This window comes from Oncorhynchus clarkii, chromosome 5, assembly GCF_045791955.1.
Source record: "Oncorhynchus clarkii lewisi isolate Uvic-CL-2024 chromosome 5, UVic_Ocla_1.0, whole genome shotgun sequence".
Taxonomy (NCBI): Eukaryota; Metazoa; Chordata; class Actinopteri; order Salmoniformes; family Salmonidae; genus Oncorhynchus; species Oncorhynchus clarkii.
The window spans coordinates 61,156,154-61,217,101 of NC_092151.1; the positions used below are offsets into that span (position 1 = coordinate 61,156,154).

The 60,948-nt window shown below is 42.1% G+C and overlaps 3 protein-coding genes across 10 annotated transcripts; 1 reads left to right on the top strand and 2 right to left on the bottom strand.

Moving 5' to 3' along the window:
* The first annotated feature begins 32,403 nt into the window (after positions 1–32,403).
* LOC139410142 (mast cell protease 8) lies at positions 32,404–39,564 on the top strand. Its single transcript, XM_071155586.1, has 5 exons — positions 32,404–32,520; positions 34,962–35,124; positions 35,784–35,913; positions 36,133–36,360; positions 36,518–39,564. The coding sequence occupies exons 1-5, from the start codon at positions 32,463–32,465 to the stop codon at positions 36,647–36,649; spliced, it is 711 nt and encodes a 236-aa protein (XP_071011687.1). The 5' UTR covers positions 32,404–32,462; the 3' UTR covers positions 36,650–39,564.
* A 1,184-nt stretch (positions 39,565–40,748) lies between these two features.
* Positions 40,749–47,319, bottom strand: LOC139409148 (cold-inducible RNA-binding protein B-like). Of its 6 annotated transcripts, none has more exons than XR_011634368.1 (8): positions 47,204–47,319; positions 46,182–46,296; positions 45,951–46,057; positions 44,089–44,239; positions 43,322–43,412; positions 43,040–43,074; positions 42,238–42,344; positions 40,752–41,712 (listed from the first exon to the last, which is right to left on the bottom strand). XR_011634368.1 is itself a non-coding variant. In XM_071153912.1 (7 exons), exons 2-7 carry the CDS (start codon positions 46,279–46,281, stop codon positions 41,693–41,695), a joined length of 504 nt encoding a protein of 167 aa, XP_071010013.1. In that variant the 5' UTR covers positions 46,282–46,296; positions 47,204–47,319; the 3' UTR covers positions 40,749–41,692. The 6 variants fall into 6 exon arrangements, 2 of the variants coding, with proteins under 2 accessions (XP_071010013.1, XP_071010012.1); XR_011634365.1 differs by having other exon boundaries at positions 44,068–44,239; positions 47,204–47,302; XR_011634367.1 differs by lacking the exon at positions 47,204–47,319 and adding an exon at positions 47,092–47,117 and having other exon boundaries at positions 44,068–44,239.
* A 1,116-nt stretch (positions 47,320–48,435) lies between these two features.
* On the bottom strand, positions 48,436–56,083 carry LOC139409147 (cold inducible RNA binding protein b). Of its 3 annotated transcripts, XR_011634364.1 has the most exons (8): positions 55,999–56,083; positions 54,943–55,052; positions 53,049–53,155; positions 52,825–52,960; positions 52,341–52,527; positions 52,113–52,180; positions 49,567–49,634; positions 48,436–48,863 (listed from the first exon to the last, which is right to left on the bottom strand). XR_011634364.1 is itself a non-coding variant. In XM_071153910.1 (7 exons), exons 2-7 carry the CDS (start codon positions 55,040–55,042, stop codon positions 51,665–51,667), a joined length of 612 nt encoding a protein of 203 aa, XP_071010011.1. In that variant the 5' UTR covers positions 55,043–55,052; positions 55,999–56,083; the 3' UTR covers positions 50,715–51,664. The 3 variants fall into 3 exon arrangements, 2 of the variants coding, with proteins under 2 accessions (XP_071010011.1, XP_071010010.1); XM_071153910.1 differs by lacking the exons at positions 48,436–48,863; positions 49,567–49,634 and adding an exon at positions 50,715–51,678; XM_071153909.1 differs by lacking the exons at positions 48,436–48,863; positions 49,567–49,634 and having other exon boundaries at positions 51,970–52,180.
* Positions 56,084–60,948: the final 4,865 nt, after the last annotated feature.

Sequence of the window (60,948 nt, forward strand, 5' to 3'; positions counted from 1 at the left end):
CAGTTATTATATTTTCTATTATAGCCTAGGCAGGTCTACTCCGGATTACAGTTTATATAAAGTGTCCAGTATGGTGAAAGTCATTCATCATCAAAAAATCCAAAGACCCAAAACCAATTAGTCATGAATACATAAAACAGACGTTATGGTTTTCCTTCAGTACCAAGATACATTTTTACATCTTCTTATGCTAATCACAATTTTATGTGTGATGTCCAAAATGTACATATTGGCTACTTCTTATGATCTGTGTTTCTTCAGCTTTTATTCACTCTGTTTCCATCTCTATAATGGTAATAGCCCTATGGTATGCTGGCAGTAGCTAAGTGATATTAGTCGGCAACTGTCTAGTAGCACAACCCAAAACAGAGGCCCCTTGTTCTGACCTCTTAACTACTTCCACAGGCAGGCTGGTTTGACCTCAATGAAAGCACATGCATTTAGTAGTAATTCTATATTCTCCACTGTGTTGAGAAAAATATGCATGGAAAGAATAAATCAGTCACCGTATCCCAGAACATGCTGTGCAGTAATAACCTGTACCGCTGGCGCCCATAATGACAGTCATTGCCCCACCTCAGGTGTTTTGACGATGCTAGAACGTGCTGGTCAGATTTATGGAGTGTAAATAAAGTACGGAAGAGAATTAGACAGTAGGGCTTTTTATTTGCCCATCATACAACCTTCAGGCCCTAGCTGTCTGAGAAGGCTGAATCTGGGCTTGTCAGTGGAAGCTTTATGCCAGCACTGGATATTGACTCAATCCATAGAAGGAAAGTGAATGTCCACTTTTCTCCTTGTTAGATGACTTACTATTAAAGGAAATGGTGTCGGGAATACACTCATAATAACTCATAATACTCATAAAACAGTCCTAAAAATCCCATTAGGTTTATAACGAAATATCTGTTATGGAGAATCAATTATTGTCTTGGAGACTAATTTGGAAGACACAACGATCAAATTTGGTTTACTTGTGTAAGTGCATGTGCCAAAGGCATTTATATTAGCTGTGATGCAACGCAGCCAGACTCTTGGGCTGCACACTGGAATTTCACACCTTTGCACAAAAGGCCTTCTCATTTGTTTTCCATCAACCTTACCCGCTGTTCTAGCTAAGCACTCTGCGTAACAAGGTAGGGTTCTGAATTCATCAGTCATAGAGCATTCTTCAAATACATTCCTCTGTTTCCCAGTCACCCACAATACAATGTTGTGAAGTGGGCGAGGTGTCTTTGACACCATGACAGGCTACGGTCCAAAGCACTGACTTGGCAAAGTGTCCGCTGTGTATAAAGTGGAAAAATGTAAAGGTCCAGACTGTGGCTGAGTTAAAGGTCCAGACTGTGGCTGAGTTAAAGGTCCAGACTGTGGCTGAGTTAAAGGTCCAGACTGTGGCTGAGTAAGAACTACTAAGGCTCCAAATGTTCTATTCAGAAAAAAAGATGAAGGCTGAGGTTAAAACAAAATGCATTTTAGAAAATGGAGAAAGCAGTCCAGAACATAACAATAAAAGTAAATATAGGTGCAAGCAAGGAACAGCCACCGAGGTCCAAATGTATCACAAGAGCGCAGCAAGTTGTCTATAAATTAACTTGGCTTCTACAAGCAAACAACTGTCGCTGCCACTGGTCAGTGTAACTTTTTTTCACAGGGCTAAATTTGGCCCAAATAGACCCCTGCTCAGACAAGATACTTAGCAGCTAGCGAGGCCCAAACTCAACCATCATTAGCCAATCTAATTTTTTCCAAAAACACTGTCGTCATCCCAGCAAACGCCCTCAAAAGTCTCCTAACTCATTGGCCAACCTTGGAGTGGGGGACGGTTTTCCAGCTAATATGGTTTTCATTACTTCAGAGCACCAGCTAAAGGCTAACAACAGTACCTGCTCTACCAGTAAATATAATACCTCATTCTCATCATTTACAATTAGCTATGTAGCTATTTTTCAGTTTTCAACAGGTGAGATGAATTTGAGGTACAAGTAATAAACTTGTTTGGGTGAGGTATGTCCACGTCCCTTATGGCCCGATCACCAGAGTTCTGGAGGTATATATCCATCCTCTTTTGTCGCTCCTATGTTCTGCCAGACATGACCTTGACATAGTGGGAATTCAACACGAAACTGAACCCTGGGGTGAACTCTCCTGTAGCTAGTTCCTCACCGCGCCTCTGGAAAGTGTAGTATGTCCTGAGAGAGCACATTGATTCACTTACAGACCACTTGTACTTTTTGGGGTTCAGGACAGATCAAGCTGTATATCAGATAATAGTAAGACCTGTTTTGCGGAGTGTCAACCTGACACTGTACCTTTTGTACTCAATATCCAAAACTATAATAAAAAGGATACACTCCTCCACAAGGTAATCGCGGGTTCATCTGCACTCAGAAATTAGAAAATGCTTTAAAAAATTACTTTTGTTTGGCGTTACTCCTCATATATGCTGGATGACAGAGCTATGTGAATGCATAGCAATAGACCACATCACTGCAATAGAAGGTGCTGAAATACAACATTGAACACATACTTCCATCTCCTCCATCTAACTACTTGACCTGTCAACGTTGCCATCTCCAAACTTTTTGTTGGAATCTACATGTTCTCTATTGAGTATGGCTCTCTATGTACAAATGTTAGGCTGAAAGGTGGATATATAACTTGACATAGAAAACAAGTGAACTTGATGTTACACAGCTGTCATTGCTCACTTGCCAACAGCTGAGATGGAGTGTGAAAGAATGAGAGAAGAGGAATAATCCTCCCCTGATGTAGAAGTGTGGATCCAGACTACAGGGAAGTGTTAACATCGCAGATGTGTATGTACACATTTCCATTAGGTTCTAGGTATAAAAAAAAGAACAAGTTGAATGCAGACATCACATTTTGGGGGCGGGCTATAAATCGGAGTGTTCCAGATGATTGTGCTCACGACATGAGTAAGGCTGTAACAAGGGCCAAGAGTTTTCCACAGTCAGGTCTTATGGTCAGGAAAAACTCCAACTCATGGGGGATCAGAACGAAGGTATTGTAGCGGGTGTAAAGACTGCATCATTCCTACGGTTATGTCTGAGCCCTGTCTTCACCTCTCTCCGTCTCTGCTGCAGGTCTGCAGGAGCGATCAGATTCCACTGCATTCCTGTCTCGACATCTCCTCACTCATGATCATATCCAGACACAATGCGCTTTGTTCTCCAAGCTGCTGTCTGCAGGGCCCAGCAAAACAGAAGGGAGGGAAGTGAGGAGTGAAGGAAGAGGAGGGGAGAAATCACCATGTAAAAACATAGAGGGAGACCCAAGGTGGCCATGTCGATCTGTTTTGATGCTGTCATGGTGTGGCATATAGGTTAGGTCGGTCCATTATTGGTGGAGAGTAATAGGCTACATAAATTATGCATTGTATGAGTTAGAATGATTGATTGATCATTGGCCTGTTAATGCCATTTTGGCCTGGCATATACAGTGGCAAGACCTGGATTTCTGCATAAATTGGTCATAAAATTTGATCTGATCTTCATCTAAGTCACAACAATAAACAAATACAGTCTGTTTAAACTAATAACACACAAACAATTATATGTTTTAATGTCTTTATTAAGCACACAATGTAAACATTCATAGTATAGGGTGGAAAGAGTATGTGAAACCTTGGATTTAATAACTGGTTGACCCTCCTTTGGCAGCAAAAAACTCAAAAGTTTTCTGTAGTTGCAGATCAGACCTGCACAACAGTCAGGATGAATTTTGGACCATTCATCTTTACAAAACGGTTTCAGTTCAGCAATATTCTTAGGATGTGTGAACCGCTCTCGAGGTCATGCCACAGCATTTTAAAATCGGGTTGAGGTCAGGACTGGAGGCGTATTTTCTTCTGTTGAAGCCATTCTGTTAAAGCCATGATTTACTTCTCTTTTTGGGTTGTTGTCCTGTTGCATCACCCAACTTCTGTTGAGCTTCAATTGGCGGACAGATAGCTTTATATTCTCCTGCAAAATGTCTTGAGAAACCTGGGAATTCATTTCCGTCATGATAGCAAGCTGTCCAGGCCCTTAGGCAGCAGAGCAGCCCCAAACCATGATGCTCCCTCCACCATATTGTACAGTTGGGATGAGGTTTTGATGTTGGTATGCTGTGCCTTTTTTCTCAACACATAGTGTTGTGTGTTCCTTCAAAACAACTCATTTTTAGTTTAATCTGTCCACATAATATTTTGCCAGAAGGGCTGTGGAACATCCAGGTGGTCTTTTGCGAACTTGTGCAGCAATGTTTTCTTTGGGCAGTAGTGGATTCTTCCGTGGTGTCCTCCCATGAACATCATTCTTGTTTAGCGTTTTACGTATCATAGACTCGTCAATAGAGATGTTAGCACATTCCAGAGATTTCTGTAAGTCTTTAGCTGACACTCTAGAGCATTCTGCACTGTGCTCTTGCAGTCAGATTTGCAGGACAGCCACTCCAAAGGAGAGTTGTAAACAGTGCTGAAAGTTCTCCATTTATAGACAATTTGTCTTACTGTGGACTGATGAACATCAAAGCTTTTAGAGATACTTTTGTAACCCTTTCCAGCTTCATGCAAGTCAACAATTCTTAATCTTGGGTCTTCTGAGATCTCTTTTGTTCGAGGCATGGTTCACATCAGATAATGCTTCTTGTGAATAGCAAACAAACATTTTCTGAGTGTTTTTTTATAGGGCAGGGCAGCTTTAACCAACATCTCCAATCTCATCTCATTGACTGGACTCCAGGTTAGCGGACTCCTGACTCCAATTAGCTTTTGTAAAAGTCATTAGCCTAGGGGTTCACATACTTTTTCCACCCTACACTATGAAAGTTTAAATGATGTATTCAATATGGAAAATAAAAATACAATAATTTGTGTGTTTGTGTATAAGAGCACTGTGTTTGTCTATTGTTGTGACTAAGATGAAGAGCAGATGAAATTGTATGACTAATTTATGCAGAAATCCAGGTAATTCCAAAGGGTTCACATACTTGTTCTTTCCACTATAGGATCTCTATGAGGAAAAAGTACTGTGTTAATGCCTGTGTTCCTGATGATTTTATCATTATAATGGGTTGAATTCACAGTATACATACTGTCTAGCAGTTTTCCAGGTGCTTAAGGGCTTACATTGTATGGGATAAATTCACATCCCCTACACAAGTGTAGCACTCTCCAGGGTGATCACTCACCCTAGGATGAGGCCACTGAATACATTAATCATTTTTCCAAAACAAAATGCAGACTACGCCATGTTATGCCCACGTTCTCCACAGTCTCAGGCCACAGATCGGAACCACAGGCAAACTCTAAACACCTCCCTGACTCCAGGCTGGACCTGCCTCTGTCTCCGGATGCTCTTACCTTTGGCTCCAGCACAAAGTCAACTCAAATGAACAACAGGCTGTCTGTCTGTGGGGATAATGCATTAGACTAAGACGAAATGTTGTGGTTTACGTTCAATTCCAATTGGAGTGCATTAAAACCCCCAATGTTAACTTAAATCTTCATTTGAATTGGACGGGCTCCACTAGGTCCATTTTTTACCCACTTGAGTCACACGTCAAAACAAGTCTGTCTTCGGGAATATGGACACGTGAAGACTCCATACATTTTCAGAGGCAAGCTGACATGAGAAGGATTTTCCCCCCGTTCATTTTAAGGCTGCGTGCCATCATACCTCATCATGGCCAGCCCAGGAGACTAGCAAGAACAGTACGCTGAGTTACATTACAGCATCGAATTATCTCACTGGTCTCACAAACTCTCCAGTTCTCACCAGGGGGAAACATGGTGAGGAACAGAGCTCCGTCAAGGTCCAGGAGACTATACATATCACCCATAAAGATGCTTGGTGGGAGCAGACTTTTTTCTCCATTCATACATTTCCCCTCATGTAACTGTGTTATGGAGCTGTCTCAGATAGGCTTATGGGAATAAATGTGTGTGTGTGGTAGACATGTAATGGGGGTTATGGTTGCAGGTTGACCCCCCCATCTGGGTAAGTGAGCATTGCTTAGGACCAAATGGCAACAGAGAATGAAGCAGAGAAATGAAATAGAAAATGAAATGTAGCATGTGGCCTGCCATGTCCAGAAAGGGCATGGGGGAGTGCAAGCATTAACCATAGCAATAATATTTCTCTGATGCCAGTTCTCCCTATTTTTCTGTTAATGACCCAGTCGGTCTGTGCTTTTGAGCCGAGGTCTTTGGAAGGTCAATGATTCATGATGATTTGAAAATATTCTCCCTATGAAATTCAGATTAAATGTTTTGAGAATGTCCAGATTATGTTCTACAGGGTCATCAGTGTCAAACGACAAGTCAGCAGTATCCTGGTTAGATATGGAAGACTAATGGATATGAATGATAACAGTGTTTGCCACAGAAAACATGCTAGCACCTCGTTAGAAAACAACATGCCTCTTTAAGCAAAGGTATTTATGGTGCATGTGCCCTTCAAAACCTCAATTACAGAGTGCTATCACCTGTTGAAACTAGGTAAACTCACGGGGCTAGGGTGGTTGAGGAGTCTGAGCCAGAGAATCTTCACCTCAATCTGACATTCTTCTGAGAGAGCTGAAGCTGGAACATCTCTGTGGAGTCAGTTGATGAGGTGCTGAATGTCTTTCCAGCCAGAGACCTTCAGAGTCCATCAGCTCTGCTAGCTCCACCGAGAGGCCCGGCCCTGCCGGCCTACTGCAGTCTGCAGGCACAGGGAAGGGACACCTCCACCTCCCCGTCCTGAGGTTCTCATGACCTCCTCAGCTTTTCATCTATTTGTGTTTCTGATGGCTCAGGTCAAATCGTAAATAATTGTTGCAGCTGCTCTGGCACTATAAGATGACCTCTTACATTCCCTCTCATTCTTCTTTCTGCTGGATGGTTGGAAATGGACAACTTTCTACATTCAACATTTTATTTTATTTTTTATTTTACCCTTGCCAATGGTAACCATATTTGTCTTGAGAGTTTCTGCACCTGGAGATAAAGAATAAAGGTGAAATAAATCAAATAAATCAAAGTTGTGTTTGATGAGTACTTTAACGGTAATTGTTTAAAGATACAGTGCCTTGCGAAAGTATTCGGCCCCCTTGAACCTTGCAACCTTTTGCCACATTTCAGGCTTCAAACATAAAGATATAAAACTGTATTTTTTTGTGAAGAATCAACAACAAGTGGGACACAATCATGAAGTGGAACGACATTTATTGGATATTTCAAACTTTTTTAACAAATCAAAAACTGAAAAATTGGGCGTGCAAAATTATTCAGCCCCTTTACTTTCAGTGCAGCAAACTCTCTCCAGAAGTTCAGTGAGGATCTCTGAATGATCCAATGTTGACCTAAATGACTAATGATGATAAATACAATCCACCTGTGTGTAATCAAGTCTCCGTATAAATGCACCTGCACTGTGATAGTCTCAGAGGTCCGTTAAAAGCGCAGAGAGCATCATGAAGAACAAGGAACACACCAGGTAGGTCCGAGATACTGTTGTGAATAAGTTTAAAGCCGGATTTGGATACAAAAAGATTTCCCAAGCTTTAAACATCCCAAGGAGCACTGTGCAAGCGATAATATTGAAATGGAAGGAGTATCAGACCACTGCAAATCTACCAAGACCTGGCCGTCCCTCTAAACTTTCAGCTCATACAAGGAGAAGACTGATCAGAGATGCAGCCAAGAGGCCCATGATCACTCTGGATGAACTGCAGAGATCTACAGCTGAGGTGGGAGACTCTGTCCATAGGACAACAATCAGTCGTATATTGCACAAATCTGGCCTTTATGGAAGAGTGGCAAGAAGAAAGCCATTTCTTAAAGATATCCATAAAAAGTGTTGTTTAAAGTTTGCCACAAGCCACCTGGGAGACACACCAAACATGTGGAAGAAGGTGCTCTGGTCAGATGAAACCAAAATTTAACTTTTTGGCAACAATGCAAAACGTTATGTTTGGCGTAAAAGCAACACAGCTCATCACCCTGAACACACCATCCCCACTGTCAAACATGGTGGTGGCAGCATCATGGTTTGGGCCTGCTTTTCTTCAGCAGGGACAGGGAAGATGGTTAAAATTGATGGGAAGTCAAAGTCAAGTCAAAGTCCAGACCTGAATCCTCATCGAGAATCTGTGGAAAGAACTGAAAACTGCTGTTCACAAATGCTCTCCATCCAACCTCACTGAGCTTGAGCTGTTTTGCAAGGAGGAATGGGAAAAAATTTCAGTCTCTCGATGTGCAAAACTGATAGAGACATACCCCAAGCGACTTACAGCTGTAATCGCAGCAAAAGGTGGCGCTACAGAGTATTAACTTAAGGGGGCTGAACAATTTTGCACGCCCAATATTTCAGTTTTTGATTTGTTAAAAAAGTTTGAAATATCCAATAAATGTTGTTCCATTTCATGATTGTGTCCCACTTGTTGTTGATTCTTCAAAAAAAATACAGTTTTATATCTTTATGTTTGAAGCCTGAAATGTGGCAAAAGGTCGCAAAGTTCAAGGGGGCCGAATACTCTCGCAAGGCACTGTATATAAGGCCTTCTATATCCTTCTAAGAACAAATGTCCATTACACAAAAAAGTCTATATAAATCAAAAGCAAATATATCAAAAGGACCTCCTTCCATCCCCTTTCAGATGAAGCCAATATAAATCTAAATGGTTGCATCACTAGCAGCATGTACTCAGAAGACAGCAGGGAGTTTAGAAAAACATCTTTGTAGTCAGTAGCACAGCTATTTCGTTTTTCCATTAGTTGATAAATCACCTGACTGCTGAGGGGCTTGATTATTGCTGTGATTAATTAGTTCATCATAATCTCACTCACTAGGCAGGAAATTAGCAAAGAGGCACCCATAGACCCCTACGGTGCTTCCCCTAATCCTCTATAATATTACATTCTTAAATGTCAAAGTGACAGCTGTTGATATCTACTCCTTTCCTCCCAGAGATATATCACATGCCTGCCTCGCTGCCCTCCTGCTACTGGGAGCTGTGGTCATCAGCATCAGCAGTGTGACATTACGGAGCAGAAGCCTTCCATTTCACTTCTGTCATGTCCCTAGCCGAGCACACTCTCGCTGGACCCCATTCCTCAACTCCAGACATCTTTCCCGTTAGAGAGCGCATTTCCACATACAGGTCATATGTATGTGCAGTTACACCACCGGCCCACTCTCTTTCTCGTCCATCCCTCCATCCTTTCACCCAATCAAAGCTTCAGCCCCTGTCCCAGGTATTTCACAAATGTTTCCCACATTACTAGCGAACTGTAATATCAAAAACTTCTTGTCCGTCCTCCATAGGAATATCATATTAGTGTTGTTGCTAAATGCCAGTGGTCAGAAGCATGAATCATTCAGGCACAGCAGAGTATTGTTCCCAAAAAAAGTCTGAAAATAAAACAATAATGCCAATAGGAATAATACATTTCCTCTCCGGAACTCACAGTCCTCTCTTCCTGGGCTTATGTGAACACTTTTACAGTCCTGAGGATCAGGCTATATTTCTCTCATGGCCCATATAACTTAATGGATTCTCCACTGTCCCTCAACGTGGACAACAGTTATTATTTTGGTCATGGGTTTGGGGTTCACTGGGAGCAACAAAGTCATGAATAAGAATACCATCGAAATTGAATTCAAGGGCACTTATACACGGTGACAGACAGTCGCACCAGAAGCTAGCCTCAACATTACCTCATCCAATCCCACCGCTTCCACAAACAGCACCTGACCTCAATCCCAGTTCCTCACTTCAAAATACTACCTTCGCTTCAAAGATTGCTGAGTCGAATTTGGAGTATATACTATTAGTAACACTCAGCCTGTACAGAGTTGTAGTTTATGTGAGGAAATTACTTCCACAACGTGGCATTTATGTTGGAATGGAACAAGCGCTGCTCACCTTTATAGTTAAAACAAAAATATATATACATCCTCCAGTCCCAAGAAAAAGGAACTGCTACCATAAGACTGTCTGTCTGGCCTTCCACAGCTAGTTTACTCTGAGCTCCGGGGGCTCTAAACCATCCGGTCTATGCACCTTTCACTAAGACCCTTCTTAAATCAACCTCTGGAGCGCTGAGGTGAGTGGAAATGGCTCTCATCACCGGGTGTCCAAAGAAAGCACTGTCCTCAGTGTGAAGGAATAGACACCATTCTCTTGCTGAAATATGGAGTACAGGGGAGCAGGGTGCTTACGTTAAGACCAGTGATGGGGACGGACCGACGGCCAACTAGCAGGAGAACTCTGGACCAGACAGCCGCCAAGGCCCTGATCAACAGGATTTACCGCGGGTCCAGGAAACACTGTTGAGAACACCAAGGCCCCGCCTCGACATCTGCTCTCGCCGATGGATTCGCCATCTTAACTCAGACCACCTCCCCTCTTCTCATGTTGGAGGGCCTTCTATAACAACGGGAAGATTTAGACAGTATTCTGTGTCATCATTTAAGCCAGAACAGCGCTCAAGCACATTGGCACATTGTCATGGCGTCCGAAAGAGAAACCAAATATAAACCATCTCAGAGAACGGGATAAACACTGCCTCAACGTTACAACGTTCGTTGTAAGGATCAGACCAAGGCGCAGCGTGGTATGCGTACATTCTCTTTAAATAAATGAAACACTTAACAAAAACAACAAAACCAACAAACGAAACGTGAAGCTATACAACTTAGTGCAGACAGGCAACTTAACATACTCAAGATCCCACAACACAAATGAGGAAAATTGCTACCTAAATATGATCCCCAATCAGAGACAACGATAAACAGCTTCCTCTGATTGGGAACCATATCAGGCCAACATAGACATACAAAAACCCTAGACATACAAAAACTAGAGTACCCGCCCTAGTCACCCCCCCCCCCCCCTAAAGGTGCGTACTCCCAGCCGCAAACCTGAACCTATAGGGGAGGGTCCGGGACATCTACCCTCGGTGGCGGCTCCAGTTCTGGACGCAGCCCCCCCTCCTTACGCTGATCCCTCCGCTTCTGTGGAACCGGACCGTGGATCATCGCCGGAGGCTCTGGACTGCAGCTCGTCGCTGAAGACTCTAGACTGCAGCTCGTTGCTAGAGGCCCCGGACTGGGGATTGTCGCTGAAGACCCCGGACTGGGGACCGTCGCTGAAGGCCCCGGACTGGGGACCGTCGCTGGAGGCCCCGGACTGGGGACCGTCGCTGGAGGCCCCGGACTGGGGACCGTCGCTGGAGGCCCCGGACTGGGGACCGTCGCTGGAGGCCCCGGACTGGGGACCGTCGCTGGAGGCCCCGGACTGGGGACCGTCGCTGGAGGCCCCGGACTGGGGACCGTCGCTGGAGGCCCCGGACTGGGGACCGTCGCTGGAGGCCCCGGACTGGGGACCGTCGCTGGAGACCCCGGACTGGGGACCGTCGCTGGAGACCCCGGACTGGGGACCGTCGCTGGAGACCCCGGACTGGGGACCGTCGCTGGAGACCCCGGACTGGGGACCGTCGCTGGAGGTTCCAGACTGGGGACCGTCGTCGGAGGTTCCGGACTAGGTGGGGACCGTCGGAGGAGGTTCCGGACTGTGGACCGTCTTTGGAGGTTCCTCTGGAATGGGAACTGTCGCCGGAAGCTCTGGACTGGGAACTGTCACTGGAAGCTCTGGACTGTGGATGCACACTGGAGACCTGATGCGTGGTGCCGGCACTGGTGGTACCGAGCTGATGGCACACACCTCAGCACGCCAGCTCTGCAGCGCTCTCAATGCCAGCACCTCTCTCCGGAATCTTGCGTCGAGCTCCTCACTCGACTCCCTGACTGGCTCCATGTGCCACCCCCCAAAATATTCTTGGGGTTAGCTCAACGGAGCAAGCACGAGAGACATCTCCTCGTGTCGTCGCCGTTCTGCTTTCGCTGCCTCCATCTCCTCCTTAGGACGACACTCCCCGGCCTGCGTCCAGGGTCCTTTTCCATCCAGGATCTCCTCCCAAGTCCACTCCTCCTGTACAAGCTGCTTGATCCATTTTTGGTGGGATCTTCTGTCACTTTCGTTGTAAGGATCGGACCAAGGCGCAGCGTGGTATGCGTACATTCTCTTAAGAAATGAAACACTTAACAAAAACAACAACAAATGAACCGTGAAGTTATACAACTTAGTGCAGACAGACAAAGAAACATAGTCAAGATCCCACAACACAAATGAGAAAAATGGCTACCTAAATATGTTTCCCAATCAGAGACAACGATAAACAGCTGTCTCTGATTGGGATCCATATCAGGCCAACATAGACATACAAAAACCCTAGACATACAAAAACTAGAGGACCCACCCTAAAACAGAGATATCTAAGGTCAGGGCGTGACACTGCCAATGTAAAACTAAAAACCTTACCTGTTCTTTAGCACTTCCCTCTCTATTTGGTCCCAAGTTACCAAGTTACCTGCTCTCTGCAGTCAGATCCAGGTCAGCTTATAACAGGTGTGATAGTGAAATATAGAGGTCATTGCGCAAAGTGTGGTGAAGCTGTTTATATAATTCAATTCACTGCCAAAATACGGTAAGAAGAAGAAAACAAGAACAACGGTAATCAAGGAGAACTCCTCAATGAGTAAACATTAGAAAACACATTTTGACTGATGAGAGTGGTTAACTCAGGAGAGCAAACAGACTAGTACTACACAAATTAAGCAATGTAGTGCATTTTACAGTGTTATTATTGATGATAACATCCTTAATCAAATAGTGGAGCCCATATGTCGGATGAGAGATTGTTTGGGCATGGGGAGGGGGTGAGAGACACAGTGTTCTCCCTAGCCCCGTCTCGTAGCCCTCCCCCCTATAGCTCTGGGAATCTTCAGCTGAAATCCACAGTCTGTTTTCTCCATCCTCTAAAGCAGGGTTTTCCAAACTCGGTCCTGGGCCCCTAGGTACACGTTTAGTTTTTTGCCCTAGCACTACACAGCTGCTTCAAATAACCAACTAATCATCAAGCTTTGATAATTTGTCCTGATTCCAGTTCCCGTCCCGGGTCCAGGCTTCCCAAGGTGTCCACACCCTATACAACAGAGGTCAGTGTCCATTGCTTCTGCCGGAAGTACGTGAGAGAAGGTAAGGAGGTGGCTTGGTGCAGGAGATGCGGCAAGCATTTTCATGTGTTTTGTTTGTGTCACGCCATCAATATGCATGAATTTGTCTGTCCATCGTGTCCGTCATCTGTTTTGTCTGATCTTGTTTTCACACCCTTGTTGTCACTGCTTGCCCGGCTCCCCACCTCAAGACGGTAGGTATTTTACTACAGAAATTCTTGTTGTAAATTGTATGTTATTGTAAAAAACCTTAATCATGTTGTAATAATAATGTTTTAATTTGAATAAAGGTGTGTTTTCTTGCAGATATTGGCTGTGAAGTTGGTAAGTTGTTTGGAAAGTATACAGCACATGTAATTGTCTTGTACTGCAAATAACGCTAAAATATTTCTATATTTTGTCTGTGAGTTGAACGAGTCTGCTTGCTGGTAAATATTTGAAACTTGCTCGAATTGGCTGTAAATTTGTCCATTTGCATACTAAATGTATTCATTGCTAGTAAAATGTTCAATTGACTGAAATTGACTGTTCAGTTCCTTACTGGTCTTTACCCCTTCTCCCTAGCCATTCATTTTTTGTGCCCAATTCCAAATTAAACCTTAGGCCAGGGTTGGTTTGGATTTGGACATTGGTTTCTAGTTAGTGTTTGCATATTTGGAGGTTCTAGATTTGTGTCAGTAATATGGCAGAAGTGTCCCGGAGTCCATTACACAGCAGGGTGGAGTCATCACCATATTGCTTCAGCTATCCAAGCCCCATCAAGTCAAAACCCTGAAAAGATAGAGTAGGGAGTTAAAGGCCTTAATTAAACTGGGTAAAATAAAACAAAAACCTTCTCTCTGCCTGTACCTTGACTTGGTGAGAGGGTTTTCAACTAAACCAGGCCCATGTTATTGAAAATGAAGAAACCTTTGTGTTTGCTTTTTTCACCCCGCTACCCCTGACTCCTCCCCTTTATCCTTTACTCTGCTGTTGATCTCAAGACGACAACCAGCTTGAGCAAAATGTTAGCCCCCCTTCCGCGACTGGCTGCCTGTCGAGGACAAGTGACAGAAAGAACTAGCTGCAGAACCTCCTTTCTCTTGATTCTGCCTCTTCCCTCTCTCCTCATCCTTTAACTCTTTCTCTCCTCTCCCTCCGGACGAAATTCTACATCTAGTGACATCTGATTGCCCAACAATCTGCCCTCTCATCTCCATCTCTGGAGACCTCCTCCCATTCCTTACCGCCCTCATCAACCCCTCTGACGTCACAAATTACAGGCAGATATCCTTTCATTCTTTTCTGTCTGCCATTAACATTGCATGTCTAATCGAGCATTTCTTTTAAATTAAATCAATAAATAACTGTATTTTTTTACCTGTGTGTTTGCTTGTTTACGTCTGTCTCCTCCCCTCTTCCCTTTGACTCTTCTCCTGTTCTCCAGGATATGTGAGATGCACAGATTAACTAAAAACACTAGCACTGCCAACACTCAGAACAAAGACAGCAGCAGTACCTGGACTTCGTAGACTCTCTCTTCGAGTCCTCCTTCTGAGACTGGCTGCCTGTTGAGAATAAGTGACAGGCAAAACCTCCCACCCACACAGCACCCACCTCCTCTCTATTCCATACACCAAAATGCAGTATTTCAGTCTGATTGCCCTGTGAGTCTACAACAAATCTGTAAAAATAAATTAATGACACACCTGTACCACAATATCAAAGTTTATATATGTAAATCTTAAATATTGCCAGGTTGGTTTTCACAGCTGTTTAACAGGGAGTTTATTGCTTTAAACTGTAACTGTATCCCTTGATGGTATTTTTTTTAGTTAAACATCATTCATTGTTGGAACCTAGGACCTACAACAGGTACAAATATATTTAAGTGATAATGCCCTTGAAGCTGGTGTTTGGAGGATATATTGGCACGGGCCCGTGTCAATATATCCTCCAAACACCTGCTTCGAGGGCATTATCACCTTTATACAACGGGTTACCAACATATTCAAATAATGATTGACATACTCTCATTAAAAACGTTATTTCGATGAATCTCTTCATACTATTTCATCCTTCCACTGCAAAGTAGCTGCACTTCGTTTTTCTGCCTGTCTGACCGTCTCGTCCCGACTCATTCGTTACTATGGGACAGCTGGAGATCGAATTAAATATTGAAACAATGTTGCAAATGTCAGAGAGACAGACAGCAAGGTTTATACAAATCTCAGCTGTTTAAAACCAAATGTTAGTCTAAAAGAAATGTGAGATAATATCTAGTTGCTTTTTGTAGTGGAGATTAAGTTTATAAATTGCTTTGCTGGGTTGATGAGACAGATGCAACAGAGTAAATAGGCATTTTAACGTCATAGATTTAGCCGGTGGTAACTTGTGGAATAGACACCGGCTGGGATGCATTTTTAACCAATCAGCATTCAGGATTAGACCCACCCGCTGTATAATCAACCACAAGGGTATACTAATGAGCTATGCTAATGAGCTATGCTAATGAAAAAAATCATAATAGGGGACGACTGAAATAATATTAGACAAGACAAGGGAACAATAAAAGGGAAGGGATGCTCAAAATAAAAACATGCCAGCCAGACAAGATAGTGTATGAATTGGATTTGCATATAAATGCAGTGGAAATGAGTTGACTTGGTGATCTGTAAGGTAAGTAACATTAATGTGTCAAGCAGATTACATACGTTCTTTGCTATTTCCGAAACGTAGCAACGTTTAAGACTGTCACGGCCATTGTTGGTGGAATAAGGTGGGAACCAAAGCGCAGAGTGGTATGTGTTCATGATGATAATATTTAATTAATCAAATTGAACACTGAAATACAAAACAACAAAGTGAATGAACGAAACAGTTCTGGTGCAGAATACAAACACTCAACAGAAAATAATCACCCACCACTCAAGGGTGAAAACAGGCTACCTAAGGTTCTCAATCAGGGACAACGATTGGCAGCTGCCTCTGATTGAGAACCATACCAGGCCAAACACAGAAATCCCAAATCATAGAAAAAAGAACATAGACTGCCCACCCCAACTCACGCCCTGACCATACCAAAACAAAGACAAAACAAAGGAACTAAGGTCAGAACGTGACAGACATAGATTTCATGCTGTTAAAATATTAACAAGTTACCCAAAAGTAGTTTTAAATTATGTTTTCATGGTATTAGCAATAAAAAAACAGCTTTAAACAGCGAAATTCTTGCAGATATCAGCTTTGTTTGAAAAGATAATTTTTGTTGTAATTATCTCAAATTCTACGCATTAGGTCATCACACCGTTGACATAGCAACGGAATCGAATCCCATTGTAAATCGAATCCCACATTTTTGCAGGGGGACACTATTTGGCATGACAGGCCCCAGGATAGAGATAGGGAAACCCTACTTTAAAGCCCGATAATGACCAACACAGACTGTCTACTCTGCTGTTTCCACCCCTTAACAAGACCTAAAGATATCCTTTCTTTTGTTCCCCTCATTCCTTCCCTCTGTCTATCCACACTACTCCTAAATATCCGCCTCTCCTCTCAGTCACAGCCAAATACCCAGAATACCAGTGTGTGTGCTGCCTGTGTTGAGAGACAGCCTCCCTCAGGTGGTACCACTGAATTCAAAGTTCTGACTGCCTCTAAGGTGAACCAAGGGGATTCCTTTACTCAGAAACCCAATCCCTGTCAAAAGATCTACATTTCATAGGCTGCGGTTTTCTTTTCACATTTCAAATGCAGATGTGATATCTCCACTTCATTTAAAATCTAGAGATAAACATTGAAATGGAGAAAAAAAACATATTGCACAATCTTGTCATGAAAGCTTGAGGAAGTGTGGAGAGGAAATATAATACATCTCTAGCTGTGTCTATAGAAAAATGATTATATCGCTCTAGAAAATGAGAATATAAGCACTCAACATAGCTCAAGAGGGCGCCACACATGCGGCCTGTCAAATGAGAACATGTAGTCAGAGTAGGGTCTATATTGCTAGGAAGTAGCAACGAATCAACCCATTTAGAACCGTGGAAAATGTGACTGTCATTCTCTCATGTAATACAATTTGGGTTCTTTAGAGAAATGCCGGCAGAGAAAATCAAACATGTTCCGGCTGTTAAGCTTGCAACACATCATTGTGAGAGGCTGAGAGGATGCCTGGTTGTCTGTCACTCCGCGTGGCAGTGGGAATGGGAACAGTCAGTCACCTGTCTCCATGACGGCTCCCTCATTTCCTCCTCCGACTGCCCTGCAGCCAGAATAAACAGGAGTTCAATTTCTATTCACTCAACCACAGAAATGAATCGTCTACAGAACAAGTTTCATGAAGAAAACCCTTGAGCCAATACGACATTTGTCCACGACTGGACAAGCTAGGCCTACATCTGGATGTCTGTTTATCCCCCTTGTCTCAACTGAGGATCAAGGAAATGTCTAAATATAGGTATCACCTTTCAGTGCCTATTAATTACAAACGACCCCTACTAAATGACTAATACATTGGAGTCTCAGGTCCCCACTTGCCTAGTTAAATAAAGGTTCAATAGAAAATAAAATAATAAAAATGACAAACTTCATTGTCTTTCACTGAAAATCTATACAATAGGTCTGTTTTCCTTTTCACACTGTTTGGCCACCACATTAGCATTTCAGGGCCCTTGTCTGTAGTCAGGAACACTCAATATGTCTACAGACAAACAGGGAGACAGAGTGGGCTCTTTAGAGTGCCCACTGTGGGTCTATATCCCATGGTAGTTCCCCTGGGGCTTTGTATTCCTCAGACAGAGCTGACTTTAAAGAAGATTCAGTTTCATGATGCGCATGTATTTCTGTCAATAGAACGAGCGGAGGAGTGAGGAGGGGGCTCTAGCTCCTCTAATACAACCATTATCTTGTGGTTGCACGATGAGTCGGTTTAATTTTCTCTCCGATTGCTTTAAAACCAATACAGAAGTGCAAAGCTGCAAAGTTTGTCAACCAAGATCCCCGATATGGTTTATCTTCTTGTATCTCTGACTTCTGACAGGGCTTCACCACTGTTAGTTTCTTGTTTAATCAGTGTCAAGTTTATTTTTCCTTCCATTTCCTCTTTTCTGAGTAGCCACACAGGAGATGAAGTCTCAAGTGTACGATGCTTTCAGTTTGACATTCTGCCGCATTCTCTGCATGGTCTCACTGACTGAGAGTTAGAGGAGCCTCATTTGCAGAAATGTTCCCCACCTCCTATTATTCTGCTGTATAACTGATACCTTGGAATATGTACACCATATGTTTTGCGGGTCACAATGCTTCAAGCAGAACACCAAAACATCCACACGGGAAGACATAATTTATATCCTTCAGGCCCCAGACAAGGCTATGATACCTCTATTATTTCTCTTCTACGCATGGCATGACACTTCAGACTGAGTCAGTTCTGTCTGTCTGTCTGTCTGTCTGTCTGTCTGTCTATCTGTCTGTCTGTCTGTCTGTCTGTCTGACACTGACAGTGGACATTCTTCACACTGCGGTTGGGTTTTTTGGTCACACTTCATTCGAATTGTCCAGATTTTCCATTTGTAGATGCTCTACAGATGGTCATACTATCAACAAACTGTTGATAGCAACTGCTTGCTAAGGTTGCGGTTAGGGTAAGGTTTAGAATAAGGGTTAGGGTAAGGGTTAAGGTTAGGGCTATGGTTAGTAGATAGTTAGTTGAAATGTTACTGAATCTGTAGATAGTCTATCTGTAGATGCTCTACAAACTATCCAAATAAAGTTACAGTTTTTTTCAAATGATCATTCTTGGTCTGACTCCTATACCTTAAAAAACATTTTGCCATTTTGTTAGGGTTCCCTGATTCATGTGGAATAGGGTAGGTGATGCTGGTTGTTCAGTCCTTTTGACCAATCAGACACGTCACAATACCTATAAAACCTAGCAGTCAAACATGGACATGGTTCCCTGTCACACCCTGACCATAGTTTGCTTTGTATGTTTCTATGTTTTGTTTGGTCAGGGTGTGATCTGAGTGGGCATTCTATGTTACATGTCTAGTTTGTCTATTTCTTTGTTTGGTCTGATATGGTTCTCAATCAGAGGCAGGTGTTAGTCATTGTCTCTGATTGGGAACTATATTTAGGTAGCCTGTTTGGTCTAGGGTTTTGTGGGTGATTGTTCCTCTCTCTGTGTTTGCACTAGATAGAGCTGTTTAGAGCTGTTTAGAGCTGTTTAGAGCTGTTTAGAGCTGTTTAGAGCTGTTTAGAGCTGTTTAGAGCTGTTTAGAGCTGTTTAGAGCTGTTTAGAGCTGTTTAGAGCTGTTTAGAGCTGTTTAGAGCTGTTTAGAGCTGTTTAGAGCTGTTTAGAGCTGTTTAGGTCATGTGGAGTTGCTTTATTAAAGAACCATGAATAGAAACCACGCTGCATTTTGGTCCGCCTCTCCTTCACCACAAGAAAACCGTTACATTCCCATTGTTTTTTTTACCATTCATTTTTCACATTGTGAATTTTACAGACACTGCTGCTGCTCCAGTTTCAACTGTTCTGCTTGCGGCTATGGAACTCTGACCTGTTCACCGGACGTGCTACCTGTCCCAGACCTGCTGTTTTCAACTCTCTAGAGACAGCAGGAGCGGTAGAGATACCCTTAATGATCGGCTATGAAAAGCCAACTGACATTTACTCCTGAGGTGCTGACTTGCTGCATCCTCAACAGCTACTGTGATTATTATTTGACCATGCTAGTCATTTATGAACATTTGAACATCTTGGCCATGTTCTGTTATCTCCACCTGGCACAGACAGAAGAGGACTGGCCACCCCTCATAGCCTGGTTCCTCTCTAGGTTTCTTCCTAGGTTTTGGTCTTTCCAGGGAGCTTTTTCTAGCCACTGCTTCTACACCTGCATTGCTTGATGATTGGGGTTTTAGGCTGGGTTTCTGTACAGCACTTTGAGATCAGCTGCTGTAAGAAGGGCTATATAAATACACTTGATTTGATTTCAAACTAGGTATGTGTTTGGTGTAGGCTTACCTTGGCATGACATTTTGATAACCGTGTAATTCTCTCTCTGACAAGGTGATGTTTCAACAATATATTTGCCTCAATTTACTCAAAAGAAAGTGAAATGCTAATTAGCAACAGACAAGACCTCAGGAAGACTACAAATTCTTGCAGGAAGCTACAGTTCACCAGTGTGATCAGAGACCTGTGTCCAATCCATGATGAATCCATGTGCTGTATTGAAATTCATTTAATAAAGTGTTGAACTTCTTCTGTCCCCTTTCTCTGTCTTAGCTAGCCAATGACTACACTTTAGCTAGCTAGTTAGCATAGCAGTAGATCAACAAATGTTGTATTACTTAGCCTAGATAATTGTTTGTACAATATGTCGACTTTGGTGTCTTTCAGAACCTTTGGCATTTTTCAAGGATGAGCATAAGAGCATTAAAAGTATAGAAGACCGCTATAAGTCTGGCCATGTGGAGAAGTATATATTAAATAGCAAATTTCTTACAACAAATACATTTCAAGGTGTTCAAGGTCATGCTTTGAAAGGCATGTGGCACTTAACATCCTTCCTCTTGGGAGGTTTATGTACGTGACCAAGGGATTCTCTATACCACATGCAAATGCCTCCGTGGAGCTCATAAGTGTAGCCATGCAGCCTATTTTGGTGGTTGACAATATTGGCCGTACGGATGTGAAATGGGAGTGGAGGAAGCCAGCCGTGCCCAACCAGGTGCAGTCAGTGGAGGACCTGTACCGGCCCGAAGACTACAACCGTCTGTCCTGAGAGCCCACAGAGGAGAATCTTCATTGGCTAAGGAACCGTCTTCGGGGTAGGTACAGTAGAACGTCTCATTGAACCTGAGCCAGAAGAACTGCTATCCTCCCTGTCATCCCTGTCTGTACTGGACATTGCTAAAAAACAAGGGCACCTGGGGCATGCAGTTATCCTGGCTGGCATGGCGCTGTCAGTGAAGCAGCAGAAGGCTATATGGCAGGCAACATTTGGACAGCGCACCAACCCCAAATGGCACACTACGACGAGAGGGAAGTTGACGGCCAGCAATTGTGGAGCCGTGGTTAGGCCCAAGCGCATTACTCCATCGCTGCTAAAAAGGGTCCTCAGATCACAGTTGTTGAATGGGGTGTTGTCTGTAAAGTGGAATACAGATAACGAAGAGGGCATCAAGGCATTCAATATGGCTACAGGGATGGATGTGCAGGAGTCAGGGCTTTGGGTCACTGGGCCTGGGATCCTGGGTGCCTGATGGGCACCACAGCAGTTGGGGAGGTCAAGTGTCCCTACGGTGCAAGTTACATTACCATTGAGGAAGCAGTGACGTCAAAGGATTTCGATATCAAGGAGGGAGGGACATACTGAAGATCATCCGTACTGGCAGCAGGTCCAATGTCAGCTCAACATGACTGGAACACCTGTCACTTCTCGTTGTGTGGACCACAAAGACTCCATCACCATCCCCATTCAGTGCGATGACCTCTGACAAACTCATATTGCGCCTCCTGTCAGTACCTGTTTCCAGGGAAGCCAATGGTCCAAAAATATTCAAAATATTCCACATAGTAATGTAGTTAACGTAAGTTCAAGTACAAAGGCTGGTCTGAGTGCATCTCCTCACAGTTTCATTCAGTAGTACAACACAATTCATATCGCATTTTATCATGGGCACAGTGGGAATTTATATCTGTGATGTTTAAATGATGTCTTACCCACAGAGTGAGAGAGTGAGCGAGTACATACCTCATCCCCGTATTTGTGTTTTGTTTTTTCTGCTCTTTTGCACACCAGTATTCCTACTTGCACATCCTCATCTGCACATCTATCACTCCAGTGTTAATTGCTAAATTGTAGTTACATCGCCACCATGGCCTATTTATTGCCTTACCTCCTTACTTCATTTGCACACACTGTATACATATTTTCTATTGTGTTATTGACTGTAAGTATGTTTATCCCATGTGTAACTCTGTGTTGTTGTTTTTGTCACACTGCTTTGCTTTATCTTGGCCAGGTCGCAGTTGTAAATGAGAACTTGTTCTCAACTGGCCTACCTGGTTAAATAAATGTGAAATAAAAATAAATGACATAAAAATGACAAACTTCATTGTCTTTCACTGAAAATCTATACAATAGGTCTGTTTTCCTTTTCACACTGTTTGGCCACCACATTAGCATTTCAGGGCCCTTGTCTGTAGTCAGGAACACTCAATGTGTCTATTGACAAACAGGGAGACAGAGTGGGCTCTTTAGAGTGTCCACTGTGGGTCTATATCCCATGGTAGTTCCCCTGGGGCTTTGTATTCCTCAGACAGAGCTGACTTTAAAGAAGATTCAGTTTCATGATGCGCATGTATTTCTGTCAATAGAACGAGTGGAGGAGTGAGGAGGGGGCTCTAGCTCCTCTAACACAACCATTATCTTGTGGTTGCATGATGAGTCGGTTTAATTTTCTCTCCGATTGCTTTAAAACCAATACAGAAGTGCAAAGCTGCAAAGTTTGTCAGCCAAGATCCCTGATATGGTTTATCTCCTTGTATCTCTGACTTCTGACAGGGCTTCACCACTGTTAGTTTCTTGTTTAATCAGTGGCAAGTTTATTTTTCCTTCCATTTCCTCTTTTCTGAGTAGCCACACAGGAGATGAAGTCTCAAGTGTACGATGCTTTCAGTTTGACATTCTGCCGCATTCTCTGCATGGTCTCACTGACTGAGAGTTAGAGGAGCCTCATTTGCAGAAATGTTCCCCACCTCCTATTATTCTGCTGTATATCTGATACCTTGGAATATGTACACCATATGTTTTGCGGATCACAATGATTCAAGCAGAACACCAAAACATCCACACGGGAAGACATAATTTATATCCTTCAGGACCCAGACAAGGCTATGATACCTCTATTATTTCACTTCTAAGCATGGCATGACACTTCAGACTGAGTCAGTTCTGTCCATCTGTCTGTCAGACACTGACAGTGAACGTTCTTCACACTGCGGTTGGGTTTTTTGGTCACACTTCATTCGAATTGTCCAGATTTTCCATTTGTAGATGCTCTACAGATGGTCATACTATCAACAAACTGTTGATAGCAACTGCTTGCTAAGGTTGCGGTTAGGGTAAGGTTTAGAATAAGGGTTAGGGTAAGGGTTAAGGTTAAGGTTAGGACAGGGTTAGTAGATAGTTTGTGGAAATGTTACTGAGTCTGTAGATAGTTTGTAGAGCATCTACAGATAGACTATCCAAATAAAGTGTTAAAGTTTTTTTCAAATGATCATTCTTGGTCTGATTCCTATACCCCTTAAAATACATTTTGCCATTTTGTTAGGGTTCCCTGATTCATGTGGAATAGGGTAGGTGATGCTGGTTGTTCAGTCATTTTGACCAATCAGACGCGTCATAATTCCCATAAAACCTAGCAAGCAGTCAAACACAGAAATGGTTCCCATTGTTTTTTCACCGTTCATTTTTCACATTGTGAATTTTACAAACACTACAAACTAGGTATGTGTTTGGTGTAGGCTTACCTTGGCGTGACATTTTGATAACCGTGTAATTCTCTCTCTGACAAGGTGATGTTTCAACAATATATTTGCCTCAATTTACAAAAAAAAAATGTGAAATGCTGATTAGCAACAGACAAGACCTCAGGAAGACTACAAATTATTGCAGGAAGCTACAGTTCACCAGTGTGATCAGAGACCTGTGTCCAATCCATGATGAATCTATGTGCTGTATTGAAATTCATTTAATAAAGTGTTGAACTTCTTCTGTCCCCTTTCTCTGTCTTAGCTAGCCAATGACTACACTTTAGCTAGCTAGTTAGCAGAGCAGTAGATCAAAAAATGATGTTGTATTACTTAGCCTAGATAATTGTTTGTACAATATGTCGACTTCGGTGTCTATTTCAGAACTTTTGGCATTTTCAAGGATGAGCATAAGAGCATTAAAAGTGGAGAAGTGTGGAGAGGGAAGTTGACGACCAGCAATTATAGAGTAGTGGTTAGGGCCAAGCGCATTACTCCATCGCTGCTAAAAAGGGTCCTCAGATCACAATTGTTGAATGGGGTGTTGTCTGTAAAGTGGAATACAGATAACGAAGAGGAGGGCATCAAGGCATTCAATATGGCTGCAGGGATGGATGTGCAGGAGTCAGGGCTTTGGGTCACAGGGCCTGGGATCCTGGGTGCCTGATGGGCACCACAGCAGTTGGGGAGGTCAAGTGTCCCTACGGTGCAAGTTACATTACCATTGAGGAAGCAGTGACGTCAAAGGATTTCGATATCAAGGAGGGAGGGACATACTGAAGATCATCCGTACTGGCAGCAGGTCCAATGTCAGCTCAACATGACTGGAACACCTGTCACTTCTCACTGCTAACTAAGCTAGCCGTTTCACATCCGTTACAGAGGCACGCTGTGTTAAGAAGCAGTGTGGCTTGGTTGGGTTGTGTTTGGTAGGACAACATGGCTTTCGACCTTTGTTTCTCCCGAGCCCGTACGGTAGTTGTAGCGATGAGACAAGATAGTAATTACTAACAATTGGATACCACGGAATTGGGGAGAAAGGGGGGTAAAAATTAATAAATAAAGAAAATAAAAAATACCTTAACCCACAGATTTGATCATAGTCACAGTAAAATAGGCTGGGCTTTGGTCTATCTGCACATCTAAAATCCTACTATGTGGTTGGGATATTTCTGCTGGGATGGAGGAATTATCTGGAATGTTCAACTACATGATCAGGACAATCTAGGGTACTAATTTGCTTAAAGAGGTGAAGTATTGCACTATGAGCTATACTACACTCAGCTTTGAGGTCACTGAGGAGGACCAACAGTTATAAGGATTCATTCCGGGACGGAACATAAGGATTTTGGGCAATGACCACGATTTCTACTAGCACATTCAATTCCTAAATCTGTGGCATGCGATGGTTATAAAGGTAAAATTTCACTGATGTGTCCGGCTAGTTTGCACATTTTCTACAAGCCATTTCATTGCCGTGTCAGGCTAGTTTGGCACATAGTCTACTAGCCGAGTGTGAAAAGTACCAGCCTCGGGCTAGCTTAATTTCCGTCCATGCTGACATGTATAACTGACTTCACAAGTTATCTGACTAGTCATGTACAGCAGATGCACTCGTGGAACAAAACCATGTGTTTTTTATTGGAAAACATTTAGCTTACAAGTCCATTGTGTGCTAGCTAGCCAGCGAGTTATTTTCTAGCGCACTGTTCGTGTAGTAACCATTTTCAATGTGGTAACATGCTAGCTAATGTTAACCCAACAGGGCACGGATATTTATTTAACGTTTAGCTAGCTAGTTACGTTAAATCATTGTTTGTATATGTAACGGATGTGAAACGCTAGCTTAGTTAGCGGTGGTGCGCGCTATAAATAGTGTTTCAATCGGTGACGTCACTTGCTCTGAGACCTTGAAGTAGTGTTTCCCCTTGCTCTGCAAGGGCCGCGGCTTTTGAGGAGCGATGGGTAACGATGCTTCGTGGGTGACTGTTGTTGATGTGTGCAGAGGGTCCCTGGTTCGCGCCCGAGTATGGGCGAGGGGACGGTCTAAAATTATACTGTTACATATAGTCCGAATTTTTCCCAGACCCCTAGCTATTCCATCAGGGAAGGGATATTTAATGTTCACTAGTTAGAACTAATCGCTAACATTAGGCACATTCGCTAGCATGTCACCGTCTATTGGGGAAGTTCGACTACACCACGGTGAGATACGGTGGTTAGCTAATGTAGCCAGCCAACCAAGGTGCCTAACTAGCTAGCCCACCAGGCACTATTTAGCTAGCTATATCCCTGCCCTGGGCTAAAGTTAGTTAAAACTCTAGTCAGAGTGCGTGTCTGTGTCTCTGCCGACGGAGGAGAACGAGCAGTAGCAGGTTTTCTATTCTTAACCACATTAATAACAACATTAGCTCATCATGTTAATTCTCTCTGATTACTGATCCAATCCCCCCCCCCCCCCCCCCGGATGGATTCCATCAATTAAGAAACCCTAATCCCATTTATTGTGTTGATGTACAGATCATTTGCAAGTATAAAAGCTACATTTAGTTCAACAAAAAAACATTTTAACCCGTGATTTGGAGATCATGTATTGAAATCGCAGGTGGATCTCTGCTATTTCCCTGGCCTTCAGTAACTGTAGGAAAGCATGATCTACCTGAGTAGCCCCAGTACATTTCCAGCTGTGTAAATAGGATAGAGACTTTTGCATGAAGTCTTACTTTCATCAGACGCTGAGTGCTGGACAGTGGGATCTCAGGTAATATCCGCTTAGTGCCTTGGCAACCCTTGTGGTGTTACCATGGCGACAGGCATACATCTAGCTGACTTGGCCAAGAGGGTCTGGCACACAGACAGTTGAAGGGGCTAGTTAATCACCATGAAGCTTTTGGCCTATTGCCTTTGCCATATCTATTTACTTAATTTCTGTTCTTGCCTGTTTTTGTAAATAATCACACTAAAGATACACTATGTGCGGAAGCGTGGCCAGTCAACTCATCATGATAAACGTTTAAAGTGCATGACTTTCACAAAGACACATTTCCTGAGTGTGTTACTCATCCGAATGCTTCAAGATGTTCAGGACGTACAGTATATCGCTTGCTGTGTGGTCCTGTCAGATTGTAAACATAACGATAAATAATTTACACATGTCATTTTGAAACAAATTCCATTTGTGTTTGAGTGGACTGAGCCGTGTGCATAGCGGTTACATGACAGATGATATAGATACTTTTTTTGCCTGTGTCACAGGAGGAGTAAGGCCTAATAAACCTGTATATCTCGTGAAGCGATACAGATATCAGCACCTGATCAGATAACTTGTTTTTTTAGTACAGTACGGTTCACCAGTCTCACCATTCATCAGAAAACGCATGCTACTGTTAATTGCATGCTTTCGAAACGGTTCCAAGCACTTTCGTACAGCAGGAGTCATCTTTGGAAACATACAGCAATGATAGAATGGAGTGAGGAGGGCAGAGGATGTGCACTTGGCCTCGGTCTCGACATGATACTTGGTGAAAAGAATCACAGGTGACCAGCTGTCAAATGTTATTACCATTTACTGTTACCATTAATATTTTGTTATTGATTCTGTCATAAAGAAGCTTATGAAAAAAATCAGATGAAGTCATGCACAGAGGTCTGCCAAGAAGCTTAACAGCATAACCTCTGGCTCTCTAAATAGTCCAGGCTGTCAAACAAATAGCAATTTACCTATGATCGTGTAGAGAGGGAGTGCATCCACCCCCATTTTTTTTCTCTATGCAGGGGAAAGGCATGAGTTCCTCCTTGGGTAAGCCTGCTTAAACTAGCATTTCCATTGGTTCTGTCACGCCTTGGTCTTAGTATTTAGTGTTTTCTTTAATTATTTGTTCAGGCCAGGGTGTGACATGGGGTTATTGTATTGTCTTATTGGGGTTTTTGTAGGCATTGGGATTGTGGTTGATTAGGGGTGTGTCTAGTATAGGCTTGGCTGCCTGAGGCGGTTCTCAATCTGAGTCAGGTGATTCTCGTTGTCTCGGATTGGGAACCGTATTTAGGTAGTCTGAGTTTCACTTTGTATTTCGTGGGTGATTGTTCCTGTCTCTGTGTAGTTTCACCAGATAGGCTGTAATAGGTTTTCGCGTTCCGTTTGTTGTTTTGTTTATATATAGTTATTATCATGTATCGTACTTATTTTCATTAAAGATCATGATTAACCACCACGCTGCATTTCGGTCCGACTCTCTTTCAACAAACGAAGAACGCCGTTACAGGTTCAGCAAGTGGAAAGGGGTAAGGGACCATTTGGGAACACTGGCCTAGTCACGTCCCCTGGTCTCGTGGTTGGGGTGAGCTACTACTCTGGGCTCCTCTCTCTGTCCCCTGGACTAGTCACATCCCCTGGTCTCGTGGTTGGGGTGAGCTACTACTCTGGGCTCCTCTCTCTGTCCCCTGGACTAGTCACATCACCTGGTCCCGTGGTTGGGGTGAGCTACTACTCTGGGCTCCTCTCTCTGTCCCCTGGACTAGTCACATCCCCTGGTCTCGTGGTTGGGGTGAGCTACTACTCTGGGCTCCTCTCTCTGTCCCCTGGACTAGTCACATCCCCTGGTCCCGTGGTTGGGGTGAGCTACTACTCTGGGCTCCTCTCTCTGTCCTCTGGACTAGTCACGTCCCCTGGTCCCGTGGTTGGGTTGAGCTACTGCTCTGGGCTCCTCTCTCTCTCCCCTGGCCTAATGTGCGTCTGTTTGGCAGGGCCCTCTTCCAGGGCCCGGCGAGACCCCAGCAAACATGGGCCTTTCTTCTTCAGCTCTCCTCTCAGAGAGAGAGAGAGGGCAATGCGTGCATAACTATGGCCTGATTTCACCCTGCTCCTCGAAAAAAAACACCCTCAAATACACACGACTGGGTTTTACAAAGTTTTCATTGTTGATAGTGTGAATGGGATTTTGAAACACACATCTGTGGAAATGTGAAACACCAAACTTTAGAAACAATATTTCAGTTTATGTGCCTTATAAAAAGTTTTACTGAAGTTGTCTTTTGCCCCCTCATCTAAAGAACAGCATCTAGACTTTAGATATATTTTTTATTTTATTTATTAAAATAAAATAAAAATATTTAGCCTTTATTTAACTAGGCAAGTCAGTTAAGAACAAATTCTTATTTACAATGACGGCTTACACCGGCCAAACCCGGGCGATGCTGAGCCAATTGTGCGCCGCCCTATGGGAATCCCAATCACGGCCGGTTGTGAGACAGCCTGGAATTGAACCAGGGTGTCTGTAGTGAGGCCTCTTGCACTGAGATGCAGTGCCTTAGATCGCTGTGCCACTCTGGAGCCCCTACAGATTTTATGTCTATTGATTTTTACTTTCTCAACCAAGAGTCCCATAGACCACTCGGCTGTCATGTGAGCCGCTTCAGAGGCTACGATGGACATGTGGCTAAAGGATTACTTCTATAATAAACATGGCAGGATGTCAGTCAGAGGCTGGAGGCATTGTAGCTAGTTATCTGGACAGACAAATCAGAACTGAGCTGATGGAGGACTCAGGAAGTTAGTCTTCAGTACCTCTCCATCCTATCAACACAAATCAAATCACATTTTATTCGTCACATGCTTCGTAAACAACAGGTGTAGACTGACAGTGAAATGTTTACTTACGGGCCCTTCCCAACAATACAGAGACAAATAAAATAGAGAAATAATAGAAAAGTAAAACACGTAATAATAAAAGTACTAATAAATTCACAATGAGTAACGATAACTTGGCTATATACACGGGGTACCAGTACTGTGTTGATGTGCAGGGGTACGAGGTCATTGAGGTAGATATGCAAATATAACTATGAATAAAGTAACAGATAATTAACAGTAGCAGCAGCGTATGCAATGAGTGCAAAAAAGGTCAATGCAGATGGTCCGGGCAGCTATTTGGTTACCTATTTAACTAACTATGTAGCAGTCTTATGGCTTGGGGGTAGAAGCTGTTCCGTGTCCCGTTGGTTCCAGACTTGGTGCTTCGGTACCGCTTGCCATGCGGTAACAAAGAAAACAGTCTATGAATTGGGTGGCTGGAGTTTTAGAAAAGGTTTAGGGCCTTCCTCTGACACCGCCTGATATAGAGGTCCTGGTGTACTGGGCCGTACGCACTACCGTCTGTAGCGCCTTGTGGTCGGATGCCAAGAAGTTGCGGGAATGCAGCCAGTCAAGATGCTCTCAATGCTGTGGAACTTTTTGAGGATCTGAGGGCCAATGCCCCCAAAAAAATTTGGGGGAGAGGGAAGAGGCATTGTCGTGCCCTCTTCACGTCTGTGTTGCTGTGTGTGGACCATGTAAGAACTTAGTGATGTGGACACAGAGGAAATTGAAGCTCTCGACCGGCTCCACTACAGCCCCGTCGATGTGAAAGGGAGCGGGCTCAGCCCTCTGTTTCCTGTAGTCCATGATCAGCTCCTTCGTCTTGCTGATATTGAGGGAGAGGTTGTTGTCCTGGCACCACACTGCCAGGTCTCTGACCTCCTCGCTATAGGTTGTTTCATCGTCTTCGGTGATCAACCACCGTCGTGTCGTCGGCACACAGATCCATGTGTTTCTGGGTGTAGCCCTCTTTATAACATGATCATACTACAGAGATAATGACACATCCACAACTCTACAGTGGGCCAGGAATGAATCCCCTGCCTACCACATATGTGATTTCAATAAGAAATCAAGGAATGTCTGTTTTTTGGTCCTCATTTTAGTGTTGTCGTTTTGTTTTCTTCTTAATAAACATGTAATTTGCAACATGATTTATGGACTTTTTACGACTGTAACTACTTCCCCCCGCTTTCTACCTCAATGGCCAATGGCTAAACCAGGCGGAGCTCAACCCCCGCGGTTCCAATAAAGCTGACAGGCTGACGGTAAAGGCCTCTCCTGCTGGGCTGCCTCTTTGTCCAGCTCCTCTCTGCCTCCTCCTGTGATTCCCATTACGCCATCACACAGCTCCCAGAGCCCATTCACTTCTCCCTGCCACTTTTCTCCTCACAAAATTCACTGTTGCACATTATTCCAAACAATTAAAATAAAAAGCTTGTGGCTCAGGTATGAAAGGGAGTATTATTCAGTCTAGACTCTGGAAGGTATGTAATAGACATACCTGGGGCTATGCGGTCAGTTTATTTGCATACCAGAAACAAATGGGTACCCTTTTCAGCCAAGGGAAATAGGTTGTTACCAAATCACATTTTTTTTATGCATTTCTGGTTGGTAGGTTTTATACATCCCATAAAGGTATCTGGAACAGCTTAACAGGAGGGTCACTTAGGGAGAAAGGAGGTTCATGTGGTTTGAAAGTATCAGAAAACAGAACTTTGGTTTAGATTTGCATGGCAACCAGAAGCAGTTTCAGCATCCCTGTGTGTGGGTGTGAGAGACAGTACAATAATAGATATGTTCACATGGGTCACAGGGAGAAGAGGAGCCAACTGTTTCATTGCTTTTCTGGCAAATAGTTATACTAGTAATACCCTGCTATTATTATGTTATGAACTAAAATCAACTGAAGCAATTGGAAACAAATTGCACCATGCCAATGGGGAAAATGCAAAATGTGTAAGATTAATGGACATTCCTAAAAGTGATCTAGACTTAAATCCTTGAGGCAGCTCTGATACTTGTGTGACAGTCCGTGGTCCAATCATTGACCCTGAAGTTTAATTCCAATCTAAAATAATTTTTCCACTTGAATAAATGGAACATCCTTCAAATATTATTTTCAAAGAGAATAACGATGTTGGGCGCTGGTATTTTACGACCGAGGGTACCCATACCTTTCAAGTCAGCTTCTCCTTTACTTTTCCCAAGATACATCATTAACTGCGTTTGATTTATGCCATCCATTAATATTTCTAATAGTGGTATAATTTTATTTGGATTTCTGGTTGGAAGTAGAATGACTGACCGTGATGCTCACTGTTGTCTGTGCATGTTAATATAATATACTGTAAGAGAGTCACTTGATCCTCTTGATTTCTTCCCAAAGGACTCTAATGCCTTCTTCATACCAGACAAATGACCCAGATCAGAAAGCACTTGGTATAAGTAACCCTTATATCAAACCAATCCTATTTCAATACACTCTCTTTTGACTGGGGTTACGTTGAAATAGCGTTACCTCTGGAGCCCGATGGTAGACAAAGAGGGTCTTACAAGAGCCATGACTTTGAACAGGGAATGGGAATCTTCAAAGCTGTCTGCTGCTTCTACCTCAGAGACATTGAATGGTAAATTATGACGGATGTATTTGGATCACAGTCGGCCAAATGGCCTGATTTATGCTAAAGGATGCACCAGTAGACTCAATTATAAGTCAGCCTTGGGTCACACACTAGAAGTGGCTTTTCACATCGTATAAACCTATCAAAACATAAATCATCATCATAGGATATTTGTTCAATGTCACCCACAAGGGTCTTCTCTCGTTACAGCGGACAATAGTTCTCAAAAATAATCCATGTGTCTGTGTTCTTTCCTTTCAGCCCCATGATATTCCCGAAAGACCCCTATAGTCCACAACAACTAGCCTAGCTATAGTATCACCATTTCAAATATTTATGTCTTGCTTGTAGTGGTTCAGAGGCAGTAGGCTACATGCACAACCAATGTTAAATGAAAGATGCACACAACAGGAAAAATGACAGGCACACAACATGAAAGGGTTTAAGCTCTGTCATTCATCACTCTCAGTGTCAATCGCTCATAATATATGCATAGATGATTAGTTCCTGGACTGTCTCCCCCAAGGCCTATTTAAAGCTGGAGTGTAGTAAGAGACTGAAGGACATTTCTCACAGGTCTCCAACCACATCAATTGCTCAACTGAACTCCATTCACTATGGGCATTCCACTGAACCTGGGTACTCTGGTCCTAATGCTCATTTTCTACAGCGAAGGTAAAGAAAGCAAATACCTAGACTTTAAATGTATGTATTGATTCAGGGTCTTGATGTACTTTTGCAGTCTACTACTACCAATCCAAACTTGTACTGAAGGGAATTCAAGGAATGTACAGTAAGAAAATGTGTTTGAAAAGTGTTGATAAAAGACAGCTGACTCGCTCGCCTCCATATGTATTTGGACAGAAAGTCAAAATGTTAAATATGGTTCTATACTCCAGCGTTTTGGATTTGAGACAAAATGTTTGGTATGAGGTGAAAGTACAGAATGTCATATTTTAAATAAGGATATTTTCAAACATATCTGTTTTACCATTTAGAAAAGAAATACATGTATCTACAGTTGAGGTTGGAAGTTTACATACACTTAGGTTGGAGTCATTAAAACTTGTTTTACAACAACTCCACAAATTTCTTGTTAACAAACTATAGTTTTGACAAGTAGGTTAGGACATCTACTTTGTGCATGACACAAGCAATTTTTCCAACAATTGTTTACAGACAGATTATTTCACTTATAATTCACTGTATTACAATTCCAGTGGTTCATAAGTTTGCATACACTAAGTAGACTGTGCCTTTAAACAGCTTGGAAAATTCCAGAAAATGATGTCATGGCTTTAGAAGCTTCTGATAGGCTAATTGACATAATTTGAGTAAATTGGAGGTGTACCTGTGGATGTATTTCAAGGCCTATCTTCAAACTCAATGCTTCTTTGCTTTTCATTATGGGAAAATCAAAATAAATCAGCCAAGACCTCAGAAAAAAATGGCAGACCTCCGCAAGTGCAAATCAATCCCAGAACAACAGCAAAGGACCTTCTGAAGATGCTGGAGGAAACAGGTACAAAAGTATCCTTATCCACAGTAAAATGAGTCCTATATCCACATAACCTGAAAGGCCGCTCAGCCAGGAAGAAGCCACTGCTCCAAAACGGCCATAAAAAAGCCAGACTACGGTTTGCAACTGCACATGGGGACAAAGATCGTACTTTTTGGAGAAATGTCCTCTGGTCTGATGAAACAAAAATAGAACTGTTTGGCCATAATGACCATTGTTATGTTTGTAGGAAAAAGGGGGAGGCTTGCAATCCGAAGAACACCATCGCAACCGTGACACATGGGGGTGACAACATCATGTTGTGGGGGTGCTTTGCTGCAGGAGGGACTGGTGCACTTCACAAAATAGATGGCATCATGAGGACGGAAATTGTGGATATATTGAAGCAACATATCAAGACATCAGTCAGGAAGTTAAAGCTAGGTCGCAAATGGGTCTTCCAAATGGACAATGACCCCAATACTTCCAAAGATGTGGCAAAATGGCTTAAGGACAACAAAGTCAAGGTATTGGAGTGACTATCACAAAGCCCTGACCTCAATCCTATAGATAATGTGTGGGCAGATCTGAAAAAGCGTGTGCGAGCAAGGAGGCCTACAAACCTGACTCAGTTACACCAGCTCTGTCAGGAGGAATGGGTCAAATGTCACCCAACTTATTGTGGGAAGCTTGGGGAAGGCTACCCAAAAAGTTTGACCCAAGTTAAACAATTTAAAGGCAATGCTACCAAATGCTAATTGAGTGTATGTAAACTTCTGACCCACTGAGAATGTGATGAAAGAAATAAAAGCTGAAAGAAATCATTCTCTCTACTATTATTTGGACATTTCACATTCGTAAAATAAAGTGGTGATCCTAACTGACCTAAGACAGGGATTTTTTTACTAGGATTAAATGTCAGGAATTGTGAAAAACTGAGTTTAAATGTATTTGGCTAAGGTGTATGTAAACCTTCGACTGTATCTAGTACCCCCATCAGTATTTGGACAAATTCACTTATAGTGTATTAAGTAGTTAAAAATTTGGTAGGTCCCATATTCCTTGCACACAATGACTACATCAAGCTTTTGGCTTTACAACCTTTTTGGATGCTTTTACAGCTTGTTTTGGTTGTGTTTCGGATTATGTTTTGCTCAACAGGAAGTGAATGGTTAGTAATGTATTGAGTCATTTTGGAGTCACTTTTATTTTAAGTTAGAATAGTTTCTGAACACATCTACATTTATGTAGATGCTACCATGATTATGAGTAATCACAAATTAATTGTGAATGATAAAAAGTTAGAAAGTTACAGAGGGACAAAGATCATGGGGGACTAGATATATAAAGTTATTTCATTTCTAAATGGTAAAACAGATATGTCTGAAAATACCCTTGAATAAAAGGTGACATTCTGGGCAGTCTCGTCATGTGAAACATTCTATCTTAAATCTAAAATGCTGGAGTATTAGAGCCAAATTTGAAATGTTAGCTTCAATGTCCAATTAGATATGGAGGGGGGTCTACATCAAGTATTGCATAACCTTTATGAGGGTAAGATGAAAAATGCACATCTATCGTTAAATATTGTGGGTCCTGATTTTTGGTGCTGTCACAGTGCATGCAGGGCGCATCTATGGGGGCAAGGAGGCCGTGCCTTACAGTAGACCCTACATGGTCCTCCTGGAGAGGGCTACCACCAACATCCTGAAGCCCAAAAACTGTGCTGGCTTTCTAGTGAGAGAGGACTTTGTGATGACTGCTGCCCACTGCAATGGGAGGTCAGTAATGTCCGCTTATCTAGTGAGAGAATACCAGGGGCAAACATATGGGAAGATATAAGCCATTGTCTGCCCTATAAATCATGCAACTGTTTCTCTTTCCTACCTTATGTATGCAGGGAATTAGATTTCAGCCAAAACAAGTGCAAAATTATTGCTAGTCAAACACGGATATTTATTGCAATCCCACCTATTAAAAGGGCATTTTAATAGGCCACCATTTCAATGTCTCTAGGTTTTTCACACCTGAATATTTTTTACTGTTTTTAGGCTAGGGCTATCCTACGCTACCCCATGTTTCACACAGCTCTTCCTAATTTTGCATTTACACATTTTGACATCATGCATTTCTAACGTCCCCTTTGGAGAATTTAGATGTGAAACACAGCTTAGCCCAGGGCTAAGAGCTCCAATAGCCAAACAAAGGTCCAGTATGAAAAACCTACCAATACATTGGATCACGCACCATTAAGATGTATTGCAGACTGTTGAAATGTCAAGCCACATGCTAAACAAAGGGGAGTGCAAGAATATACTGTAGATTGACATGACATAGATTAACATTATGTTTTCAATCAGCCTCTGTGATTAACCCACTACTGCCTGCTGCAGATATGTGTAAGACCACAGTATATTGTATTACATTGTGTATGTTACAGATCCATTAAGGTCATGCTGGGAGTCCACAACGTGCAACAGGAAAGCGCTCAGGAAATGTTTGTGAAACAGGCATTTCCACATCCACATTATGATAATGAAGAACATTATAATGATATCATGCTACTCAAGGTAAATCTCCTAGCTAGGACCTAAAGTTACGCATACTGTTTTTATGTTTAATTGTGCAATGCATGTTGATGTGACTACAATGTCAAAGTATGCAATCTCTTTGTATCAGACATGTCACAACAAATAATAATTATTAGTTTACCACTATTAAGGTAGGTTATAGAACATCTAAGGTTGTAAGTTGTAACATTTGACATCCCCGCTCTTTCTGCCTCCCAGCTGGAGAAGAATGTGCTTGTCACCAACCGTGTGAGACCCATTGGCCTCCCGCAGACAGAAGATGAGGAGGTGCCCAAGGACTGTCTGGTGTCAGGCTGGGGCTTCAATATCAGGGGAGTAAACAAAGGATCCTCTGTGCTACTGGACCTCAACGTGACACTGGTTGCGAGTCAACTATGCTCAGACAACCATGCGTTCTGCTCTACAGGACTAAATGGACCTGCTCAGGTTAGTGGTGTCTTAAAGTATGTCATTTTGCAGGGGAAAGAACATGGGAGTAAAGAAAGAAAACAATACTTTCACCTTGATGGATGGCATGAATCATTCCAAGTGAAATGTGCCTGTTCATTTGGTCAGTATCGTGGTCACCATGTGTTATTTCCAGGGAGACTCCGGAAGTCCATTGGTCTGTAACGGTGTGGCCTATGGGGTGGTGTCCTGCTCTACAGACAAACTCTACATTTACACGCGCATCCCTGACTACCTGGACTGGATCACCAACACCATGAATAATTGATACGACACTGACCAGAAACCTCTACAGTTTGTTCATTTGTTCACCCAAGTCCCTAGAAGCATGATTATGATACTGCAGAATCTGAATGTGTTTATGATGCTTTCTGATTGATTTAACGGTGCTGGTTAATGTCTGTGTGCCTTCATGCAATAAGCCAAAGATTGTTAGTATAACCTCCTTGTTCTGTGTTGAAGCCTCTGAATTTCCATCTGTCAAACAATGCTTTCAAGTCCTGTTCTGTGCTGCAGCTGTTTTAAATCTTAAATTGTGAATCGTGGGATTAAATAAGTAGAGAGTTGATGTTATTGAACACATTTATTTTGTGAATATCAATATGAGCAAACTGAGAAGAGGTGCTTTGAACAAGTTGTCCCTTAAACAGTGAGGCCATCACACAATGCTTACTGCATTTTGGAGTAGGCTATATTGAAAATATATGAGCAGTAAAAGACATCCGAGCATACCAAAAATCTTAACAAGACTGCCCCCTTGTGCACATCTGAATAACATACAGTCCATGTAAAATACATTAAAGGCCCAGTGCAGTCCAAAACGTGATTCATTGTGTTTTATATCTATTTCCACACTATGAGATTGGAATAATACTGTGAAATTGTGAAAATTATGATAATGCCCTTTTAGTGTGAGAGCTGTTTGAAAAGGCTGCCTGAAATTTCAGCCTGCCTGGTGGCATCAGTTAGTTAATAGACCTATAAGAAAGAGTTCCAAACCTCTCTGCCAATAACAGTTAGTTTTCAGTTTTCCCCTCCCCACTCAGACTCCCAGACAGTCCTAGTAAAATTCTTGCTTGAGAAACTGTTATTTGCTAAAATGCTATTTAAAAAAAAAAAAATTGACCATTTTCATTGAAAACAGGTACTTAAAGGGTATCCACCCCAAACCACAAATGCCCATGATTAACAGTGTTAAATAACACTAATATGTGAAAACAATATTTTTGGTGAACAAATGTTTCGTTTTCTCATTATAATAAGCTTGATAGCAACATGAGAATATCGTTGTTGAAATCTGTTGAAGCTAAAAAATTGACTACAAAACCCACAATGCAATACTCTCTCTGGGCTGTCTAGGTAGCTAAGCTAGCAAACGTATAATACCAAAGTCAATATCAGCATGTGAATTAACTAGCTAGCTGTAAAATCGCTTAAACTGCACTATCAATTTAGGAGTCTATTTCACCGAATTCAACCTGCAATTATCTCTGCCTAGAGCACTGAGGCACAATAAAAATGGACCAGAGCAAGGGCAGATGACGTTGCTATGGCAACAATTGCCTATCCCATGTTTCCCACAGACACACAAGGCGCATTGCGAGAAGGAAAAACTGAGTTGAATAATTGATTGAGCACATCTAAGCGAAATATATACTTTGTCATAATGATATAAACGGATGGATGTGTTATAGACACATATGCCAATGCCATATATTGGCTGATTTGGCGATCTGGAGTGCAGGTAATTGTTTTAAAAGCTTTATGAAATGTGATAGCATGTTATCCTCTATTTCCAGTGAAGATAACCATGTATCTATGACGCATTCCTACAAGATTTCCTGATTTCACAGTTTAAAAAAAAAAATTGTACTTTTTTGTATTTGTTAATATCTATATTTAGATGTTTTATTTTTTTTAAACATTTTGAACACATAAAAAAACAAAAATATACAAACAAGAGCACATAAATACATTTAATACATTTGTCAAACACTTTTATGGTGCATATTGCTTTTTTGCTTTTACATTTACTGATCATTTTAAAATAATATTTAAATTCTATCTTAAATAATGTGAAGAGGGGTTTGTTCTCTGCCCACTTCATTTTATGGATAAAGAATCTTCCATGAAAAATAAACAAATTAACAATGAAAGTTAAATCAGGGTCCATATAATTTGGATCAAAACAAAACATAATATCAGTCTCTCAGATTAACATTAATAGTCGTTCCTTTTCAAATAAAATCTAACTCTCTTCTAAATCTTCTGACATAAGAACAGTCCCAAAATAAATGGTCAAGAGTTTCTGGGTCACAACCACAAAATACACACTTGTTATCAATAGCTATTCTGAATCTGTGTATAATAAAGGTCTTTACAGGGTAGATTCTATGAATGAGTTTGTATGATACTTCTTTCACCTTATTAGATGTAATGGAATGCAGCCCTAGGACAAGTGAACTGGAACAAAGTCTTGTTGTCTGGCAAATATAGTATATCTAATAAAATGCCATTTGATACTCCTCGGGAGTAAATGTAACATTGTGTGTTCTCATGAATTCTGGATAATCATATAGAATAAAATCATCATTATTCAATAATTGTTTAACCCAGATAATGTTGTCAAACCAGTTCTGGAAAAACAAAGACTTGTTTTTGTATTTTATGTCTTTATTACTCCAGATTGCATAACTATGTGGGGAAAAATTGTGTAGGTACATGAGTTTCCAAGTTAGAAGTACTTGTTTATGAAAGTTTTCAAGCTTAATAGGGAATTTACCCACATCAAAGTTGGATTTGTGTAAAAAAATTTAGACCACCAATCTGTTGGAATATTAAATAAGGGATTATATTCCAAATGCAATCCTTATTTTTTAAATAGTTTTGTATCCATTTGATCTTAAAGATTATATTAGATGTTTTATAATACACCTGATTTCACAGATGGACCACAAGTTAAATCATGGGGACAATGTGTATTTTACCCAATGAGAGAACATATGCTTTCACCAAATTGACAGGAGTTTTGTGATTTGTATTTCTGGAGGTGGATTATCCCTTTAATTGTTACCCAGAAATTATTTGATTTTGAGATTTAAAAAAACATATTGGACCTTCAAAACAGTCTGGGATGTATTCCAAGGGCAAAATTAATTGCAATAAATGAAGCAACTTCTCTCGTGACTTGTTTACATAGGCCTAACGATAAGATCGCTAATACTGTGGCAAACAGAAGCGATACAACAGAAGAAAAGTCATATATCAATGTGGTTCAATGGAGCATGATAGCATTCCAACCGACCTACATAATATTATCCCCGTTATCAGCCCTGGCATGCCAGGCTAGATCTGTTGAATACTGGTGAATCATTGGTTTGATCGGGACCTCAGGTCGACAGAATACTCTTGAGTTCCAGGGTAGTTTTGTCTACACATGGAATAGATTAAAGGACAACAGCCCCCTCTGCTGGAATTATTTTATACATGCATGGCCTATAAACCCTCCAACAGTGAACTACTACATTTCACGTGACTTTCCAGAAAATAATTAACTCTTGCCTGGATGTTCCAATAGCTAGCATGACTTATATTATATATTATATTATTCATTAGCATGTGAGTACCTTTAAAAAATGATTTATATATATATATATATATTCACACACACTTCTACCCAGATACTCCTTTCAATAGAATCTCAAGTACTCAGTGGTAAGTTTATTAGGTACACGCATCTAGTACCGGTCATCCAGAACAGCCTGAATTCTTTGGGGCATGGAAACATGCTCAATTGTTATCAAGGGACTTAACGTATGCCAGGAAAACATCCACACCAGCCTGTTCCGTTGAGGTCATCTGCTGCAATAGCCCATCAGTGACCAGGACCGACGAGTTGTGTTCCGAGACGCTGTTCTGCGGCGTTATTTGCGGCCCTCCTGTTAGCTTGCACGGTTCTGGCCATTCACCTCTCATCATCAAGCTGTTTTCCTCCACAGGACTGCATGTTTTTAGTTTGTCACACCATTCTCAGTAAATCCTAGACATGCGTGAATAGGCCAGATGTTTGAGATACTGGAAACAGCACACCTGGCACCGATGATCATACCACACTCAGGTCACTCGTTTTGCCCATTCTAACTTTCAATTGAACAGTAACTGAATGCCTCAATGCCTGCTTTATATAGCAAGCCGCAGCCACATGACTCACTTAATGTAAGAGCGAACCATTTTCGTGAATGGGGTGGTTTACCTAATGAACCAGCCACTGAGTGTATAGCTATTAAGTCACCTCTTTTTTTTTAAACACTTGCAGATGACTAGATTATGGATATGCCTATGTAATGAAACCTGACCAAACCAGCAACAGATTTGTAAATGTTTTTTAATTTTTTTTATTTAGGAAAAATACAACCATGAAGATACAGAACGCTTAAAAAAATCTAATACAAAACCAATCTGATGCTATGACGAGAACAGTTGTGAAATCACTATTTGTATCCTCATAGAAAGTATGTTTGTTGAAAAGAGCTTGCAAGTAGTAGAACTGTCCCGCTTCACATTAATTCAGCACTGTGTGTACTTGAAACCATTGTGTGACTCAGATACACACAAAAAAAACATTCCTTATTTAAAATGTGCAGCTAATAAAATAAAAACCATTCTCAGTAGAAACCAAAATAAATTAGACAAGAACCTGCCATAGACAGGACAGTCAAGCAACAGGTCAGTGCTCCAGAAACACTCATACTCTCCTCTCTCGGTCAGGAAGAACAGCGCAGACATGGTGGTGATGGTTTCAGACCTTTCTGTGCATTTACCTCATTCAGGCTCATCACATTATCAGTTGGCAAAACAGTCAATCATAAACAAAATAAGTGCAAGCAATTTTTGTACTTTGCTTTGTAACAGAGTTAAAACTACAAAAGCGTTAACATTATCTATCCAAGATATATTCCTTGTCTTTTAGGTTGTGCCTCTTTGCGTGCACGGCCCAAAGTGAGGCAACGGCCTACAGCACGAGCCTTGCTCTTTCGAGCTACCCACAAAAACTGTAAATTAAAAAGTAGTTCTCTGCAGTTTTCAATAACAAATAAGGAGAATCAGAAAGTTAAAAAACAAAAACTTGGAATAGACCAGTGGTGGGAGGCTCGGAGTGCGAGCCAGCCCTCCCCGCACTTATCCAGGACTGCTCTTATCTACATGGTCGGTTTCAGAAGATTTAAAGTGTTGCGGAGCAGCAGGCCCTGGGCTGGGACCAGGCCATGCCAGGGGCCGTGCCCAGACGACAGACAATCCGGTCGTCTCCGTCCTACCAGCCGCCCTCGTCACCTGTAGAGGAAGTCGGAAAACACACAAGTTACCATGATTCTGTGGAAGGTATGAGGCTCGTCTTTCGAAAGGGGCCCTGCTGCTACTGAACGCTAATCCCTTTTGAAGATACTTAAGATTTGGTAGCAATTTATGCTGGTGTGAACGGCACTGTGACAAAAACATCTGAAGGCAGGCCATCCGAGTATAAACTCATTGTTTCCATTCAGCAAACACAGTCGCTCCACAAAAGCAATATTACCTTGGTATATTCCATGGACAGATTTTTTTTTTTGAAGAACTAAACAAAAGCAGACAGATAGGACAACTGACCTCCTACTCTTGCAAATAACAGATTACATCAACCAGAAAGGTGACTGACTCCAGATCCTAGTACTGCAAGGTATAGAAGAAAAGTAAAATATACCTCTACAAACAAGCTGCTGCAAGACAGAAAAAGCTTATGACAAGAAAAGCAGGAAGTAGAGAGCTAATGCTATAACCCCTGACAGCTCGCGCCAAGACGGTTGCAGACCGAGAGCCTACCTTGGCATTTTGCAGTGCTAAACTGGAGCATCAACATATTGTTTCTTCAGTTCAACATATTTCAACTACAGGAGGCAGCCTCACTGTGCACCAGAGAACAGCACCGCCTGTTCAGAGAAGAGAAAGCCCAGTGGTTAATGACGAAGTCCCAGGCTCTCCAACAAGGAGGGAAACAAGTACACTAAGGCCCATCTGCAGACCCTCTCTTCCACTGCTACTCCCTAAAGGAATGGATGCTGAGCTGAAGAGGCATCTTGGGTCTTTCATATTCTACATACCTTTAATGAGCACCAATGACTCATTTTACAATACTAACCAGGTAGGGCATTTGTATGTTGGAAATGCCCAGTGAACACACCACTGGTTTCATTTGCAACCCTTCTTTAAGATGAATTATATAGCGCATATTGTGAAAGACAAAAGTGTAACTTGGGAGGGTGTATTTCTTAATATATTGAGGCAAGAATGGGAATAGGGAACCCGTTTCTCCATTACATATGACTAAAGGAAAGCTTCATACATTGAGAAAATTACTTATTTCATTACTTTAACGGATATTTTCATCCATCGGTTGGCCCCAACACCAGAGGGGGCGAACCCAGTCCGATTGAAGTCCATCCAGCTGCTATACAGGTCAAGGACCTGCCAAAGCTCTGGTGTCGATTGGTCGAATACATGTCTATGGCAGCTTGCAGTGATGTGGCTGTCCAGGCACCGGATTGGCCGCCTATCCTGACTCCCTACACTTGTGTAAGCTTATAAGAAGCCTCGCCATAGCTATCGTAGCTGTCTCTATACGAACCTCCAGAACGATCTCCGTATCCTCCTCCTTGCGCTCTGTGGGCAGAAGAAGAAATGTACATCAGTAAACAAGAATTGGATGAGCATTTGAGTAATATCAAATTGAAAAAACGTTATTCCTAAAAAGTGCTTTCTTATTATCAAAAGTGGGCACATAAGCTTCTTGAAATGTGTTAAGATTCATTTATAGAATCTATCCTGTCTTTTCAAATTCCAGCGATTGTCTAACAGGTATGTATATGCAAATGTAGCGTCTATGTATCCGAGGTGGTGTATCATTCACCTGTCTTTGTTGTAGTAGCCGCGGTCTGATCCGTATGAGCCACCACTTCTGTTGTCGTAACGTCCACCGCCATAGCCCCGCTCCCCACCACCTGTAATAGAACTTGTGGTCAACAGCTGCCTCAAGGTGGACTAAACATGTACGGTATTCATATTATGGTTCAATTAGTTGATAAGAGAATATTGGACACTTTAGTGTTGACATGCTATCACTAGGCTAAGAGATGGTTCAATCAAACCTCTACAGCTACCAGACAACGGCAACAGTCACTGCAAAACAAAAACAAGACACGAGGACAACCCACTGGGCACAGGCATCAGTTCAACTTCTAGTTTCAACTTACAGTAGGTTGAGTTGTTAACTGATATAAAATCAACAACAAAAGATTCACCATGTCATTGGATTTTTTATTTTTTATGACAAAATTCAGGCTGATTACTTTTTTCAAATCCAATCAATTTTCTACATTGATTCAACAATTATTATTTGATGTGGAAACATTAATTCAATCAATTTTTGCCCAGTGGGATAGGAGTGGTTATTAAGGATGAGGGACCAGAGGGGAGGGTCAGAGCACGGGGTGCACACACTGACTACTTCTGGTTAGTTCTGCAAGTCACAGAATCCCAGGCTAGCGAAGGTGTGAGGACATCTTTGTAGGGTTGGGACTGGGGTGTCTGTCAGTCACTCCAAGGCAAACATGGGAGGGAAACTGGACGCTGGAGGATAGAAAACAACAAACTTGCCTCGTGAGAAGCCACGCCCACCTCTTCCACCACCACCACCTCTCCCTCCACGGAAGTATCCTCCTCCACCACCTCTGCCACCCGACGAGCCCCCTCGGAATCCGCCCCCGGACCTGCCACCACCGCCAGACTTGCCAGCCTGGTCGACACGGATCTGTCTGCCGTCAAGTGACTGACACAGATAAGGTTGGGTGAGAAGATAATACACAATTAAGATCATCATTGAACAGTCAAAGAGTTGTGTTCCAGGGCAGAGTTTAGGTTATTTATTTCACCTTTATTTAACCAGGTAGGCAAGTTGAGAACAAGTTACACATCGAGTAAAACAAAGATACAGTAGAAAAATAAGTATATACACAATGTGAGCAAGTGAGGTGAGATAAGGGAGGTGAAGGCAAAAAAAAGTCCATGGTGGCGAAGTAAATACTATAAAGCAAGTAAAACACTGGAATGGTTGATTTGCAATGGAAGAATGTACAAAGTAGAGATAGAAATAATGGGGTGCAAAGGAGCAAAAATAAATAAATACAGTAGGGGGAGAGGTAGTTTGGGCTAAATTATAGATGGGCTATGTACAGGTGCAGTAATCTGTGAGCTGCTCTGACAGCTGGTGCTTAAAGCTAGTGAGGAAGATAAGGGTTTCCAGTGTCAGAGATTTTTGTAGTTCGTTCCAGTCATTGGCAGCAGAGAACTGGAAGGAGAGGTGGCCAAAGGAAAAATTGGTTTTCGGGGTGACCAGAGAGATACACCTGCTGGAGCGCGTGCTACAGGTGGGTGCTGCTATGGTAAAACCCGCGAGCTGAGATAAGGGGGGACTTTACCAAGCAGGGTCTTGTAGATTACCTGGAGTCAGTGGGTTTGGCGACAAGTATGAAGCGAGGGCCAGCCAACGAGAGCGTACAGGTCGCAGTGGTGGGTAGTATATGGGGCTTTGGTGACAAAACGGATGGCACTGTGATATACCTTAATCAATAAATTGGATGCAGTCTTAAGCTATTTTGTAAAAGACATCGCCGAAGTCAAGGGTTGGTAGGATGGTCAGTTTTACAAGGGTATGTTTGGCAGCATGAGTGAAGGATGCTTTGTTGTGAAATAGGAAGCCAATTCTAGATTTAACTTAGGATTGGAGATGTTTGATGCGAGTCTGGAAGGAGAGTTTACAGTCTAACAAGACACCTAGTTATTTGTAGTTGTCCACATATTCTAAGTCAGAGCCGTCCAGAGTAGTGATGTTGGACAGGTAGCAATCGGTTGAAGAGCATGCATTTAGTTTTACTTGTATTTAAGAGCAATTGGAGGCCACAGAAGGAGAGTTGGAGGGTTGTTAAGTGTCCAAAGAAGGGCCAGAAGTATACAGAATGGTGTCGTCTGCGTAGAGGTGGATCAGAGACTCACAAGCAGCAAGAGCGACATCATTGATGTATTCAGAGAAGGGAGTCGGTCCAAGAATTTAACCCTGTGGCACCCCCATAGAGACTGCCAGAGGCCCGGACAACAGACCCTCCGATTTGACACACTGAACTCTATCAGAGAATTTGCTGGTGAACCAGGCGAGGCAATCATTTGAGAAACCAAGGCTGTCGAGTCTGCCGATGAGGATGTGGTGATTGACAGAGTCGAAAGCCCTGGCCAGGTCAATGAATACGGCTGCACAGTATTGTTTCTTATCGATGGCGGTTAAGATATCGTTTAGGACCATGCGTGGCTGAGGTGCCCATGACCAGCTCTGAAACCAGATTGCATAGCGGTGAAGGTATAGTGGGATTTGAAATGGTCGGTAATCTGTTTGTTGACTTGGCTTTCGAAGACCTTAGAAAGGCAGGGTAGGATATAGGTCTGTAGCAGTTTGGGTCAAGAGTGTCCCCCCCCGTTTAATTTGTCACCTTGCCGTTCATGGCCAGCATAGCATCCTTGGCCTCATCCGGGTTCTCAAAGGTGACGAAACCAAAGCCCCTGGACCTCTGAGTTTCCCTGTCTTTAATTACAACAACTAGACAGAGGAAAAACCATTTTAAAAGTTAGACCATAGACATTCAAACCATTTTCAAACAGCAGACCACATGCCCAAATAAAGAATTACGGTGCACCAGTAATAGTAACAGTTAGTTAGTTACCTTCAGATATTTGCCCATATTTGGAGAACACATCTTCTAATGACTGTTCATTAGTGTCAAAGCTCAGGCCACCCACAAAAAGCTTCCCTTCGTCAGACATCCTTCCTTTTAACCACTGTAGAAGGGAATAAGTGTATTATGTGGTTCAGATTGTTAACTAGTAGCAGGTTATTTTTGGATTCAAACACCTGTTCATGTTCTATTCTTGCAATGGTGCAAATACACGCAGTAATAAAATTAAATTCTAGCTAACAGTTGATGGCTTGATTTTAGGTATTTTGTATTGCGAAAATAAAATAAAAGTGAGCGAGATCCTAGCAGAGTTTGAGATAGTCGAGCGAGAGAAGCACAAACGCGTATGGGGGTTTACGTAGGAGAGGCCCAAGATCATCCTGCCCCCGGTAACTAGCTAGTTCTGCCGTCTTCCCTTTCCAATAGACCGTAGTTAGAGCGCCACATTACGCTTGCTAGCGAGCTACCTAGCCAATTAAATGTGCGTTCTCACAAAAAGCACGCCTCGCTGGACAAGCGGATGACCGTGGTGCTATTTTGTTTATTTGAATCAGTAAACTAGCCAACTCGTGTATGTACACAATTCAATTCCCGCCCCCATGTGTACTATGCCTAGCTAGATTCAACTGCCTTTGTTCAACATTGTCCAGCTAAACCACAACGGCCTTAACAATAGTGCTATAGTAATGTAATGGAAGCCCCTGGTAGCCAGCCATCACTGCGTCATTGCATCGACTAGTGAGCGCGCTCGCAGAGTAAAATGGTTGGCATTGCCTTGCTTTAACGACGAATGCAAGAAAGGGGGACTTTCGCATGCCACCACAATATAATTGTCCATACATTGACTGAATTAAATTTACAATCATGAGAATGTTATCGTGGACTAACTACTAGTTACATATATAGCCACGTTCAGACTTCTCGGGTGTCAGACCCTAATTTACCGCGACACCATCTTGTTACTGTCCCCAACTTAAAAGTTTAAACAAAAGGCTATTACAAGCGCTTACCGCCGACAAAAACCGTGAGATTCTTCCGACCGACCTGCAGTAGATGGGAACGAATGAGTTGCGGGGCCTCCTGGTTTATGTATTGATGAGACCTTTGCGGTTACGCCCATCTTATTAATATTAAGTCGGTACACGCCATCTGACCCAGCATATCAATTCAACTCGACTTACTTTTAATCATTCAATGGTCGCGAAATGATGCATGTTAAATTGTAGCATCAACTAGACGGATAAGTATACTCAAGTATAAATGCCCGTACCGTGGTCTCATTTAAGTCGATGCCTTTTTTTGGGTCAATATGAATGTCAAATGATTTAGTTGTTCCCAACATCAACTCCTCTAAATAAAAACTAAGTGTTACATCTTAGTGTCCTGTACTACATAGATAAATGTTGACATTAAAGGAATGTCCTATAAACTACTATACCAGAGAAGCAAAAACTTGAATGGACCACTCAGTTAATTTGATGATTTAACACCAAAAAATGTCAGCTATGTATACTGGTAATATAGGTATTTCATGTTGCATCTTGTGACATAGTCAGCAGTGCGTGGTTAAAACCACAACCTGTGTTGTGATAAGTGTGTTTACTTGATAACCGGTTAATTCATATGCCTTGCCTAAAGGCTGAGAAGACTGTTACAGAATAAATTACACTACAGCTTTGTTCAATCACAAAACCACACAGCAACCTCTGTCCAGTGAAGTCCAGAGCATATTGCATGTACACGAACATGACCTACAGCATGGTCAAGCAACTTCATTTCAGACAGATTTAGAACGAGTTCCGCAAGACGCAAAGAAAACAGGCACTGTCTCCACTATTCCAGCACCATTTTTATAATCAAAGGACCTCTGCCTAGTCTAATAGTGACAACTAAAAGATCAAACAAAAATTAATCCAATCAACATAAGCTAAATGTGGCTGTCCATGGTTCCGATTGACCGCACACGTGTTCATGCAAATAAAAATACATGTAAACTCACCCTACTTGATGGCACTGTCGTTGCTCTACCTTTACTATGTTGACGAAACAGTCTCACCATGTCATGTAGTACACATTTGTTTGGGCTACCTGGCTAAAATTCTTGCTCTCCTAACTCTCATTCATGGCCAACGTTGGCTAGTTACAGGCAGCAACGTCACTCGTTTGGACCAGACAGCATCAGATAACCTACGCATAGAGGCAGAGTTTAGGAATTGAAGAAACAATTTGAAACAGACTAACATGTGTTTTGAATTTTATTTCTTGAAGCCTGGCTTCCTTTGGCATCCATGAACACACATCACTGCATACAGCATTTAATTAGCATGCAAAAATGACAGTATTGTGCATGTTAGTACCAGATTTGATTTCCAATCCCATTTTAAGGCTGGTCTTGACAGAGTCAGGGCCACGTTCAGGTGCCAAATGTCTAACAAAGCAGATAGAAATGCCATGAATAAAACAGACAGGATTCCTTACTATACTTGTCAGAGTGTAATGTTTGTTCTACATGGCATATTTCCATCGCATCTTTCAAAGACGCTGCATCCTGCTGAATTACACCCCAGGTCCAGTTCAGCTGCTCATCTAATTCAGCCTTCAAGAGCTCTCCTGGTAGCGACCTCCCAAGGAGCAGTTTGCCGTTTCAGGGCAAGCCATCCTGTGCTGAATCTGGAATAGAAGCCACAATTAGCATGAGAAGAAACAGTAAAGTGACATGATTGTACATAGCACTGCTATATTTGTAAACCAAGTCAGTTTTACCATGCAGAGTATATGCTACTGCTAATAGTTGAGGCTGGTCCACAAAATGTCAAGTCGGTGCTTCTGAACGACAGCTAATGAGTAATTATCTATTATTCAAGGTGATTTGTAGATCAGCCAGTCTTGACTAGTCTGCTGCAAGGTTTCTCTCCAATGGGAGTCATCCATTGCCAGATGAATGGCAAGATTCGGTGGTCTGACCTAAAGCCCCTTAAACAGTCCATCTCTTGACAGACGCAACTGTCTGAAAAGTTGACCCGAGGACAATGTAGGTTGTAAACTATTTAATACGCATTCATGCATCCACCAATGGTTGCATGCCACACTGGCGACTGACAGTTAACTGAAACGCAAAATCCAGGCATAGTTCTGGCAGGCATTAGCCACACCTGTGCAGAGGAACACACCCTCCATACTTCAATTCATGTGGGGGCCATTGAGCAGTGATAAAGCCACCTGCCTAAAGGACCGATGAAAGTAGGGTTCCACAACACTGCTTTCACCAATCCATTCACGTCAGATCAGTGATTTCATAATGAAGGGGGAACACAAAACTGGGCCTATGACTTCAGCGGCATGGCATTCAGTACACATGCCATAGGACACCCACCTAGAAAGCATCGGCAGGAACCAGTTGCAGTCAGGCCTCGAGTTAGTTGTTCACATCCAACGCTTAACCTAATTGTGTAACGAGAAGGGTAATTAGTTTGTAGTACAGTCTGAGGGCAACAATGACAAGGCATGCATTTGCTTATCAATATCAAGCTAGCAAAGAACTACAGATGTGTTGAACAGCATTAACTTTTAGCATTAGACAATATTATCAAGTTTTGAAAGCTGGACATTTACTAAACTGTACATAGTGATACTTGACAAGAAAAAGGTGAGTCTAGAATTTAAGATGAAGACAACTTTGCAATCACTGGGAGAACAGTACAAAACACTGGTTTCACAGATGGATCAAACTTAGAATATTGTGATTTACACTAGGGATACTTTAGCAATGACTGCTCATGGAATTTGCAAAAGCTCAATGTTGATTTTCAGAGGCCCTAGCAGTCCCCTCGGTCTAATGGGGGACAGGGTGAAACGTTTCTCCAAAAACTGGATACTTTACTGGACGTTCTCATGCAACTCTGGGTATTGAACAGTAACGTCTAGGGCCTGAGGAAGTGACAGCGGTGCTTGGGCAAAGTTGAAGGTAGATAAGATGGACATCAAAATGAGAACTGTTTGAGGGATGCGAACAGGAGAGCAAAAGTCGTTACCTCACATTACTGGCCTATATCCACTTATGAACTAGCCAAGAGAGCAGCATTCACCAGAGAGGATTCACATGTCGGTAGGCACAACACTTCATTCTCCAAGGACTTTGTTGATTTCCAAAACGATAGTAGAGCTCTTGGGCGCAATGAAGCATTATAAAAGAACCAGTGCCAGCACCAGGATGACATTTCATTTCTATTCTGCTTTCAACACCCCCAGCCCCCCTGTACATTGACTAGCTTCAGCATCAGGGTAGACCCTTTAGCATGTTTTGAGTATTAATTCAGAGTACCTCCCAATATTCCTAAATGAGACTTACACCCAGCCACCCTTTCATAATGAAATCCTGCTTTGCAGAATACCCTTTCCAGCAGACTATGCCATCATTTCACTCAACCCACTTACTAAATCCCTCACTACCACTCACATTACATAACATTCAGCTGGCTTAGTGAACAGGCTATAGTTCTTTGAAGGCACAATAAATCAGAGCATTTTCAACGGGGTTGTTTAATAGGCTTCATGAAGCCAGGATATACAAAAAAATCTTAGGTGTTGGTTAACAGAACAGAGAGCACATATCCTTGAAGTAACATTGAGAGTGAACGTTCAGTCCATCAGCATATTATGCACATGTTTGCAAAGAGCAAAGTACCTTAGGCCAACTGCAGAAGGCTGCAACTAACACCTAGAATACAGCCCAAAGAGCCGAAGTAGGTTCACCAGTCAAAGTAATTCACTCTTTGGATACCGAGTATTGACAAATCTTTAGCAATATCAAGGTGGTCTGCTGGAAACCAGTGCTCCCACTTAGCATTCCTACCTTGCTACACTAAAGGAATGCATTACAGAACTGAAGGAGCAACATGTCTTTAGAGCACAATCACAGCTTTTCCAGCTTCTAGTGTAAATTTCATTGATTTCATTTTTTTTAAAGACCAGAATTCACTACAACTCCAGTTAAAAATGAGATTAAATGGAAACATGTCGCTACTGATATTTGAGTCTTTCGATTGAGCAGGAACATCGTCAAGATTGAATTTGTCTTAGAAGCTATCAGGCTGTGTTGAACAGGTTACGATTCAACAGTAGAAACAGGTTTAATTGCAAACAAAGGCATTTATAAAATTATCAAATTTGATTTTCTCCCAGTGCATTCTCCCTGCAACAGGAGGGCATATTGAGCTTAAGGTACTCAGACCCTTACTGAGCATCAAGGCTTACAGTAATTATATGCTACAGGATTTCAGTTACTGCCATGAGGACAGAGATCCTGAAGAATACTTTCAACACGATAAAAAAGGACTAAAGATGCTGATTTGTTAAAGAAAACACTAGAACCAGATACCACAAACAGAAAAAAAAAAGTCTTCGAAGAGCGCATCTTTAAAAAAACAGCCAGCGATGGGACGATCTTGCAATCAGGAAGTTTGTTTTTGTTTTTACTCGTGTGTAGCTGAGGACAAGAAGTAGGCACAAGTGTAAAGGCACTGCAGCATTCTGACATTTCTCACAGTAGACTAGAGCCCATTTATATTTTGTGCCACAGTTATCATTGCAACAGGAAAGCACCAGGACAAGGGCATTGAAAGAACCTATGCCTCTTCAAAAGAAACTGAGTGAAAAAATCTAGGAATGTCTTTCTGCTTTTGGATAGGGTGGTAGAGGGCTGGATATCCATCGTTTCAAAGAAATGTTTGATTCTTTGAGCAGACATGAGTATTTTAACATACTAATCCAAGAGGGCACAAGCTTTCGGCTTCTGAGCAACAAAGTCTTACAGGGGTCGTTCTGGGAGTCTATGCAATCATGTCCAGTTCCTCCTAAACATTTCTAGTTCGTACTAACAGTGAGATCATGGCAACAACTAGGCTACATCTTTATACTTACCATAGCTGTCATAGCTGTCTCGGTAGGATCCCCCGGAGCGGCCACCATATCCACCTTCTCCTCCACTCCTAAAAAGGGGGACAAATGAACTGGTTAACAGACACCAAGGAAAATACATGCCGGCGCAGGTACATGATTATCCTAGAAATAACTTAGGTAGCTTAAATACTATGTTATTAAAACTAGGAGACTGATAACTTAGAGAACTAAACCATGCAACATTCTTACCTGGCCTCTCTGTAACCTCCGCTGCCACCCCCAGAGGAGTATCCTCCTCCACCACCACTCCTGTAGCCACCCCCATAGCTGCGGTCCCCGCCACCCCCATAGCTGCGGTCCCCGCCATAGCTGCGATCCCCGCCATAGCTGCGATCCCCGCCATAGCTTCTTTCTCCCCCACCATAACCTCCACCACCTAGGACAACATTAAGAGGATTTCAGTCAAAGGACCTTTTATTTATTTATTTTATTTTACCTTTATTTAACCAGGTAGGCAAGTTGAGAACAAGTTCTCATTTACAATTGCGACCTGGCCAAGATAAAGCAAAGCAGTTCGACACATACAACAACACAGAGTTACACATGGAGTAAAACAAACATACAGTCAATAATAAAGTATAAACAAGTCTATATACAATGACCTTCACGTTGGAGCAAGTTAAACACTAAAAAGGAGGGGTGTGACGTGGAGCAATTGACGCTAACCACTTACCTCTTCCTCTGCCTCCCCTGAAGCCACCAGAACCGCCCCTGAAACCACCAGAACCACCCCTGAAGCCACCCCCGCGGTCAGATCTTCCTCCTGACTTGCCAGCTTCATCCACACGAATCATCCTGCCATCGACCGACTAAACAGGAGGGCGAAAAAAAAATCTATAATACCAATGATTCACGTCAGTCAAAGATATGCATGTGCCTGGGAAACCATCCCCTCACCTTGCCATTCATTGCAGCCATTGCGTCTTTGGCATCTTCTGGGTTTTCAAAAGTCACAAAGCCGAAACCCCTGGATCTCTGGGTCTCACGATCTCTGACAACGTCGACTGAAACAAAACATCAACCACCCACTCTAAATATTGACACAATATGGCCAAAGTCCACTAGACTGCACAAGTAGAAACCGATGGTTTTTTTCTGGCCCAAAAGGGGAGTGGTCAGCAACAACTCAACTTTTGTTGTTACATTTAAACCAATAATTTTGTCATAAGGAGAGATTCTCAACTTGTTTACTGCAATTATATACATTCTGTTATGGCACTGAGAGAATTTGTGTAAATGTTAGGTGACGAGACACTGACGTTATGCAAGAATTCTATAAACAGCAGTAAACAAATCCATTCTCACTAAATGCCAATTAGGCATCAAAATGCATAAATCATTTGAACACATGCAGTAGTTACCCATGACTAAAAGTATCAATACTGTACTTCATGAAATGTATGTTATATGAGCCCAAATGAATAGCAAGTGACTTGCCAAGGTTGAACTGTGGGACAACCCTTTTGGTGAAACCTGCAAAATTGGTACTAATAACGCGCCATTGGCGGAAGGTATTCCTCAACCTACCAGACTAAGCTCAATGTGACATATTGCTAAATAGTACTGGGGAAGTCCTGAGCGCATTTGTCATCCTTGGATTGAAATCATTTCAAACGTTTATTTCGTTCATTGAATTAAGTGTCTGGAGATAAGATGATCCATAAGATGGATCAGGAAGATCTATTTTTACACGCATTTATCCATTATACACCCCATTTATCTTATGACTGATAGCAGGGACTTTCAGACTAGGCTTGTAGGCATCAGAGCAAAACAGAGAGCACCATTATGTTCGTGAGACTCTCAGCTTTCCAATAAGGTATATTAGTGTGCATCTAAAACCAGAGACACTACAGACGAAAGTCAGCAAAAGAGGCTGTACCAAGGTACCAACTTCAGACGAGTCTTGTGGGTGTCCTAGAGCATGAAAACCAATGTGTTCAAACAATAATGTTTGACGTTACCACTATTTGCCCATTCAAACACATTGAATAAAAGATTCACTACGAGGAACAGGTAGTCCCCCCCCCAAAAAAAATGATACAAGGAAATGTGTTCTGGAGTGTCACCTATATCTGATAAGACCAGAAAACATTTGTTTTTACATGCATTTAACACCAATTATTTCATGCATTAAACAAACATTGGGTGGATTTATTCTTATTCTTCAAACAGTACACAAATTGCAGAAATTGTTAAAAATCATTTCGCATTAAGATTTGTGAACATGACCAGCATAACTTAAAATTGAGCTTAATTAAGTTACTGTAATTCCTCATGTACTGCTAATATGCATATTAATTTCATAAAAGTATATTTTATTTGAATTATGTGTTCTATCACCTTGAATTTCATTATATGCACAACCAAATCTTAAGATATTGGACAAAATGTGATGGGAGGGGGGGGGGGGGGTTGTCATTCAACTGTCCACAATCTTTTCGTCACTTGAAAATAAGATCAATGGTAAATCCTGAACATATTCATTAAAAGCTGTTCTATAACATTGAATACAAAGTATAACACCAGAACCAAAGTCACCTTTGAACCATTAACGCCACATTTTTGGCTATTAAGTGTATTTTCCCATGGCTAATGCGTCATTGTGGTTTTGGATTTAAATTCACTGACTAGATATATTGGTGATTGTTATCAGATTGAAAAATATATAGGTCCAGTTTAGTCATTTAATTTCCACACGTTTCCCCACCCGGGTTGTAATTTTTTATTTTTATCCGGCTGGCCCAAAGATTACAATGGCTGAAAAATCCCTGCTCTAGATGCAACATACCTTTAGCAATGTTTCCATATTTTGAAAACGCCTCTTCCAGTGAAGTTTCATCGGTGTCAAAACACAATCCTCCAACAAAAAGCTTCCCCTCGTCAGACATCTTGGATTATCTAGAAGGGAAAAATTAAGAGTATGACCAAGTCCTGTAAGAAAAGGTTAGAAAAGCACCAACTGGCTTTCACATGCACCACGAGATGCCATACATTTTAAGCGATGGCACGCCATTTTCTTCCACCCATCGGTTCGTTTTCAAATGCGTGGAGTAGCCATGTTTTAACCCGTGCAGCAAAGTTAACTACCTAGCTATGCATAATGTATAATTTAGCTGGCCAATTTAACTAGCTAGCTACACGGGAATGTTGGAAATTCTCAAATATGGCGATTAACTAGATAGCGACGCTAGACAAACACCCACAGCTCCGTCTCAAACAAAGCCAGACCAGCTAACGTTAACTAGCCAACGTTAGCAGGCCAAACCAGTCAAATTAGCCATTTCAAGCCACTCGGTACACATGGCCTGGGCCAGATATTGCCCACCCTGCAACGTAAACTAGCGTATTAAAAGTTAACGGCAGTAAGTAAAATTACTTGCCACGCAGTGTAAAAATCGTAGCCAGCTAACGTAGGCGACGGGATTGCTAGCTAGCAGCGTGCATTACCGTACTGTAGCGAACGGCCATTTTGTAGGGAATGTAGTAACTGACGTTTGCTAGTTAACGTTGCTTTTATACTTTGGAATAACATCCAGTTGTAACGTCAAATAGTGAAAATACGAGTAAAATTGTCACTCAAAATAGAGTACGGTTGAAGGGCAAGTTACATGCGAACTGGGGTCGAGTAACGTTAATCAAAGGCTAACGTTAATCTATTCTCCATCGACTAGTAAACGTTAGCTTGTCTAAATTGCAGCGCTAGCTAACGTTGGCTAGCAAGTAATTTGTCAAAGACAATAACTTCCCATAGGAACGCAAACTGCAAGGTCGAAATGAACAATGCAATTTTAATAGGCCTATGTTTCCCCCGCTAATTGTTAGAATTGGGTGGCTCTCTACTCACCTCTGTGTAGTTTGGCGCCGTCTGAGAAAGATGTTAAAATGGCTCCTGTTTATGAGCTCTTCTTCTTCTTCGTGTGGTCTTCCGGTATACTAGACGCTTTGTTGGGTATTGCTGCTGTTCACAGGTCAGAGTGTGAATTGCACATTTTGTTCACAAAAAAAGGATCTACCTGCAGACCGCTGTTATTACATGCTTACATTCCGCGCCCACTGCCAAACACACCAAGACAGTTCAGGAGACTGAAAAGATTTGGGGCGGCAGGGTAGCCTAGTGGTTAGAACGTTGGACTAGTAACAAATCTGTCGTTCTGCCCCTGAACAGGCAGGTAACCCACTGTTCCTAGGCCGTCATTGAAAATAATAATTTGTTCTTAACTGACTTGCCTAGTTAAATAAAGATACAAATTTGGCATGGGTCCCCAGATCCTCAGAAAGTTCTACAGCTGCACCATCGAGATGGATGGCAAGGCAACTGCTCGGCATCTTGACCATAAGGCGCTACAGAGTGCGTATGGCCCAATACATCACTAGGGCCAAGCTTCCTGATATCCAGGATTTATATACTAGGCGGTGTCAGAGGAAGGCCCAAAAAATGATCAAAGACTCCAGTCTGTTCTCTCTGCTACGGCACGGCAAGTGGTACCGGAGCGCCAAGTCTAGGACCAAAAGGCTCCTTAATTAACTTCTACCCAAGCCACTGCTGAACAATTAATCAAATCCAGCCTTTTTATATTGACCTCACTTTAGTTTATTTAGTAAATATTTTCTTAACTCTATTTCTTGAACTGCATTGTTTGCATGCAAGTAAGCATTTCACGGCGCATGTGACAAATACGATTTGACTAGGTAGATACTGCACCGGATGTATAAATGTGAAGCATCCGTTTGGCGTTTCCACTCACTACCAAATATGGTGATGAGAGGAAGCCCATTGGCCGGCAGTGGGAGAAGACGGAGCAAGATGGATTTTGGACGACATTTTGCAAAAATAAATGATTGATGAAACATTTGATAGCCATAGTCTTCTTTTTCCAAAACTAGAATCTGTAACAGAGTGTTTTGTAGACTTTACCCTTTGCCAAAGTTTCCAAAAAATTGTGTAATTTTTTATTTTATAGTGCCACGCAGAGTTGGATTGGCTACGCTAGCTAGCTACTTCCCTCGCCGTAACGTTACCAGAACTGTGGGAAAGCTGTGTTAAGGCGGGGGGAAATGACGCTAGGGTTTTCTCATTTGGAAAATGTCCATCCTCCGTTCTCATTAGTAGGCAAACGGACGATTGTCTTCCCCTCCACGATAGCCTCATTTTGACAAGGAAGTGTCCTTTGTGGAAAAGTTTTTAAGTCTACCACACCCCCTGTGAATCAGCGACTGTTTTCTCTAAGGAGAAAAAGCATGCAAACATTTAAAAACGATTACCTTTGACCTTTTTCAAAAGGATGACGGAGCAGTTGTGAAAATAATTCTGTACCGGTGTCCCCTAGCTGGCGGCCTCCTTTAATGTTTTTTTTTGTTTTTTTTTTGTGCGGTGCATTACCGCAACTGTGCGTAGTGTGGGCCAGAGGAACCACATATAGTGCGTGAGGCATGTACTAAAGGACATCTAAATTGACTGGGGAGGGGGTCAGTGGTCCAAAATATGTATATTTTATTGGGCACAGGGGAGGGTAGTGTGTTTTGACCCTGGTTTACATTCACCTTTCTACTAATTGTTTCCCTATAAACAATGGCTTGACTTACTTTTTATATTACCATAATAAAGTTTAGAAACGTTTGTGAAGGCTTGGTATGGTGTGGCTATTATTAAACTTTAGCTACTGCAGGACTATGATATGAAGGCAGTGTTCCCCAGCGCTCCAACTGGCTCAACACTTGAACCTGAGGTGAGGAAGTCTGTTTCAGGTCTACCAGAGTTACTCTTATAATCTAACAATATAACGCTTGTCTTTATAAAAAAACATTTAGATATAATTTTTATGAATTAGCGTCCTTCTGTACGTCTATATCTAAATCGCAGACTCAGTAGCCATCTGGCATAAAGACATCTCGGTGTTGAAGCATGCCCCTGGCATATCTCTCTGGGGTTAGGCCTAAGCTTCTCTTCCTTTATATAGGATATATACAGTGCATTCGGAAAGTATTCAGTTTTTCCACATTTTGTTACGTTACAGCCTTATTCTAAAACATCAGTCTCAATGTCAACAGTGAAGAGGCAACTCTGGAATGCTGGCCTTCTAGGCAGAGTTGCAAAGAAAACGCCATATCTCAGACTGGCCAATGAAAAGATTAAGATGGGCAATAGAACACAGACACTGGACAGAGGACCTCTGCCTAGAAGGCCAGCATCCCGGAGCTGACGCTGAGACAGGTGTTTTGCTGGTACTAGTTAATGAAGCTGCCAGTTGAAGACTTGTGAGGCGTTTGTTTCTCAAACTAGATACTCTAATGTACTTGTCCTCTTGCTCAGTTGTGCACTGGGGCCACCCACTCTTCTTTCTATTCTGTTTAGAGCCACTTTGAGCTGTTCTGTGAAGGGAGTAGTACACAGTGTTGTACGGGATCTTCAGTGTCTTGGCAATTTCTCACATGTAATAGCCTTCATTTCTCAGAACAGAAATAGACTGACGAGTTTCAGAAGAAAGTCCTTTGTTTCTGGCCATTTTGAGCCTGTAATCGAACCCACAAATGATGATGCTCCAAATACTCAACTAGTCTAAAGAAGGCCCGCTTTATTGCTTCTTTAATCAGCGCCACAGTTTTAAGCTGTGCTAACAATTGCAAAAGGGTTTTCTAATTATCAATTAGCCTTTTAAAATGATAAACTTGGATTAGCTAACACAATGTGCCATTGGAACACAGGAGTGATGGTTGCTGGTAATGGGCCTCTGTACACCAATGTAGATATTCCATTAAAAATCAGCTGTTTCCAGCTACAATATACATTTATTATGTTAAAAATGTCTACACTGTATTTCTGATCAATTTGATGTTATTTTAATGGACAAAAAAAATGGTTTTCTTTCACAAACAAGGACGTTTCTAAGTGACGCCAACATTTCAAAAAGTAGTGTACAAGGTATAAGGTATTTCTGTTTTTTGTTTTTTTTATATACATTTGCAAACATTTCTAAAACCCTTGTTTTCGCATTGTCATTATGAGGTTTTGTGTGTAGATTGATGAGGAAAAAAAACATTTGAATCAATTTTGAACAAGACTGTGACGTAACAAAATGTGAAAAAAGTCCCACGGGTCTGAATGCTTTTCCGAATGCACTGTATATATATTTATTAAAATATTTATATCATACAGTGGACACCTAAGCCTATAGGCCTATGTATGCAATGCCCTGATACATTTAGTACTCAAATCTCTTACAGCTGAACCGCGAGGTGGACCATTATTATTTTAAGAATAGTGTTTTTTGTCATTGTTATAGCTGTTTTTAAGGACACGTTAATGTGGCTCATTTGGCCAACATCCCTCGTTTATTGATGGAGCTGTCTGCTCCAGGTCCGATCTGAATGCATATGGATGTCCGGTCAATTTCTCAAATGTCTTAAAATCAGCGCTTCATTTTCCTAAATGAAACTCTGAAATGTTTTTATGAAGATTTTAGAATATTCCCATGAAAATCTGTCGCGAATTGGATGGAAACTTAGCTATAGACACCCTAAAGACTCTGGCAAGTGAGCTAGTCCAATGTCACTTTGATTATGCACATCATGGTTCACCAGGATTCCCAAACACCGAAGTCGGTATGCTTTGTTTAGTGGTTATGTGGTGCATTGGCACAGAAACCTGTTGGTGGAAAATTAGTTGCATATATTTTATGTCATTGTAAATATTGAATCAAAATGTAAAAAATCTGATTCCCCCTAGGTGATCATTGTCTGCAGTCGGCTCTGATAGTGAAGTAATGAAACAAGCTGGGAGAGTGAGCTTGTCTGTGGAGGTCCACAAACTCTCAATATTCTGGCCCGTAGCCCTGTGTGGCATCGACGGTGTCACAAAAGCATACTGAAGTGGCCATATCCACATTGTTAAACACAGGGTCGCTACAGTTATTGTTGTTTTTGGTCATAAACATCATTTTGAGTTCATTCTAAGCAGGGAGAGGATGTTCAATTTATTTTACAGTACAAGGGGAGAATGTGTTTAAATTGTTTAATATTGGGGAATGGAATTGCATTTTGTTTTATGACTCTTTGAGTCACTCTGTACTGGCCTACTACTACTTACAGGGATCCTCTCAGTCTCCCTCACCCTTTGTACATCATCCATCTACTTTCCTCACTGCCTCAGCATGACACTTTCTACACTGCTCGAACCCTGGCAACCTCAAACTATCTCTCTCGCACCAGACATTTCTGATCAGCAACATGAGCACCCCCACAATTGACATACAGCTTTTTCTACTGAAACGAAACACTCCTTTGGCCTTTGCCCTCCTGCACACTTAAATCTCAGAATCTCCCTCCTACACACTTCTGCAACATTACCATAAGTTTGACAGCTAAAATACTGTAGTGGGTCAGGAACAAAAGCTCTCACTGGATAACATATCCTAGCATGAAGCGCTAATTCTTTCTGGGTGGAGGACACACAGAACATCAACACTAATTCTTTCTGGGCGGAGGACACACAGAACATCAACACTAATTATTTCTGGGCGGAGGACACACAGAACATCAACACTAATTCTTTCTGGGCGGAGGACACACAGAACATCAACACTAATTATTTCTGGGCGGAGGACACACAGAACATCAACAGTAATTCTTTCTGGGCGGAGGACACACAGAACATCAACACTAATTATTTCTGGGCGGAGGACACACAGAACATCAACACTAATTATTTCTGGGCGGAGGACACACAGAACATCAACAGTAATTCTTTCTGGGCGGAGGACACACAGAACATCAACACTAATTATTTCTGGGCGGAGGA

Excerpts from the sequence above, each read along its gene's own strand:
- LOC139410142 (XM_071155586.1), top strand. The coding sequence starts at position 32,463 with ATGGGCATTCCACTGAACCTGGGTACTCTGGTCCTAATGCTCATTTTC. Across the intron at positions 35,125-35,783 it reads GCTGCCCACTGCAATGGGAG|ATCCATTAAGGTCATGCTGG; the intron begins GTCAGTAATGTC and ends TGTATGTTACAG. Across the intron at positions 35,914-36,132 it reads ATGATATCATGCTACTCAAG|CTGGAGAAGAATGTGCTTGT; the intron begins GTAAATCTCCTA and ends TCTGCCTCCCAG.
- LOC139409148 (XM_071153911.1), bottom strand. The coding sequence starts at position 46,281 with ATGTCTGACGAAGGGAAGCTTTTTGTGGGTGGCCTGAGCTTTGACACT. Across the intron at positions 46,058-46,181 it reads ATATGGGCAAATATCTGAAG|TTGTTGTAATTAAAGACAGG; the intron begins GTAACTAACTAA and ends TCCTCTGTCTAG. Across the intron at positions 41,713-43,039 it reads ATACGGAGATCGTTCTGGAG|GTGACGAGGGCGGCTGGTAG; the intron begins GTTCGTATAGAG and ends CTTCCTCTACAG.
- LOC139409147 (XM_071153909.1), bottom strand. The coding sequence starts at position 55,042 with ATGTCTGACGAGGGGAAGCTTTTTGTTGGAGGATTGTGTTTTGACACC. Across the intron at positions 52,961-53,048 it reads TGGCTGCAATGAATGGCAAG|TCGGTCGATGGCAGGATGAT; the intron begins GTGAGGGGATGG and ends CCTCCTGTTTAG. Across the intron at positions 52,528-52,824 it reads CAGGGGAGGCAGAGGAAGAG|GTGGTGGAGGTTATGGTGGG; the intron begins GTAAGTGGTTAG and ends ATGTTGTCCTAG.